General features: G+C 46.1%; 3 protein-coding genes across 3 annotated transcripts; 2 read left to right on the top strand and 1 right to left on the bottom strand.

The window, feature by feature from the left end:
* Positions 1–17,385: 17,385 nt before the first annotated feature.
* Positions 17,386–24,258, top strand: NABP2 (nucleic acid binding protein 2). Its single transcript, XM_006897632.1, has 6 exons — positions 17,386–17,512; positions 17,883–18,021; positions 18,131–18,202; positions 18,495–18,576; positions 18,670–18,733; positions 24,059–24,258. Exons 1-6 carry the CDS (start codon positions 17,434–17,436, stop codon positions 24,256–24,258), a joined length of 636 nt encoding a protein of 211 aa, XP_006897694.1. The 5' UTR covers positions 17,386–17,433.
* A 1,776-nt stretch (positions 24,259–26,034) lies between these two features.
* Positions 26,035–30,165, top strand: SLC39A5 (solute carrier family 39 (zinc transporter), member 5). Its single transcript, XM_006897631.1, has 10 exons — positions 26,035–26,318; positions 26,793–26,967; positions 27,723–27,885; positions 28,025–28,194; positions 28,388–28,528; positions 28,894–28,990; positions 29,076–29,249; positions 29,362–29,442; positions 29,581–29,771; positions 30,022–30,165. Exons 1-10 carry the CDS (start codon positions 26,035–26,037, stop codon positions 30,163–30,165), a joined length of 1,620 nt encoding a protein of 539 aa, XP_006897693.1.
* An 81-nt stretch (positions 30,166–30,246) lies between these two features.
* On the bottom strand, positions 30,247–49,183 carry ANKRD52 (ankyrin repeat domain 52). Its single transcript, XM_006897630.1, has 28 exons — positions 49,056–49,183; positions 48,673–48,756; positions 48,148–48,226; positions 47,881–47,951; positions 46,695–46,895; positions 46,151–46,238; positions 45,865–46,007; positions 45,348–45,560; positions 45,018–45,096; positions 44,468–44,582; positions 44,185–44,267; positions 43,959–44,076; positions 43,657–43,725; positions 43,347–43,487; positions 43,178–43,258; positions 40,084–40,195; positions 39,813–39,884; positions 39,342–39,543; positions 38,853–38,940; positions 38,657–38,774; positions 38,128–38,347; positions 37,843–37,930; positions 37,650–37,733; positions 37,408–37,553; positions 37,114–37,196; positions 36,832–36,914; positions 36,606–36,697; positions 30,247–35,863 (listed from the first exon to the last, which is right to left on the bottom strand). The coding sequence occupies exons 1-28, from the start codon at positions 49,080–49,082 to the stop codon at positions 35,613–35,615; spliced, it is 3,231 nt and encodes a 1,076-aa protein (XP_006897692.1). The 5' UTR covers positions 49,083–49,183; the 3' UTR covers positions 30,247–35,612.
* Between the last annotated feature and the right edge of the window lie 8,144 nt (positions 49,184–57,327).

The raw sequence follows: 57,327 nt of genomic DNA, 5'->3' as shown, positions 1-57,327 counted from the left end.
AGGTAGACAGCACAATTCTTTATCACTATGCCACCAGAGCTCCCTAAATTCATTATAGTACCTTGCAAGTACACAACGCTTTAATATTTTCAAGGTGCTTTCACACAAACTATTTCATGTAAAAATTCTAGTCCTACCTTCTAACTGAAAATAATATTCTCATTCGGATAAAAATACCTAAGAATGTTGTTTAAAAAAACAACAAGAACAAAACAAAAAAACAAACACACCAAAACAAGAAGAATGTTGTTTGAGGTGCAAATATTCCTGAAGGGATCAGCTTAAAAGACAAGGAGGAGGGAAATGAACAGGCAAAGTAAGTCTGGATCATTTCAGAGTGAACAGAAGACTGCAGTAATATTTAGGCAGGCTTGTGAATAGAAGGATGGAATCCAGCAGAGGAAGTGAAAATGAAGGATGCAGACAAACTTGTTCAAATATATCCAGGGAAGATGGCAACAGCTAGAATCTCCTTCGCATCACATGTTTATCAGTAGTTTAAAGGTCATTGTTAGGACAACAATCATACTGGAACAGAAGTAATTTTCTGAGTTTGGTAATATGCTTATTAGTTTACTATGTTCATCAACAACAAGCTGTTTAGACTGTATTTTAAACTAACCAAAATAAATAAATAAATAAACTAACCAAAGACAAATGGGCACTACCACACATACTCTTCTCTGTGATTGTAGGAATTGGTATATTTCTCCCATTACTCCTTCCTCTTCCATTCATAAAAGACATGTATAATGTATAAGGTGTCTTTCATTTTGACAAAATCCATTTCCCAGTGCTCTAGCATATGCATTTGCACTCCAAGAAAGGTTTCAGAGTCAGTGTTGTTGGCTATTCTACTTTTTCGCTTAGTGAAGAGTTCTAGATACAGAAAGCAAATAGTTGCCAACAACAGGGAAACCAATGTCACTCTGACTTAGCCATCTCATATCCCCTTGGCAAGGACAAAACAAAAATTTAATTGAAAAGAAGACCAAAAGTCTCGGTTTTACCACCAACTAACTGCGTAACTTTAAATAAGCCATATAACCCCTTCAGTGGTTCAATTTCTTCACATCAAATAGGGAGGATACTTGTCTTAGCTACCTTATGTATTGTCCTGGAAATCAAATTAGTTAATAAATGTGAGCATCCTGAATAACGATGTGTCCTCAGACAAGATCTGGCTTATTAGCACAAGAGTAGCGAGGGGTGAGAAACAAATGCTGGAAAACAGCTTATTACTTCTTTTCTATTAGTGAACCAGGCCCACTATATATAGTCGACTGGATACAAACGGTAGTAACATTATTACATCATTCACATTCTCGAACACTGGTCCACCTCCATTCCTATTTTGGGGAAAAAAAACAGCCAGCCTCTTGCTCTATCTATTGTCAAGACTCTCAAACCACTGTACAGGAAGGAAAGACAGCCCATCTGCAAAAACAGTAGCTCAGTAGCTTCCTGAACATTTCCCATTATTTGGGGATTGGGGAGCAATTTCAGGATTTAGTCTGTTAATCCTTCAGGGGGGAGAAAACCTAAACCCTTCCCCAGCCCCAAGGATTTCAGCTTCTTTGGGAGGGGGGTGGGGAGGCTCCTCCCCAGTTTCACCAATGTGATCGGGTGGAGAAGATTTTCCGGTGGGTGAAGGCTGTGCCGAGCCACCGAACTGCAAACCAAGGGCAAGGACGTAAGGAATGTGAGATTCCTTCATAGAAGAGTGGGAGGAAGAGAGGAGTGGGTAAGGAATGAAGGAGGAAGGCCAGGTCGACCAAAGACAAGGCATGGGAGAAGAGCCAACCTACGGCGCCGGGGGTGCAGTTTCCGTTGCCTCTTCCCAGGCTGCCCCCCTATATATCTCTTTCCTCCACTACGGTACCATCAGTCATTGTCTATTTAAGCCTTCATTCAAGCCCCCTCTTTCCTGTCCTTCAGCCCGTTCAACCTCCCTCTGAAGGTCTAAGGCTCCTCTACTCAAACGGATCCTCCAGAATAGCCCATCCTCCAGAGCCCCTTTTCACCTTCCAACTTTCCCTAGTGCTGCCATTTCCCCCATTTTTCATCTTTGCTCTCAGCCCTTCTTTGACTCTCCAATATCTCAAGCCTGCCCTCCGCCCAGCCGACCCCCCCGCCCCCCGACATCGCTTTCCTCCCAACCTACACCCTTTTTCAAGTGGGAGCCCACGCAGGCGCACTACGCACCGCCTTGGAAGCGGTCTCCGTACCCCAACCCGGCTGGAACTGAGGCCCGCAGCGGCCGCGGGACAACCCGGGCGCCGAGACCCAGCCTCTCCCGGGAGGGGAAGGGGAGGGGAAGAGTGGAAAGAAGACTCTATCCGCCGGTCGCCGTCAGAGACGCTTCCTCTGCCCTGCCCACTACTGCTACGCAACCTGGCGGAAGCCGTCACCAAGCTCCGCCTCTTAGTTAATTAAGATTCTGACCAGAAGCTGCAACTGACCAACGAGCAGGAACGAAGGCTAGCCAGGCCTCTGCTCTACACCGGAAGTCTTTATCGTTCCACAGGGGACTATATAGCCATTTGGGAGGACGCACTCTATGTTATTACCCTTTCCACCCCTACCTTCTCCCAGAATGTTAGGAGCCAGCCCTGGAGGGTGAAGCACTGCAGGAAGCGTCGTTTCTGGGAAACGGAACTGCACTTTGGATGTTCACACGCTTCCCTTTTTCGTGGTGCGAGAAGGTCGCAGGGAGTCGCACGCTACTGCGCAGCGTGACCAGCTGTGCACCCGGCCCCTCTCCCATTTCTAGAACTGTGATCAGCATCCTGGAGCCTCCCAACCTATGAGAATGGATACAGCAGTTAACACAGCGACTTCCGGGAAGAGAATGGGGCAGAGTGTCTTAAGGGGTTGGTTGGTGTGTTTTTGTTTTGTTTTGTTTTTTTTATTAGTGTAACAAGATTAAAAATAAAATTATTATTAACCCAATGTACTTGGGGAAAGGAGTATTATAGGACAAGTATAAAGTTATAGATTTTCAATATTCCTGTCCATTTTTCAAAGCAGAACACACAAATTTGAGTTTAATTATGAGTAAGCATAAATGTCTCATTATTCAACTTTGTGTGTAGAATAGAAGCAAAGCTTTTAAATCTTACCAAAGGGTTCATAATGAACTTGAGAATTTTTCTCCTCCCCACCCTGGGTTCCCTAACAACTTGCCAACCTTCCTCTCAGGCGAACTTCTGATTATCGACATTGGCTTTCCAAATCTCAGCGTTCTCAGAAACATCTAAGGGAGGGGCAAGGCAGGAATAATAGGGTTCTTGTTATGTGCCCTGGAGTCGCCGGCGACTCTGTGTACAACAGCTCTGAAGCCTGTCCTATCCTGAGCCATTCTCACTGACTCCTACCCCTATTGCCTCAGTTACTATATCAATCCATCTCATCCGGGGTCTTCCTCTCTTGTGCCGTCCCTCTTCCCTTCCAAGCATGATGTCCTTCTCCAAGAATCAGTCTCTCCTGGCCATGTGCCCAAAGTATGTGAGACGGAGCTTCAATATCCCAGCCTCCAAAAATCCTAGTTTCTCCAAAGAGCAACTTGCTTTCACTCTCTCCAAGACAGACTGAAAAGGTAGTGTTAACAAATTCCGGAATATTCAAACATCAGTTTAGTTATAAAACTGACACCAGTTGCCTCTAGCCTGCAAAACTAACTGCTTTGTCCTAGAATTTCACTTTTCTCTCTTTAGTCGTGAAAAGGAATTTAAACTGCCTGTTTACCAGGAAAGGAAATGCATTTTTCCTAGATTAGCATTTGTCTCCTTGAAAATGTTTTTCCAAGTCATATGTAAATTGCACCTTAAACTGCCTATTTATTTACCAGGAAGGGAAATGCATCTTTCCTGGATTAGGATTTACGTCTTTAAAGTAGTATTTTCTTAGTCATATGTAAACTAATTCACAAGCGGTTTGTTTACTAATAACTGCAACATCTAACCTAAGTATAAAAGCTAATCTTCACTCCTAGACAGGGAGGCAGTTTTTGAGAGGATTCTCTCTGCTCTCCCAGATATGGAATAAAGTGCTTTGGATATTGCAATCAGTCTGTCTTATTGGCAATTGAAAGAACCCCTTGTGTTCAGTAACATGAAGAGAAAATGCCCTCCTTTGCGACTAATTCATCTTCCAACACACCTTTTTAATGCACTCCAGTGCTTCTCCTTTTGTCATTTTTCATATTTATCCTCCTCAGTCTTTTGGTTTCTGTAGAATACAATTCTGAGGTTGGAAGGTCCTCTGAGGAAAGGTATTTGACCTCTTAGGCTTACTAGTTTAAAATATTAGTAACAAATATTTGTTGTTGTTATGTGCCATCAACCCTATGTACAGTAGCCCTGAAAATTCCTCTATCCTGTGCCAACATTATTATCTCTGATGCACCTACTCTCATTACCTCAATCACTGAATCAATCCATCTCATTGAGGGTCTTCCTCTCTTGCACTATCCCTTCACCCTTCCATGCATGATGTTCCTCTCCAGGGACTGGTCCCTCCTTGCAACATGCCCAAAGTATGTCAGAGGAAGTCTCAGAATCCTTGCCTCCAAAGGAGCAACCTGGTCACACCCTCGCTGGGATGAATCTGTTTGTTCTCCTGGCAGTCCCTGGTACATTCAATACTCTTCTCCAGCACCACAGTTCAAAGGCATCAATTCTCTATTATCCCTAGTCATTGTCCAGCTTTCTGATGCATAGCAAGTAATTGCAAAGACTATGGCCTGGATCAGGTGCACTTTAGTCGCCAGACTAACATTGTTGTCTTCAGTACTTTGGAGAGGTCCCTGACAGAAGACTTTCCCAGTGCAATTCATCTTTTGACTTCCTGGCTGCTGGTACCAAGAGTGGTGTTGTTGTTGTTGTTATGTGCGACTGAGTCTCTTGCGACTCATAGCAACCCTATGTACAATAGCCTAAACCCTGCTCTATCCCTTGCCAATCTTATTGTCTCTGACATGCCTACCCCCCTTATCCCATCTCATCAAAGGTCTTCCTCTCCTGCGCTGTCCCTCCACCCTCCCAAGCATGATGTCCCTCTCCAAGGACTGGTCCCTCCTTGCAACATGTCCAAAGTATATCAAATGAAGCTTCAGAGTCCTTGCCTCCAAGGAGCAGCATGGCTTCACCCTTTCCAGGACAAACTTGTTTGTTCTCCTAGCAATCCATGGTATATTCAGTACTTTCCTCCAGCACCACAGCTCAAAGGCATCAACTCTCCTTCTGTCATTCCTAGTCATTTTCCAGCTCTCTGATGCATAGAAAGTAATGGCGAAGACCATGGCCTGTATCAGGAGCATGTTAGTCTCCAGACTGACATCACACTGCTCCTCAGTACCTTGGAGAGATCCCTGACAGCAGACTTTTCCAATGCAATTTGTCTTTAAATTTCCTGGTTGCTGATACCAAGAGTGTTGATTGTAGAGCTAAGCAAACTGAAGCTGTCAACAATCTCTATCTCTATCACGATACTGCCAATCGGTCCAGTGGTGAGCATCTTTGTTTTCTTGATGTTGAGTTTCAATCCATATTGAAGGTTGCAGTCCTTGACCTTCTGCAGCAAGTGCTTCAAGTCCTACTCAGTTTCAGCAAGCAGGGTTGTGTCATCTGCATAACACAGATTGTTGATGAGTCTACATTCAATCCTGATGCCACCCTTGATATTCACTAAAAAATTATAATGTATATTTGTATTGCATTCACTCTAATGGGAGCTCTTATGACACAGTCCTTAGGGAGATGTCCTGATAATCCAGAACTCTGCCTCTCTGGAGCTCCAAATCCCTAGCCAGTCAGTGGGAGAAAGACAGGCAGTCACCTGTCTGATTTACAGCCTTAGAAACCCAATGGAAGGTCAATTTTAAGTAAATTTCAACTCTATGGCAATGAGTAAGTGATTAGCATGTTGTTATGTGCCATCGAGCGGAAACTGACTCAGCTGACCCTCCTGCAGGTTTTCAGGACAGTAAAGCACATGGTCTTCCTCCAATTTTTATGACACATTCTTCAGAGTCCAGCTTCTTAAATGATTTGCTCAGCATACAGGGGAGCTCTGGTGGCCTAGTGGTAAGAAACTATTCTGCCATCCAAAAGGCACACAAGTTTTTTCCATAGGAGAAAGTGGGCAATCTCATCCCATGAGATTTCCTGCCTCCGAAAACCCACTGGAGGTTCAGCTAAGGGTCAGTTCCAACCCAACAGTATATAACAACAACAACAAAGATTGAATAGGTTTGAAGAGAGGATATAATCCTCACATACATCCTTTACCTGATTTTAAACTGTGCAGTGATCCCTTACTCTGTTTAGACAACTTCTTGGTTTAGGTATAGGTTTCCTATGTCCATAATTAAGAGTTCTGGGATTTTCATTCTTCTCAATGTTAGTTATAATTTGTTATTATCCAAACAGTCAAGTGCCTTTACACCATCAATAAAACACAAATAGACATTTTTCTGGTATTCTTTGCTTTCAGCCAAGATCCATTTAACATCAGCAATAATATAGCTGGAGTCACATCCTTTTGTAAACTAAGTTTGAACTACTGATAGTTCTTTGTCACTGTACTATTCTAGCCATTTTTGGATGATATTGGGCAATATTTTGGTTATATGTGATATTAATGATTGTTGTTGCTGTTGTTGTTATATGCCATTGAGTCGCTTGTGACTCATAGCAACCCTATGTTCAAGAGCTGTGAACGCCGTTCTATCCTGTGCCAACCTAGCCATCTCAAATGCTCTCATTCCCACCACTCCAGTCACAGAATTGATCCATCCCATCACTGGTTTTCCTCTCCTTCGCCCCCCCCCCACTCTGCCAAACATGACATCCCTCTCCAAAGACCAGTCCCTCCTTGCAACATGACCAAATTATGTCAGATGAAGCTTCAGAATCCTTGACTCCAAGGAGCATTCCAGCTTCACCTTCTCCAGAACAAACCTGTTTGTTCTCATAGCAGTCCATGGTATATTCAACACTCTTCTCCAGCACCACAGCTCAAAGGCATCAATTTTCTATCATCCCTATTCACTGTCCAACTCTCTGATGCATACCACATAATTGCGAAGACTATAGCCTGGATCAGGTGCACCTAGTCTCCAGCCTGTGTCCTTGCTCTTCAGTACTCTTGAGAGGTCCCTCACAGCTGACTTTCCCAATGCAATTTGTCTCTTGATTTCCTGGCTGCTGTTACCGAGAGTGTTGACTGTGGAGCCAAGTAAACTAAAACTGTTAACTATCTCATCTCTTCACGATCCATACTGATGCTGCCAATTGGCCCAGTGGTTAGAATCTTTGTTTTCTTGATGTTGGGCTTCAATCCGTATAGGAGGCTGCAGTCCTTGACCTTCTGCAGCAAGTGTTTCAGGTCCTCCTCAGTTTCAGCCAGCAGGGTTGTGTCATCTGCATAATGCAGGTTGTTGATGCCTCTTCCACAAATGCTGATGCCACATTCCTCCTCATACAGCCCAGTGTCTCAGATGATCTGTTCTGCATACAGATTGAAGAGGTATGGAGACAGAATACATCCCTGATGGACCCCGTTCTTGATTTTGAACCACGTAGTACCTCCTTGCTCTTTTCGGACAACCGCCTCTTGGTCCAAGTATAGGTTTTGCATTAGCACAATCAAATGTTCTAGATTCCCATTCATCTCAGAGTCAGCTATAGCTTGTTGTGATCCACACAATCAAAAGTCTTTGCATAGTCAATGAAACACAGATAGACATTCTTCTGGTATTCTCTGCTTTCTGCCAAGATCCATCTAACTAACATTAGCTATAATATCCCTAGTACCACAACCTCTTCTAAATCCAGCCTGCACATCTGGCAGTTCTCTTTTGACATATTGTTCCAAACGTTTTTGGATTGTTCAATAATTTCCACATTCAAATATATATCTCTTCCAGTCAGTCAGCCAAACAGATATGTCTTGGAAGTGCAGCCAGAGTGTTTCTTGGAGGCCAGGATGGCTAAGCTGAGTCTCACACACTTTGAGCACGTTGCTGGGAGAGGTTATTCCCAGGAAAGGAACATTATGCTTGGAAAGGTGGAGGATCAACAGAAAAACTTAGGGAGCTCTGGTGGCCTAGTGCCTAGAAGCTACGTAGCAATCCAAAGGTGCACATTTCGAATCCACCAGATGCTCTGCTGGAGAAGGATGGGCAATCTCCTCCTGTGCCAGCTGGACCCGATTCAATGGTACACAATAAGGAGAGAGAGAAAAAAAAATAAAAGATTCATTTAAAAAAAGAAGAAGAAGCAACTGTGCTGCAGTCCTGAAGACATGCAGTTCAAGGCCACTGGTTGCTCCACAGGAGAGGGATGGGCAGTCTGCTCCTGTGGGACTGATTGCCTCAGAAAACCAGCCAGAGGGTCAGCTATTGGTTAGTTCCGACTCTATGGTACACAACAACAATAAAGGTTTTTATTTTAAAAAAAAAAGAAAGAAAAGAAAAGAAGAAGGGAGCTCTGGTGGCCTAGTGGCAAGAAGCTGCACTGCAATCCCGGAGGTGTATGGTTTGAATAAACCAGATGCTTTGCTGGAGGAGGGACACTCTCCTCCTGTACCAGTAAGATTCAATTTCACGGAACACACACAAAATAATAAAAATTTTTTAAATCTTTAAATTATAAAAAAAGAAATGCAGACTCAGCAAGATAGACTGACATGGCGACTATAGCAATGGGCTGAAGTATGTCAGTGATGACGCAGATATCACAGGACACAACAGGATTCAGATATGTTGTTCACAGCGTTGTTGTTAGCTATACTTGACTCCATGACATACAACAACAAAGTAACATGGGAGGAGTTTGCCCGTCTTTCACCCATGGAGCAGTAGCAGTTAATGGATTCAAACCGTGTGCCTTTGGATTGGCAACACAAACCTTTACACACTAGGCCGTTATTGGTGCCATGGAATTGATTAAGTTCACAGCAACCCTATGAATTACTGATTTGAGCCTTGCCACAGTCTATGCCATCATCACCTCTCAGATGTACTAAAATTCTTTGTTGCAGTACATCTTGTTGAGGATCTTCTTTTTCTGACCTTGTCATTATGTCAGTACATCTTGTTGTTGGGGGCCTTCTTTTTCTGACCTTTCAACTTTTCTAGTGTTATGACTTTTTCCAAGGATTGAACCCTACTGACAACATGCCCAAAATATGTGAGGCAAAGTTTCACTAGTTTAGCCTCTAAGGAGCACTCTGGTTGCACTTCATTCAAGATAGATTTGTTTGGTTTTTTGCTGTCCATGAGATACAAGTATGCTTCTTGACAATACAACTCAAACACATCGATTATTCTTCTGTCATTCTTAATCATTGTCCAGGTTTCATATGCATAGGGAGTAATAGAAGAAAGACCATGGCTTGAATAAGGTACACCTTGGTCTTTAATACCATGCTTTTTAGTACTTTAGAGAGATACTTTACAACAGATGTTGCCAAGGCAACACATCTTTTTTTTTTTGCAACACATCTTTTGATTTCTTTTTTAAAATTTTGTTTTATTAATTTTAATGAACATTTACAGACATTTTGGATTTCCATTCATTCATTGCTGCACTCTTTTTCCTGCCCAGCCCTCCCCCCATCCCAGTTCGCTCCTCTCTTTGAAAAGTAAAATAAAAATTCTTTCTTTGGTATACAATCCCCCCGCACCCCTCCAACCCCCCTGAGTACACTCCACTATGCAACCTTAATTCTGGACTCTTGTCTTTTGATTTCTTGACTGGTGGTACTGAGGGTATTGATTGTGGATTCAAGTAAAATGAAATAATTGACAACTTTTCTCCATCTATCTATCATGAAGTTGTTTATTGATCCAGTGGTAGAGAATTTTGTTTTCTTGATTTTGAGATGTAACCTATATTGAACTTTGTAGTCTTTGATCTTCTGCAGCAAATTATTCAAGGCATCTTCACTTTGCAAGAGAGGTTGTGCCATTTCCACAATACAGATTGTTGATGAGTCTTCCTTCAATCTTGAGCTGCTTGAGTGATTTGTACAACATACAAATTTTTTAGGTACAGAGAAAGGATACAATCCCATATGCACATCTTTCCTGATTTTAAACTATGTAATATTCCCTTGCTCTGTTTGAACAGAGTGTCTTGGCCTTGATATAGGTTTCTCATGAGCGCAATTAAGTGTTCTGGGATTCCCATTCTTCTTTATGCTATTTGTAATTGATTATGATCCACATAGTCAAATGTCTTTACATAGTGAGTAAAACACAATTAAGAACATCCTTATTGTACTGTCTGCTTTTAGCCAAGTTCCATCTGACATGAGCAATGATATTTCTTGTGCCACAGTCTTTTCTTCATTTTGCACAGCTTCATATTCCTTGGATCGATCCACAACTAACGCCCATAGTATGAGCAGTCAGGAAATAAGGAGACACATTGCACTGGGGAAATCTGCAGTAAGGGACCTTTTCCGGTTATTGAGAAGTGATGTCAGTTTGAAGTCTAAGATACGTTTGATTCAGGCCATGGTCTTTCCAATTACTAGCTATGCATCCAAGACCTGGACAATGAATAAAGATGACAGAAAAAAGAACTGATGCCTTTGAGCTGTTGTGTTGGAGAAGAGCACTGAACATTCCATGGATGGACAAGAAAGCAAATAGATATGTCTTGGAGAGGGTGCAGCCAGACTGCTCTTTGGAGGCAAGAATGATGAGGCTTCACCTCACGTACTTTGGACATATTGTGAGGAGGTGCTATTCCTTGGAGACAGACATGATATAGGGAAGGGTGGAGGGTCAGAGGAGGAGAGGAAGACCCTCAACCATGTGGAGGGTCAGAGAAGGAAAGGAAGACCTTGAACCAGGTGGATTGAAAAGGTGGCTGCTGCAATGGATTCTTGTGTATCACAGATGGCACAGGACAGAACTGGGTTTAGATCTTTTGCTCACAGGGTAGCTATGAGTCATACTCGACTCGATGGCACATAACAACAACAGTCTCTTCTAAATCCACCTTGAATTTCTGGCAGTTCTCTGTTGGTGGTCTGTTCCAGTTATTTTAAAAATAATCCTCGGCGGGGAGGGGGGAGAGAAAAGTGCAACAATGAAGGAATGGAATTCCAAAATCTCTGAAGATGTTTATTGAAATAAAAAAATTAAAAAAAATCCTCAGCAACATTTCACTTGTTGTTGTTGTTATTATGTGCCGTTGAGTCGCTTGCAACTCATAGCGACCCTATGTACAACAGCTCTAAACTCTGCTCTGTGCTGTGCCAATGTCATTTTCTCCGACACATACTTACATTATTTTAAGTGATATTAATAATTCTTTTGGGTAATTTCCACATTCTGTTGGATCTCTTTTTTTAGAATGGAAACAAAAAATGGATCTCTTTAAAGAAAAAAAAGAATCTCTTTCAGTAACTTCACCAGGGAGCTATCTCCAAATTTCTTGGCATAGATTAGTGAGAACATCCAGGATTCCATGTTTGTTGAAATACTTCAACTGATATTCCTATCAATTCCTGGGGCATTATTTTTTGCCAATGCCTTCAGTACAGCTTGAAAGTCTTCCTTTTTAACTATTAGTTCTTGGTTATCTACTTGATTATATGATACACTAGTGTTTGTTGTTACGTTATGTACCATTGAGTCAGAACCAACTCATAGTTGACTATCCAGCAGAACCACTCTAATGGCTCTATTGAACAGAGTAGAACTATGTGTAGGGTTTTCACAGGCAGTAAATCACACAGGAGTTGATTGCTCGTCTTTCTCCTGCGGTGCAGCTGGTGGATTTGATACCTGAAGCTTTGTGTTAATAGTGCAGTTTCTTACCGAGTAACCACCAGAGCTCCTTACACTAGTGATTAGTATATCACTATGTAACTGGCATATATACAACAGTACTGAGCCTGATCTCGTTTACTGACTGGATCACCTGAGATGTCAAGGGGAATTTGAGGTCTTCTGCTTCCTCTGGAGTCCTGGTAGTGTAATAGTTAAAACACTCTGCTTCTAGCCAAAAGGTCAGTGCTTTGAATCTACCAACCTGCTCCAAAGGAGAGAAATGAGGTGGGTGACTTTCATAAAGATTTACAGCCTTGAAAACCCTCCAGATAGTTCTAATCTGCTCAGTAGGGTCACTAGAGTTAGAAACTCACTCAACAGCAGGGAGTTTGGTTTTGATTTGTTTTACTTTTGTTTTAATATCTGACTTTGAATACGGATCCACCAACCCACTATTGTGGAGAAGATTCCGGAACATAGTGAGTCTCACTTGGGTTCCCCAAGGCTATAATTCTTTAGAGGAGACTGCCCTTTTTCTCCTGTGGAGCACATTTTGGATTTCATTTGCTGACCTTTAGGTTAGCAATGCCGTACATTAAGCAATACTTCATCAGGGCTCCTTGACCGGATAAGGAGAGTAGTAACAAATGCCTTGGAAACTGTTAAAGGGCTAATTCAAATGGTGTTCTTTGTGCCCTAGGTTCCAATTTGTACAAAGGTGTTGTGTCAGCCTGCTACTTTTGGGTGTTATTGTTATGTGCCTTGTGCTATCCCTCTACCCTCTCAAGCATAAAGGCCCTCTCCAAGGACTGATCTCTCCTTGCAACATGCTCAAAGTATGTCAGACAGACCTTCGGAATCCTTGTACCTAAGGAGCAGCTTGATTTCACCCTCTCTAGGATGAACCTGTTTGATCTTTTAGCAGTTCATGGTATATTCAATATTCTTCTTAAGCACCACCTTCGTCACTGTCTAGTTTTCTGATGCATAGAAAATAATTATGAAGACCATGGCCTAGATCAGGCGTACTTACTGTAGTCTCCAGACTGACATTTTTGTTCTTTGGTACTCTGGAACCGTCCCTAACAGCAGATTTTCCCACTGCAATTCGTCTTTTGACTTCCAGACTGCTGGTACCAAGAGTGTTGATTGTGTAGCCAAGTAAACTGAAGCTGTTAACAATCTCAATCTCTTCATCATCTATCATAATGCTGCAAATCAGCCCAGTGGTGAGAATCTTTGTCTTCTTGATGTTGAGCTTCAATCCATATTGAAAGCTGTAACATTTACAGAGATTTTGGGCTTCCACTCATTCATTGTTGCACTATTCTCTCTACCCTCCTCCCAGTTTGTTCTTGTCCAAATGCCACAGTGCTTGTCAAAGCCAGTTCTGATTAATCTTCTTTGTCAGTGTATCCTTTGCCATTCCCTATCACTCCTCCCTGAGAGAGACTTCACCCTGAGTCATAAGGAAAAGGGGACGGCGTATTCTCTTAGCTACTTCCTGCTGAAAAGGGACGCTGTGGGTTTCAGGGTGAAGATATTCTCTCACTACTCTAAAGGGCCCCTTTGGCAGTAGGAAACACATAGACTATTATGGAGATTGATTTTGGAATTCAGATGCACTCTTATTGATTGTGCTTGGCTGTACATGTACATATCCTTCAAGATGTATCATGGGGGTGTTGCAACCTAGAAGACACAAATTTGACTAACAAGTTATAAGTACATGAGTCCAAAAATTATGGAAAAGTAAAAGAAAAGATTCTTTCATTGTTTTACAAACCCTCCCCCAGGTCCCCTCCACCATGCAGCCCTCGCTCTAGTCTCCTGTGATGACAGAAATACCCAGTTACATCTCTCTTTTAGACGGTTCTCTCCCTCCTCTGCTTCAGTGCAGTATACATTATTGAACCCATCTTACTCAGTGTCTCCCTAACCCCAAGGACAGTCCCATTCTACAACAGTGGCATCATGTAATATTTGTCCTTTTGTGACTGGGATATTTCACTCAGCATAATGTTCTCCAGAGTCAACCATTTTGAATAATATTGCTTGAGTTCCTTGTTTTTTAATGCAGCATAGTATTCCGTTGTGCGAATATACCACAGCTTCTCTAGCCATTCGTTTGTTGATGGGCACTTAGGTTGTTTCCAACTCCTTGCTATTGTGAACAAAGCTGCAATGAACATGGGTGTGCATATATCTGCTTGGATGTCAGCTATGGTCTCTTCAGGGTATATTCCCAGTAGTGGAATTGCTGGGTCAAATGGTATCTCTATTTGCAACTTTTTGAGAAAGTGAAAGCTGTAATTCTTGACCGTCTGCAGCAAATGCCTCAGGTCTTCCTCAGTTGTTCGCATAGCAGTTTGTTAAACATGAAGATCCCAAATCAGGAATAAAGATGAGGATTAGAGGAGTAGAGAAGAGGAGGAACCTGGTATTTGTGTGTTTCTTGGGTACTAGCCGAGTGCTCTGGTGGTGTAGTCCATATATTTGACTTGAACTGCATGCCTTTAGTGGTTCAAATCCACCAGGCTTCAGGGGTAAAGATGGGTAGACTCCTCCCACCACAGTTTATAGCCTCAGAAACACAATGGCGTTATCATCTGCCATAGAGTTGACTACAACTCACAGTGACCCTATGAACAATGGACCTGAGCTTTGCCCTATCCAGTGCCATCTTCACCATTTCTGATATACTTGAGCATGTTGTTACAGTCACTATGCCAATTCATCTTATTGAGAGTATTCCTCACTTATGCTGACCTTTCTAACTATAATATCCTTTCCTAAAGACTAGCACCTTCTAACCACATACCCAAAGTGTGTGAGGTGAAGCTGTACCATCCTTGCTTCCAAAGAGTACCTTGGTTGCACTTTCTTCAAGAAATATTTGTTTGTTCTTTTGGCAGTCCATGGAATATTCAGTACTCTTCTCCCACACAACTCACAGGCATTGATTCTTCTTTGGTTATCCTTATTCTTTGTCCAACTTTCATATGCATAGGAATTGAAAAGGCCATGGCTTGGATCAGTCTTTCGATTGACATAATTACTAGTCAATACTTTTGGAGATACCCTTGAGAGCAGATTTTCTCAATACAACAAGTCTCTAATCACTTGATTATTATCCAGTACCAAGGGGGTTGAATGTGGATCCAAGTAAGACAAAATTGTTGACAATATTTCAACCTTTTCTTCATTTTCCTTGATGTCACCAATTAGGCCAGTGAGGTAACTTGACAGAAGGGTCATTATGAGTTAAAACTGACTCCATAGTGAATATGAGTTTAAAGACTGGGTACTAGAAATACCAAGTCATTAGTAAAGAATTACAGGGTCAGAAACACTGTGAAGGGTCACTATGGGTCACAATCGATGGCAGTGGAATTTTTTTTTTGCTTTTTTAACTGAGTGGTTGTTGTTCTTATTGTTGAAAACCTTCAAGTCAGAACTGACCCATAGATGACCTGACAGTGGGTTTTCCGAGGCAGTAATAGCTCGGGAGGAGACTGCCCATTCTCCAGTAGAGCATGGTGGATTCAAAGCATGTGCATTCAGGGATGCAGAGCGGGTTTTCACTACCAGGCCAACAGAGCTCTCTACTGAGGCATAGGCATATATTTTCACTGTTTTCAAAATTATATTGGGGACAATTTTTACTAAGAAGTTAAGGAAGCTCTGGTTGCCTAGTGGCAAGAAGCTGCACTGCAATACCAGAGGTGTGCGGTTCTAATCCACCAGATGCTCTGCTGGAAAAGGAGGGGCAGTCTCCTCCTGTACCAGTCAGATCTGATTTGACGGTACACACACACAAAATGATAAAATACGAAAAAGAAAAATTCTCTTTTTTCACATATTTTTTAAATTTTTATTTATTTATTTTATGTGTGTACCGTCAAATTGGATCTGACTGGTACAGGAGGCGATTGTTCCTCCTTCTTCAGCAGAGCATCTGGTGGATTTGAACTGCGCACCTCTGGGGTTGCAGTGCAGTTTCTTGCCACTAGGCCACCAGAGCTCGCTGAAAAAGAAAAATTCTTTTTTTTTAAAATTTTATTATTTTTTTGTGTGTGTACCGTCAAATCAGATCTGACTGGTACAGGAGGAGATTGTTCCTCCCTCTCCAGCAGAGCATCTGGTGGATTCGAACCATGCACCTATTGGATTGCAGTGCAGCTTCTTGCCACTAGGCCACCAGAGCTCGCTGAAAAAGAAAAATTCTTAAAAAAAAAGTGAAGAATTAAAATGGGATTAAAACTTTTCTCCTGCAACTCCAAAGTTCTTTGACCTTTTTCCCTTGGAGAAGAAATAAAGAGAAATAAATTACAGACTATGTGACCTTAGGTGGTTCCTCCCAGTGAATTTTTAAAATAAGGGTGAGGGAAAACTGAGTTGTCCATGGTGGTCTGTCTTTCCCCCTTGTGGAACCAATCTCCTCCTAAACCCCAGACCTAAGCCCCAATTCGTTGCTAGCCAGTGAATGAGATCAAAACGACCTCCAAAAAACAAAACAAAACAAACCCAACCCAATCTACCATTCTGTTGATCAGGATTCTAAGCAACTTGTAGAACTGCTTTTAGATTTTCAAGGCTATAATCTTTATAATCCATAATAACTTGCCTTGGGAAACCCTATGAACTTGGAGAGAGGATGAAAGGCACACAAGCGTCAAGGACTCTCCTTCATAGGGTCGCTATGAGTCGCCTGCGACTGGACGGCACTTAACAACAACAACATAATCTTTATGGACGCTTACTGCCACATCTTTCTTCCTCGGAATCGTAATGTGTTAGAATCACTGATGTATAGGTTAGCAACACAATGCTGTCCACCTTCTATCCTACCAAAGTTACTGAAATTTAGTCCATTCTTATTTAGTGACCCTCCACCGATTTCCGAGGCTGCAAATTTTTATGTAGAGAGAATGCCCATCTTTCTTCCATGGATTCGAACGGCTGATATTTTACTTAGCAGTCCCAGCACTAGTGCTAACTACCTCCTCGGCTCCTTTAATACTTGAAACCCGCCCCTTCGCGATGCGTGAGTCCCCCTTTCGATTGGCTAGCGGTGGTACGCAGAGTGTTCACTGGAGGTGTTGATTGGTCATAGAAGGCCAGCCGAGGGATACTTCCGGGAATGATTCTACTCCCGCGTTCCATCGGGCAGCATCCGGCAGCAGCTAGGTCTGTGGCTCCCCCTGCGGGCTGCTCAGTGGTGTGCACCTACGGACCCGCTGGTCGGGCGGGGGTGGGGGCTCGTAGTTGGGGGAAGGGATGGACCGAGTCCTGAGTTGTCCGGAAGAGGGTTGGGGAATGTTTGGCGGGTAAGACTCTAATCTCTGGCTCTGCAGTCCCTATCCCACACTCTGTTGGCTGCGTCCACTTTGGGTTTAAGACTGAAAGAGCATCCCGGGAAGGGGCCTTCCAGCCCCAAAGCAGCCTGTCCAGAGACCCAGTTTCAGCTCTTGAAGTTGGAGGATCTCGGAGAAGTTCGTTTCCAACCTTTAAGTTGGAGGTTGCTTGGCCCCAACCCAGCGTGCTAGGTCTTAGGAAATGTTGCATGAGAGCGAAGACGCTAGACATTGAGCCTCCATTCGCCTTTCCCCCTTTCAGTGGGGTGCCGAGGTTCTGGCAGCATGACGACGGAGACGTTTGTGAAGGATATCAAGCCAGGGCTCAAGAATCTGAACCTCATCTTTATTGTGCTGGAAACAGGTAACTGTGCTGGGGGCCCGAGAGCCCACGGTGAAGATTTCAGGGGTGCCTGGCTTAATAGGAAGGACACCGTTTCCGACATTAGCTTGCACCCGCCATGCAGGGCCGGCTGAGAAGACATACATGGCTCACGCCTGATCTCTAAATTGTGGTTGGGTTACAAGGTAGATAGAACTCTTGCGGGTCGTGCCACTCGGGTCTCAGTTCACTCAGGGCCCTCTCCATGGTGCTGGTTCCACCACCACCCACCTCATCCAAGGGATTTGGATTTTTTGCGCTGCACACATTTTCCTTCTCGGCAATATCCACATCTCACCCCTCTAATCACCACCATTCACTGGAGCGTTCTTCATTTATCTCTGCTCTCTAGGCCGAGTGACCAAGACAAAGGATGGGCATGAGGTTCGGACTTGCAAAGTGGCAGACAAAACTGGCAGCATAAATATCTCAGTCTGGGACGATGTGGGTAACCTGATCCAGCCTGGGGACATTATCCGGCTCACGAAAGGGTAAGGCAGCTTGGAATATCTGGCTATTGAAGGGTAGTAGGAGTCAAGACAGATGGGATTTGCACTCCTTGTAACTTGTGAAGGCTCTAAATTTGTTTTACCCCTATAGGTATGCTTCAGTGTTCAAAGGTTGTCTGACATTATACACTGGTCGAGGGGGTGATCTGCAGAAAATTGGAGAGTAAGTTCTATTCTTTTAATTGGAATGAAGCACCAGGCCACGTGGGTGCAGAGGAAATTAAGATTTGCATGGATCATAAAAGCAGATAACTCATTCTCATCTCTCTGCTCCTGAGATGTGCCCACTCTCTTTCTGAGAGTGTTTCTCTTACATAATAAGCTTCTCTGTAAACTTCTCTGTGTCTTAATAAACTTTAATGTCTTTAGCTATTTTTAAAAAAGTATATAGCTCCTCCTGTATCACTAGTCCCAAAGGATGAACCCAAGATGTTGACCGTTTTCTCCTCTTGCAGATTCTGTATGGTTTATTCTGAAGTTCCTAATTTCAGTGAGCCGAACCCAGAGTACAATGCCCAGCAGGCACCCAACAAGGCGGTGAGTCCCATGGCCATGATGATGAGGAAGGAGGGCAGGTCAGACCAAGGAATGGTCGTGAACAGGGACTGAGTGTATAACTTGTGCCCGCAGGTGCAGAATGACAGCAGCTCTTCTGCCCCACAACCTCCTGCCGGACCCCCTGCTGCTTCTCCAGGTAAACCTGTTCCCTTCCTTGCATTTTTAAAAACACCCAGGTTTATGCAACAATGAATGAATGGAAATTCAAAATCTCTGTAAACGTTCATTTAAAAAAAATACCCAAAACCCAAACTATTAGAAAGAAATAAAAAAAAAAAAACACCCCAAATTTCCAGGTTAGTAGAGCTCCCAGATTAAGACTTCCTCCTCCTTTTTCCTCAGCCTGTTGTGTTGGTGCTACTAGTTGCTGCTGAGTTAATTCTGACTTACGGCAATTCTGGGTGTCTATCAGAGTAGAATTGCTTCTTAAGGTTTTAAAGGCTGTGACTTTTTAGAAGTAGTTTACCAGCTTGTCTTCTGAGGTACCTCTGGGTGAGTTTTGGCTGGTAGTTGATCATTTAACCATGTGTTCCTCCAAGGACTACTTTCCTCAGTCTGGACAGATGTCCCTCCACCCCAGTCCCTTTTCTAAAACTCCATTTCAGCACATCCTCCTCCACCAAATTCATTTCCACATGGCCTCAGTTTAAAACCCCTGTAAGTCTCTATTGTAAGGAAATTTGAGGATTGGTTTTTACCATTGATAAGGCTCAGGTACCCGTTTACCAATATTGATCAAAGGCAGAAAGGAGCATAACTTCACAAACATTGCAGTCCTTAATTCTAGCTCTTTGCTTATTCTTCCCTGGCAAAACTTTGCTGTTTTTCTACCTAGCATGTTAGGATCCACCACAGGATTTCAATACGTTACTTATATAACCCAACATGAAGTCTATACTGCACAGTTTGAGAGCATGAAATAAATTCTCTTTTGGGATCATCCCTCAGCGCCTAGACATTGGCTCTTGGATCATTATTCATCCCCCTAATGTATTTCAAACCCCACGTTTTTGGTCTCTTAAGGAATGGAAACCTTATTGCAAATCACCAACTTTGATAAAAAACTATTCACCGCCTGCCACCTCCTTCATCACTAGTGCAATTAGTCTTCCCTGGAACCTGACTTTTGGTTCTGATGCATGTTCCAGATGACACTACTCACTTGATGTTTTTTGTTTGTTTGTTTTATTCCTTGGCTAAAACAGCAGAAGAGATGATTTCTTGTACCCTTCACACTTAACCACAACTAATCACAGGGAGTTATTAGTCCAGAATATCATAGGTTCCAGGGCAGCGTGTCTAAAAGGGCTGGTTTCAAAGGAGCAAGGTGGGCCTCTCAGAGGTGTTCATGGGGATGAAGTGCTAGTTCCCTATGCATTTGCTTTTCCTTCCACTTGGCTCTCATGGTTCCGAAGTCTCAAACAAGATGCCACTAAAGTTGAGAGTCACTTGATGCTTGATTTTCCTTGCCTCTGGTCAGGCTCTTGAGTGAAAGTCTACAAATCATTGGTTTACCATTAATCATTCATACATTTTGTTTTAGTCCTATACATTTTATATCATTAATTACAATTGATAAATATAATTAATTCATTACAATGTTTGATCACCCTCTTATTATTTATTGCTTTTCTCTTCACCTAACTTATCTATTATTTTTTGCCCCGCTCTTCCTATCTCTGGTAACCATCCAAGGATTATTCTCAGTGTAAACCTTTCAGTAGCTTTTCATAATAATGGTCTTATACCACAACTGTCCTTTTGTGACTGATTTATCTCAGCCTAGTGTTGCATAATACTCCACTGTGTGACTCTACCAGTTTTTTTAAATTTTATTCTATTAATTTTAATGAACAGAGATTTCCATTTATTCATTGTTGCATTTTTCTCCCTACCCACCCCTCCCCTTGTGAATATACCAGTTTCTTTAGCCATCCATTGATGGATACTTGAGATGTTTCCATCTCTTTGCTATTGTAATTATTGTTGCAGTGAACATGAGTGTCCATATATGTGTTTTGTTGCAGTTCCTATTTCTTTAAGATGACATACCTAGTAGTGGGATTGCTAGATTAAATGGTATTTCTTTTTTTTTTAATTTTTAAATTTTTTTTTATTTTGTGTGTGTGTACCGTCAAATCAGATCTGACTGGTACAGGAGGAGATTGCCCCTCCTTCCCCGGCAGAGCATCTGGTGGATTCGAACCGTGCACCTCTGGGATTGTAGTTGCAGCTTCTTGCCACTAGGCCACCAGAGCTCCCCGTTTTTGTTTTTGTTTTTTTAATTAATTTTAATGAAAGTTTATAGAGACTTAGGGTTTCCAGTCATTCATTGTTGCACGTTTCTCCCGGTATTTCTATTCTTAAATTTTTTAAAAAATTTTTTAAATTTCATTTTGGTTTGCTTATAAAATTCATATACATAGTGTTTGACACTATTCTTCATGCACGTTGTGTTTCATACAGTTTTCCCCATGCATTATGTTTAATATATTCTTAACTTTCTAAGGAGGCACCAAACAATTCCCCATGGTGGTTGTATAATTTTACATTCCCACCAGCAGTGTGTTTGAATTTCAGGCTCTCCACAACAGTGCCAGCATTTCTTGTTTGCTCTCTTACTAAGTTTTACTATTATTGCCAGGGAAGTATTTCTGTGATATGTTTTCAGCTTGCCGTGATTCAATAATTTATAAAAGTCTCCTTAATAAACTACATTTAAGCCTTTTGGTCCCTAATAATCATTTGTACCATGTTTATTCATGTTGTCATCTGCTAATAGATAACAATCTTCCCTTCCCAAAAAAGGGCTTAAAAATTTAATAATGACTTCAACACATTCATCTTTTTCTGTGAATTTGGAAAATGGCCTTTTCCAGTTTTGGCAGTTCTATGGGGCAGCAGGAGTCAGTAAGGCTATGGTTTGAGAACCATTAACCCCATCAGCCAAGACTTTTACCAAATTTAGGGCTTATAATATGGGAAAAGAATGAGTAACCTCCTCCCATGTGATTTACTGCCTCTGAAAACCCTCTGGAGGGTCAGCTGTAGGTTGGTTCCAAGCTGATGGCATACAACACTCTATAGATAACAAAGCAGGCCTCTGTCTTCATTTTACATTTATAGAGCATCCTGTCATGTGCTAAGAAATAAACATAACATCGGCCTTTAAGAGTTTGTAGTTTATGAAGGATATAGATACACAGAATGTGATTTTAATAAACGGTGTTGAGTGCATGATAGTAATATTCAGAGAATGAGGGGCATCTTATGCACTTAGCTCCAATCAAATATTTAAAATAAGGGAGCTCTGATGGCCTGGTGGCAAGAAGCTACACTGCAATCTCAAAGGCACGCAGTTTGAGGCCACCAGCCACTCCATGGAAGGAGAAACAATCTCCCGTGTGATTACTGCCTCTGAAAAACCGGCAGAAGGGTCAACTATGGGTCAGTTCCAAATCTGGTACACAACAACAAATATTTAAAATACACACAGAGTGTTTCTCATTATTACCTTTAGGAGTAAGATTGTTGTTGTTGTTGCTGTTGCTATTGCTATGTGCCAACGAGTCACCTATGACCCATTGTGACCCTATGTACAGTAGCTTTGAAGCCTGCCCTGTCCTGAGCCAGTCTCACTAATTCTGACACACCAAACCCCCACTGCCCCAGTTACTGTATCAATCCATCTCATCCAGGGTCTTCCTCTTCTGCACTGTCCCTCCACCCTTGCAAGCATGATGTCCTTCTCCAAGGACTGGTCTCTCCTGGCCATGTGCCCAAAGTATGTGAGACAGAGCTTCAAAATCCTTGCCTCCAAGGAGAAACTTGGTTCCACCCTCTCCAACACAGACCTATTTATTTTCTTGGCAGTCTATGGTATGTTCAAGACTCTTCTCCAGAACCACAATTCAAAGGCATAGATTCTTCTTCTGTCATCTTTAGTCATTGTCCAGCTCTCTAATGCATAGCAAGTAATTGACCATGGCCTGGATTAGGTGTAGCTTAGTCTCTAGACGGACATCGCTTTTCAGTACCATAGATTATGTGTACTAATTTCTTTGCTTATGTAGATCTGTGTTTTTTAAATAACTAGGTATTTTTGTGACGTATAGACACACACACACACACACACACACACAGGTGTTTACCATCGAGTTGGAACCAACCAATAGCTGACCTTCCAGTAGGTTTTCAGAGACAATAAACTGCACAGGAGTTGACTGTGCATCTTTCTCCTGCAGAACAGCTGGTGGATTCGAACTATGTATCTTTGTGTTGACAGCACAATTCCTTACCACTAAGCCATCAGAGCTCCCAATTATAGAGGAAGATTTGTCTATATATATTGTGTGTGCATGTGTGTATGCTTTATATTTTCTTTTATTTATTTATTTTTTACATTTTTTTTAATTAAATGAAAGTTTACAGAGACTTACTTAGGGTTTCCAGTCATTCATTTTTGCACTTTTCTCCCTGCCCACTCCCTCCTCCCAATTAACTTTTCTCCTTGAAAAGAAAAACAAAAACCCTTTCATCGTTATGAATCCCTCGCCCCCCAAGTCCACTCCACTATACAGCCTTCAGTCTGGAATTCTGTAATGATAAGAATACATCATCTACCCCTTTTAATCATATATCCCTTCTAAACAGTTCTCTGTCTCCTCTGTTTCAATGCAATATACATCATTCCTTCCCGCCTTCTCTGTCTTCCCTCAACCCCAATGCCAGTCCCATTTTATACCAGTGGCCTTATGCAATATTTGTCGTTTTGTGATTGAGATATTTCACTCAGCATAATGTCCTCCAGGGTCATCCATTTTGCATATTTCATGAATTCCTTGTTTTTCAGTGCTGCATAGTATACCATTGTGTGAATATACCACAGCTTCTCTATATCCATTCGTTTGTTGATGGGCACTTGGGTTGTTTCCATCTCTTTCTTTGCTATTGCGAACAAAGCCGCAATAAACATGGGTGTGCATTATATTTTCTTTATTTTTTAAAGATCCTCTTTACATTTTTGCACAGAAACTTGAAATCCTTCCCATACTTCCCAAGATTTAATAATAATTTGGGGAAAGAGACATTTTTCATAGGCCCTTGAGGCTAGATGTAAACAGCTGGTTCTAGATTTGACTCTCATTGATAAGAGAAAAAAAGTCATACCAGAGTTCATAGGGCAACTTCTAAAATGACTACTGAATCGTCTTGGGGTTCCAGTCATACTTAAAATCCAGTCTTTTTTTTAAAAAAAACTTTATATTGTGATTTGGATGACAGTTTCTACATTCATTTGCACTTGGTTCAGGTGGTGTTAATGGGCATTTGTACTTGATGATGGGGTGCCCTAAACTCACACTTGGTGATCTCTGGGGCTTAGAGGGAGGATTTAAGGATGGACCTTTCTCCTCTCAGAGCCTTCTAATTCCTGTGTTTCTTCCCCTTCTTCCAAAACTAGCTTCTGAGAACCAGAATGGGAACGGACTGAGTGCCCTGCCAGGTCCTGGTGGTGGCGCACACCCCTCTCATGCTCCTTCCCACCCACCTAGCACCCGGATCACCCGCAGTCAGCCCAACCATACAACTCCTGGCCCTCCTGGTCCTGCAAGCAATCCTGTCAGTAATGGCAAAGAAACCCGAAGGAGCAGCAAAAGATAGCAAAACACCCTATGTCCCTTCCTGCCAACAACCACAACCCAGGTCTCTGTTGGAGAACAAGACAGCTTTCTACTGGGCTGCTTGCTGGAGGGGAGGGGTAGCCACATTTAACCCACTAAACTTCACTGGTGGGGCAGCAAGCAGTGGCCTTATCCACCCAGAGCCCATACTCCCACCTTGTCCTGCTGAGGCTGCCTGTCCCTGGGATTCAAGACACGCTACCTGCCCTCTTTCCTCTTTAGACGTGACAGTTACCATCTGTTTCTTGTGTGTGATGTGGGAGCCTAGCTGAATTCTCCTTTCCTAATAAATGTTATCATTCTGTGCTGGACTCCTGTGCTTATTTTTTTTCCCCCTGTGCTTTTTCTGTGGGAAAGGGAAGAGGTTAGCACCTGGGCATTTGGAAAGGTGGGGTGTTCCTGGGAAGTGGAGGGGAGATAAGGAGGTCTAGCAAAGCAGGCCTGCCCCTTTAAGGTGGTGTCCCTCCCCTCCCCTCTCCCTGCAGGTGACCCTTGCCCGCCTGTCTACCTACACCCCCTCATGCTGAAACCTAGAAGGCTGTGTCCCCTTCCTCTGAGTGTCCTTCCCTGTCTCCTGCTGCCAGGTAATAACAACCTCCACTTGCCTAGGCCAATTGTTCCAATTAGTTTCTACTCCCTTGATCTTAAACCAGTCAGGCATTTGAGGGGTGCCCTAGCATGTCTTTCCTCTCCCCATATGGGTTTCCCCTTTCCTTGTCTTTGACTCTCAGAGCTCTGGGTTTCTTCTTCTTCTTCTTCTTTTTAAATTTTTCTGGGTTTCTTCTTGGGCTGAGAACTTGTTAAGAACTTTTCCAGACACATCTGAGATGGTCATTGATTTTCCTCTTCATCCTTTTCCCCAGGTTAGGGACACCTGGGTTCAACTTTCTCAGGAAATGTGGGGGTGGGATTGGAAGTAAAACCCAGTCCTAGATGTAAGGTAGGTGGGATTGGAGCATGTGCAAGGAAAGGCTGAAATGGTACCAGCTGGCACAGAAATGGGATAAAATATTAGAGGGAAAAATTGATCTCTACTACTTAGCCATGTGGCTTTCCCAGGGGCAGAAGGTGGCCCCTCCCTAGTCAGGGGCCCAGCTGAGACTGACCTTTGACTCCCACCCCAGATACCAGTGAACCATTAACTACTCTGGATGTGAGCCATCCCGCTCTGGCCCTACCCTTGGTCCCGCCTCAAAGCAGGTGGGCTAGGAGGGGGGACTTGCTGTCCATCTCGGCCTTCTACCTGACGTGGCTTCCATTCTACCTGGGCACTTGGTGGTTAAGCGTGGGTTCCTCACCCCCAACCCACCCAGGAATCTTCACCTCTACAGCAAGGCCTGACAGCAACTTCAGGTGACTGAAGGCTCTCACGCTGCCAGTAGGGGTGAGCCATGGAGACAGAGGGGACAGAGAGATGGGTCAACGTGGTGCAGGGGTGAGATGTGGGAATACTGGAGGCCCACTCAGGCCCTGATCAGATATGAGAGAGCTTTATGGCAGGTTGGGGCTCCAAGAACTAGCAAATAAGGGGTTCTACTAAAAGGAGGGACTGGGAGAGAAGAACTAGGATGGGGGCTGCAACTAGATTCAAGGTGAGAGCAAATATTCAGGGTGAGGGTTCTCCCCTACCTGACCTGGAGACCACGGCTTTGACTCACTGCCCTCAATCCCCTTGTTCTTCCAGGGCACAGTCCTCAGGATGGTCCAGGGGGAATAGAAGCTGGAAGCATAGCCTCTGACCCTTGTTCCCCCCAAAATGGGATCCCCAATGAGTCACCTGCTGACTGGCCTATATGTGCTGGTGGTCTTAGGGAGGGGAGGGGGCTCAGCTCCCAACCTGGACCCTGCTGAGCAGGAGCAGAACCACTACCTGGCCCAGCTGTTTGGTCTGTATGGGGAGAATGGGACTCTGACTGCAGGGGGCCTAGCTCGGCTCCTCCACAGCCTGGGGCTTGGTCGGGTCCAGGGACTTCACTTGGGACACCATGGGCCTTCAGCCAGCCGGGCTGTCCCCCCATCTGGAGACAATGCCACATACAGGTACTAACGCCCTCTCGTACTCCAAAATACCACATACTCTAGCTCCTCTGGGTGCTTACATTAGTGTCCATTTGCCCACTTTGGCTTCTGAATATGTGACTCTTGAAATTACAGATTCTTCAAGAATCTACCTATTCATATTCCTTCAAGTCCCCTTTGCCTCCCAATCACCTTCTAATTCTCTGCTATATATCCCTACACCCTTAAGAGTCTTAGCCCTCAGTGTCAATGTTCAAGGTCTCCAAGATAACTTGGCTCCCAATTTTGCAGCATTTTTGGCTGTCCTCCTAGTTTCTCACTCCTATAACCTCTGCTTATTAGTCTCCTTATAAACTGACAATTTCCAGATCTTCTCAAGAGTGATGCTTCATGGTTTCTGGGCCCCAGAAACCCCAGGTCCGTCCTCTTTTCCCTGAACTGTTTCTCAAAGGTGATGAAGAGTGAATATTTTACTTGGTATCCTATCCATTCCAGGTTGCAGGACTCCAAGCTGAGTGTGGATGTCTGGGCAGGACTGCCTCTGGGTCCATCAGGATGGAATGACCTGGAGGAACCAAATGACGCCCATGGGCCAGGCCCCTCAGGCTTAGACCTCTTTCACAGGCTTCTGTTGCTGGACCATTCGCTGGCTGATCATCTGAATGAGGATGTGAGTTTGATGATCTCTAGAGACTGGGAAAGAGTTATGAGGATTAAATGGCCTGAAGTGTTTAGTCAGTAATATTACTAAAATAAAACAAACAAAACCCACTATGCAATCTTTGGGCACAGTATTCCAAGACTTAAGTATTTTTTCATTGAGCTCGGAGCAGGTGAGTCCACACCCAGAGCTCTGAGCCCCAGTTCCAAGGCCATGATTGGCAATGGAGAGAATCTGGAGAAGCAGCCCTAGATCTGGGGATGGTTACATGGAAAAGAGACTTGTAGGAAGATGGTTGTCTTCATGTAGAAAGGCAGTGATCTTGTTCCAAAGCTGCCCGCATTGCCCACAGCAAAGCCAGTGAGCTTCCCATTAAAGGGAACATCCAGCCAGAGCTGGTTAACTGTGTGGCTGGATTGCTGAGGGAGGGGAAGTGACTTTTCAGATTCTTTTGTCTCCTAAGATGCTGGAATGGAGGGCTTTTGGAGTCCAAACAGCTCCATCACTAAACTCACAAAACCGAAGCTTGGGAAGGAGGGAGATGACAGCAGTGTTCATCAGTGTCCACTGTGCATGTGGATTGGATACTCACTAATGTAAAACATGCAGATTGTACCCTAGGCCCTGAGGGACCTGCTTGTGTGATTAAAGGACACTCTGGGTGAGACGTGTGAAGTCTCTATGTATGAAAGCACAACTGGAAAGACTGGAGTCACATTTCCCGGTGATCATCTTATACCTGACCCCCAACTCAACTTCCCTAGTGTTTGAATGGCTCCCAGCTGCTGGTTAATTTTGGCCTGAGTCCTGCTGCTCCTCTGACCCCACGCCAGTTTGCTCTGCTATGTCCTGCCCTGTTGTATCAGATTGACAGCAGAGTCTGCATCCAGGCCCCAGCTCCAGCACCCTCAGGAGATCTACTATCTGGTCAGTGGGGTAAAGTGGGTATCAAGCTGGGTGTGAAGTTCCGTGGGGTCCTGCTTCCCCTTGCAGTGTGTCTCTGCCCTGCCTCCCCTCTGGGTCCCTCCCACCCAGCCCTGAGTGACTCCAGCTCCCATTCTCCCAGCCCTGCTCCATAGTGCCCTGGCAGTGCTGCTGCTCAGCCTCCCAGCTCCTTTCTCCCTGCTGCTGCTGAGGCTCCTGGGACCTCGTCTCTTGCGACCCCTGCTGGGCTTCCTGGGGGCCCTGGCCGTGGGCACTCTTTGCGGGGATGCACTGCTACACTTGTTGCCACACGTATGTGAAGTCCCTGTCACCCTGCCCTCAGAGACAGTCCACCTTCATGTATCCAAGATGTTCCCAGTCACGAGACGTCCATCCCTCCTTCCTGCTTGTTTCTCCACGCCATCTTTGCCTTGTAGAGTCCAGTTGTTAACTCCCGGGGAAGGGTAGGGGCTCCTGGGGTCTGTCCTGACTGCCTTTCTGTCAGGCACAAGGAGGGCAACATATGGGGCCTAGTGGACAACCAGAGGAAGACCTGGGTCCAAGGCTGTCAGTGCTTGGAGGCCTCTTCCTGCTCTTCATGCTGGAGAACATGCTAGGGCTTTTGCGACACCGAGGACTGAAGCCAGTAAGTGACACCCTTTCTGCCTCCTGCTGAGCCCAGAGTCACAGCCAAGAGCTGCCCAAACACACAAGGAGGTGAAAAGCAGTGTGATCCTGGTTCTTTGTTATTTGCTTGATTGTGGAGGCTTTGCCAGCTAAAAGGGAATGGGCGTAGACATTAAGGCATTGGGCCAAATGGCTCCCTCTTCCAAGTTCAAATCAACAAGAAAAAGAGGGAGGGGTCAGCCTAGGAAGAAGGCAGAGAGGCCAAAGAACATCCCCAGGTGCAGAGGTGGAACCAGATGCTCATTTTCCCAACTGGTGCCTGGCCACCCCTTAGTCCCCGGCTCTGCTGCCTCCTCCACCAGGAGGGATGCCCTCCTATTTCAGAGATGCTGCAGATGGAAAAGACGAGATCCTGAGAGACCAAATCTGGATTCAGAGGATGGCAATGGGATGGTCCTTCAGCCTCTGCAGGCAGCTCCAGGTGACTAGAGAAAATGTGGAATAGGGTCCCAGCTAATAATCTTCCCTTATAGCAACCAACATTTTCCTTGTCCATCTTCCTGCAGAGCCAGGGGCTCAAGGCCAGAGGGAGCAGGGCAACCAGCCGTCACTAACTCCAGCCCCTTCTGGGCACCTAGGCCACAGCCACAGGCCCCAAGGTGGCGGTGGTGGCACCAACATCACATGGATGGTCCTCCTGGGAGATGGTCTGCACAACCTCACTGATGGGTTGGCCATAGGTGTGAGGGGACAGAATGGAGACCAGCATGCCAGAGGGGAGGCCAGGGCTCCGGTTACTACCTCAGTAACTTATCCTCTTGTGCTGACCACCTCTAATCCTAACCACGGCAGGTGCTGCCTTCTCAGCTGGGTTTTCCAGTGGCCTCAGTACTACCATAGCAGTCTTCTGCCATGAGCTGCCCCATGAATTGGGTAGGACTGGCAGGAACGAGGCGGGTGGAATCTAGAAAGAAGGGATCTCCAAGGGGTGGTACCTGAAGGCTCGCCAGTGACACAGGAGAAGAGCAGCCCTGGCTTACTCTTTTCTACTATATGCTGTCTTCTCAACAGGGGACTTTGCAATGTTGCTCCAGGCAGGACTGCCCTTTCGTCGGCTGCTACTTCTGAGCTTGGTGTCTGGAGTCCTGGGACTTGGGGGTGCTGCCTTAGGGGTGGGGCTCAGCTTGAGCCCTGTCCCTCTCACGCCTTGGGTATTTGGAGTCACAGCTGGGGTCTTCCTCTATGTGGCCCTTGTGGACATGGTGAGAGGTGTGGGGTAGAGCACAGAAACCTAGGGAAATGGGGAGGTGGGTGCGGAGAGAGGAGGATCAGTCCTCTACCGCCATCTACCTAGCACCAGAATGAGAAGTGGGGTGAGGGGACCTCAAGAATGCAAGAGTCTGAGAATCAAAGCTCTGGAAGAGTTTGGGTGGGGGTTGCTGGTACTTTGAAACCCTCCCATTACAAACCCAGAGGCAAGACCACGATCCTGACATTCTGCTTTCCCTTCAGCTACCGGCCCTGCTTCGTCCTCCTGATCCCCTCCCTATGCTGGATGTGCTTCTCCAGGGCCTGGGGCTGCTGCTGGGGGGCAGCCTCATGCTCACCATAGCACTGCTGGAGGAGCAGCTGTTGCCGCTGGTCTCTGAGGGCTGATGGGGGACAGTGGAAAAGGGTCTAGATTGCCCTTCTTTCCCCTCCCTCAACCGTAGGAATGGAGGCGGGACACAGGGCCAGTAGGAGCAATAGGATTTTAATAAACAGAACCCATCCCAAAGCCATGACTACGACAGTTGTACTTGCACCAAATCAGCATAGAAAACCAGGGTGTGGTGGGAGGAGGGCTCGAAGCAGGTTGGAGGAGGACATGTGTGGGGGGACAGGGGGTAGAGAGGGCAGGGGCATCAATCAGCAGGGAGAGCATTGTGCTTTAGCCCAGGGAGGAGGGGGAGAGGGGCGGGGCAAATGCACAGGTCCCCACTTTTTTCCTGCTGCCCTCAGCACCCAGCGGATACAGGCACCTGGGCAGATCTGCCCTTTATTGCTGCCCACCAGCATTAAACACCCCGACCCCAACACTAGCACCACAGGTGGATTTGGGGCAGGGAGAAGAACAGGAATGGGAAAATTGCTTAGAGAAAGATTCAACTAGAATCCAGTGAATTGTGCTCAGTTCTTTTTACTTCCTACAACCGAGTACATGGGTCACAGGGTGGAGGATGCGACAGGACATGGAACATGCCCTCTGTGCCCCCCAACACACCTGCACACAGGATGGTGGTGTCTGCAGCATCACAGGTCATGCAGGGCATGGGGAAGGGGAGGTTCACACACACATAGACGCCCACATTGGGTACCAGACAGAGACCAACCACCTCTGAATATACACAGCTGTACATGGGGAACTCCTCAGGTCCCCACCCCTACCCACTCCCCTGTCTTGCCATCCCCCAGGTAGGGGGAACTGTATTGCTTTGAGAGAGCCACCCTGGGGGTTGCTCTGCCAGGCACCCTCCCTTCCCACCCACCCACATTTTGGCACATCTGCAAGACGCACGGCAGCAAGAGTAGATACCCTCCCTCCAGGCTTCTGTGGCTTAGGGCTGGGGAAGGGAGGAGGGAACTTCATTTTCCTTCTTTCCCCCAGCCCTTTCCAAACCCCTGTCAAACCTACTCCAGCCAAAACCCATCCCACCCACCCCAAACATACACACGTACAAAGCTGAGCTATCCAGGAATACAGGGGAACAAGGAGATTGTCTGGGATGGGAGCAGAGGCAGTAAGGAGGAAAGGGCTGGAAGCAGAGACCCCCACCCTGGTGTGGGGTAAGACTGGCACAACAGCTACTTTAGTGCAATTGGAGAGGGTGCCCAGAGTGAGGGATGGAGATGGGAGGGGAAGGCTCTCCTCAACTTCCCTGGGGGCAAAGTCAGGCTTCCAGACTGCCCAGGGAAAAGGGCCCCCAGCAGAGTGAGGGCCAAAGGGTGGATCCTCTTGTCACCCTCTGCCTCCCAAATGCAGTGACAGTGTCCCCCTCACACCTAAGTGGGCAACAGCAGCCTCGGAGTCAGTACCTTCAAGTAATTCAAAGAGCAGACCCTCCCCACCCCAGCTTCCTCCCATCTCTGGGATTTGGTCGCTTCTCTAAGGGGTTGGGTCAGAAGGAGGGAGTCCTCAAAGCAGACCCTTCCCTCTCTACCTCCCTGTCCCAGACTACTGGGCTTGGTCCTCAAAAATTCCTTACCTCCACCCTTGCCCAACCTGGGTCAAGGCAACAGAGGGTGGGAGCCACCCCAATTAAAGGGGAAAGGGCTGCTTTGCTCCTTTTCTCTCCTTCTGAAAAAGCAGGGTTCAAACTAGGTGGAATGGGGCCCCCAAAATGGTTTCCCCCAGGAGCAGGGTTTCTGGGCCAGGGTCTGTAAGGCTATTTTCCTTTGCAGTGGGAAGGGGAAACTGGGGGTGGGAATGAACACTGGGTGTGGGGAGAAGGGGGAAACGGCTGAGGAGGAAGGAGCCACCCTGCTGAAGCATATAGTCCTTGGGGTCATCTGAACAAAGAAACACTCATGTGCATGTCATAGAGTGTACCTACCCCTAACCCCTCAGCCGGGCCCCAGCCCCACCTCTCAGGGCCTCTTCCAAGACCCCAGAGGAGGTTTATGGGGGTACGGGTTCGTTCACTCTGGCCCCACCCACCCCACCCCTAGCCTCTTCTCCCTTTCTAGGTCCAGGGAGTAAGAAGGTGCTCGGGTGGGCAGACAGCGGTGGAAACAGTATTGAGTTTTCCTTTGGTTACATATTGAAGGCAAAGGTGAGCTGGACTTACAGTCAAAACGGATAGGGGTGAGGAAGGAAGAGGGCCATGGCTGGGGTCAGAGAGGGAGGTAGGCCCTCCTCAGCCCCTCCACCCCAAGGAAAACATGTCTAAGTGGGGTGGCAGTCCCTCTGTCTCATCTCTCCCACCCCCCACAGCACCAAACAAAGGGAGAAGCCCCCTCCCCCCGGGGCTGCTCCCCACCCCAACCTGGGCTGTACATTCAGTGGTTTTCAGCAGTCCTATGGCTCAGGGGGCCACGGGTGGGGGAGGTGGCCCATCAGTCTCAGCTGGACAGTGGCAGTGACCTGGGTCTGTTGGTCCATCCTTGGACCCACAGTTTGTGCCATTTGTTTGTCTGAAGGATAGTACACAATCCTACCAAAGCCACCGTCCAATCAGAAACATCCCCCCAAAAATCAGAAACTAAAAACTGGCTCTTTTCATCTCGCCCTCTGATTCACATGTCTGTTTCCCTGTCTCCTATGTAGCCCTCACTCTGTCTCCTTTGCTGGGACCTGGGACAGTGCCCAGGGTCCTCACTTAAAATAGGCCTTTTCACAAAAGTGCTTATTACTTGAAGCAAGTGCTTTAGAGCTGTGGTGGGGAGAGGGGGAGAGGGAGGAGGTGAAGGTAGGAGATGTTTCCTCCCCACCCTACCCCCTTCAGATTGGGGGGCATTCTGCCTGTTTTAACTTCTCCACACCCGTTTAAGTCAAAGAGGTTACTTTAAAAAAAATCTTAACATTAAAATAAATATGCAGTGGCCATGAGAATGGTCAAAATGCTTCAAAAAACACTAAGGGCTGGGGTGCCCGGGGTGGGGTGTGGGATTTCCTTTGGCATAAGGAGAAGAGGCTGCTTGTCCTTCAGGCCTCCTCACAGCCACATGAGGAGGGACAGAGGACTCCCCACAATATTTCCCAGCACAGCTGACAAGTGTGCTAAAGGGGGGCCGGGACAGGCAGCCACCAGCAATCTCATCTAGCAAAACAACGGGGCTCCTGACATATACTCAAGAGTCTTCCTGTCATCACCAAACATTGATAAAGGAGAACACGACTGATACTCCTAGAGTCTCCTCTGGAGAAGCCATCTCCCTGCTCCCGCTGCCCCCCACCACCTAATTCCCAGCACCAAAATAAGAAGGAGGGGGCATTATGGGACCATTCTGGGAGAGAGAATTGAAGTTAGGGGACAAGCTTTGCAGAACCAGCAGGGTTGGGGTGGGGGCTGCAGCCCTTAAGAGAGGTCACATTGATTGTCATTTAGGGAAAGACAGGGTGTGAAGGGAGGCAAGGAAGAGGGGCGTCACAAGGCCCTTTGGCTTTGAAAACAAAAATAAAAACTAAAAGCTGCACAATCCTTCTCACCAACAATGGTCATCTGGAAGCTTTGAAATGGTTTAGGAACTGAAGGTTGAGGGAAGCAAGATAGAGAGATAAGGAGTAAAAAGGGACCACAGGGCGGGGGAATAAGGAGATGGACAAACACCCCAGACTTCAGGGAACTGGGATGAGGTATGATTACGGGTATCTATCAGTTGAGAACAGAAGGATCCCTGGGATGCCACCTCTCTCTTCAGCCCACCCTTGGCAAGGGTGGGAAGACTTTCAGGGAACAAACAGAAAAAGTGGGTAATGGCATAAATAAAGCAAGCTGGGGTGGGAAGAGGCCAAGGAATCCCCTGGGGAGAGATCCCTGTACTGTGTAAACGAAGCCTGTCCAGTTCTCAGGGGACAATACTGATGGCAGCCAAACTGGGCAAGGATGCAACAGGGGTAGAGGGGACATGACCTCTATTCAAGTTCTGTGTCTTGGCCCCAGGCTGAGGTATTGAGTGTGAGGAAGGGAACACCGGGCTGCAGGAGTGGGTCCAACTGTCCAGGAGGCTTAGCTACGAGATGGATGGACAGGGAATTTGAAGGGACCAGGGCCAAATTCAATGCTACATTTAGAGAGAAAACTGCCCCTCTTCACTCCAGCTCAGTTTGGCTTTGGGGGTGCAACTTTTAGGAATCTTTTTAGTGCAACCCTTGCTCAATCCCATCTCTCCCCAGTGCTGGGGAGGCACAGTAACTACTCATCACTCCCTTGACCATCCTCACACTGGAGGGGAAGTCTGGGTATCGTATAGATACGATCCCTGCTCTGCCCTGCCCCTCCCACCATCTTTGGCTTCAGATCAGGAGTGATGGGGGCAGTAGGTATTCTGGACATAATAAAAGGATGGAAGCTGATGGGGGCACAGAGAAACTATGGGACTGGGGAGCGCACAGGAGGAAGAAAATAGTCCCTCCCTCCACACACATGCAAATACATGCCTAATAAGGGGAGGACATACTAGGGCTGTGGTTTTGAAATGGGCAGGAAATAAATTTGATTTTTCCCCTAAAGGACAAAATGCTTACTTAAAAATTCATGACAAGCCTCAAACTTAAAAGAGAAAGCCAGGGAGGGAATGGCCACAGGTGCTGCCCTCCCAAAAGTAGTTAAAAGAAAGAAGCAAGGTTAAAGTGCGTGGTTGGGGGGGGGCAGGCCAGGGGTAGGGGTAGGGGTAGGAGTGGGAGGAGAAAGGGGCAGGCTGTGGGGGCAGAAACAGCCCTTGATTTGCATATGAGGAGCCAGGGGAGAGTGCAGGATTGGGGCCCAGGTACAGTAGTTGCTGCTTCAAGTGTTTTGCATTTGAACTTAAGGGGTGATGGGTAGAGAAGTGGGGAAAAAGCTCCAGGCCCCAGTGCTAAATACCCTCCCCCCTCATCCTCTAGCTGCCCCTGAAGGGGGAGGGGGCACCCCCAGAGTGCTCACACAGTACCAGAAATTAAGGCTTCTCACTGCTGCGGGGATGGAGGGGCCAGCCGAGCAGGGAGGCAGTGATGGGCATGGGAGAAGGAGGGAGGTGGGGAATGTGCCTGGCAGTAGGGACAAGTGGAAGGGCAACACAAAGGGGAGAACCAGAAGGAAGAGTGAGGGAGCTGGCAGCAGAAAGGGGCAACGGAGATGGGGGTCAGAGAGGGGAGCCAGGCATTTAGCAATCATTTTGGGACACTTGGCAGAAGGGGTTGCCTTGGGGGTACTAAGGGCCTGGGGTGCTCCCTGTCAATCCCAGACCCCTGCCAGGCCAGAATGGTGTGGCAAAGGGGTGAGCAGCTGCTCCCCAGTGCTTCCCCCCCTCCACCCCCCACCCAGTCGTGTTCTCCTTTAAAGTGCCCTAAATGTATAGACTTTTTCTAAATAAATAGAATAAGATATCAAGCCACCGGCAGGGGGAGGGACACTGGAGGGGGGCTACTCCGAGTAGCAACCATCCAAACCGATGGCGCCGTGCCGCTCCTGGCTGTAGGGGCAGGAGGCCCCGTGGGGCAGGGCACCACAGCCACCCACCGTCTTGGCAGCTGCAATGCCGCAGTTCTTGAGCAGGCTGAAGCTGAAAGGACTGACGGCGTCCTTGGGTGGGAAAGGCTTCATGGTGGAAAGGATCAAGGCCAGGCAGTCTGCCACATCTTTGTTGGGAGCACAGGCCAGTGCTGGGGTGTGACCTAGAAGGTTTGGAAAATGAGGGAAATGCGCTGTATCCTGGCTTCCTATATCCATCCTTCCCAGGGTCCCAGACTCCCTTGTCTGGGGAAGGGGGTTAAGCAGGCAAGCTGGCAGCACAGTCAGAATTCAAAGGCTATGAGTGTGCAAGGATGCTTCTAGGCAGATTCTCAAAGTGTAGGGGACAGGGTGGAGCATGTGGCACAAGAGGCTGTATGTGTGGGATATATTCCTGAGTATCCTGGTAATATTACCCAGTTTTGTCAGACTCCCTTCAGAGAACCTGATGTAGTGGTATTGGATTCCTTCTCTAAAGAGTTCCTTTGGGAAATCTCTGTATCTATCTATCTATTGATCGATCTATCTATCTATCTATCTATCTATCTATCTATCTATCCTATCTAAACTACATCTCATATACTTTGGGCACATAGCCAGGAGGGACCGGTTCTTGGAGAAGAACATCATGCTTGAAAGGGTGGAGGGACAGTGCAGGAGAGGAAGACCTCAGATGAGATGGACTGATACAGTATCTGGAGCAATGGGGTTAGTTGTGTTGGAGTCATTGAGACTGGCTCAGGGCAGGGCAGGCTTCAGAGCTATTGCATACAGGGTTGCTGTGAGTCACAGGCAACTCAATAGAACTTAACAACAACAACATATTAAAGTTAAGAAGTCATCTCCTGAAGAATGTCTGTGACCCTCAAACCTAGGAGAAGCAGCGAGGCTCCAGACCCTACTCACCTTCTTCATCAACAGCCAGCACTGTGGCCCCACGACTCAGCAGGGCCTGTACCACAGAGGCTAGACCATTACGGGCAGCAATGTGGAGTGGCCTTGGAAGGAAGGAAAATTAAGTCAGTGGGCTTCACCAGGAACACTAAGAGTTCCATAGTTGCTGGAATTTGAGCCACTCTCTCTTCACCCACCTGCCTCCCCCAGCAAGGAGCCCCCTGCCCCGGGTACTCACATCTGCAGCGCACTGTTGGTAGCATTGATAAGGCCAAGGTCTTGAGTTTCTGCCAGGATCATAAGTGCACACTTCTCATGGCCCTAAAGGAAAGGAGCAAAAAGTGGAGACTTGCATAACAGAGGAGTAGGAGCTGGGAGGATGGCAAGGGAACAAGAGATATCCTACCAATTAGACTGGATACTCCCTACTTTTGCTCCAGTCTTCTTTCCCAACAATCCAGACCTAACCCCTATCCTGAAGCCATTGTACCCGACAGCCCACTACCACTCTAGGTCATACCTTACTACAAGCCAAGTGGAGGGCAGTGTTCTTATTCTCATCAAGCACAGTAAGGTCTGCCTTCCCTCGATACAGCAGAAATTCTACAGGAAAAGGGACAGAGAAGAGCTGATGCTTCGCTCCACCTTCTGTCTCCCTAAAACTTGGCATCTGATCCATAGAAGGTGAAAGGTCCAAAGACATTCCTCTTGCTTCCTGTGCTTCAGTCACATCAAGCCCCCCAACACACAGGGCTGGCCCATCTTGCAAAAACCCAACAAGAGCTCCTCCCTTCCACACATAGCCCCTACACACCCACAGCAGCGGTCTGCCCGTTCTCGGCTGCCGTCATGAGCGCGGTACGGCCAGTGTGGTCAGTGGCGTTCACCTCAGCTTGATGCTGCAGCAGCATCCGGAGCCCAGAGATGTTGTCCGCGAAGGCAGCGGCGTGAAGGGGGGTCCTGTCGGGTGGGGGTCAGGGTAGAATTAGATCGAGAAGGCGCTTCAGCCTGGACTAAAAGAGGAAGACAGACGCTTCCCAGGCTTCCACCACTCACCGTCCTTTGGCATCTCGGCTGTTCACAATTTTGGCACCCAGAGCTCCCAGCAGCATCTCTGTGGTGCTGTCCTGGTTATTAATTCTGGGGGGAAGAGGGAGGAGTCACCAGGAAGGACAAGGAATACAGACTACCCGGCATAAGCTCAAGCCACTGACTCTTGAGAGGGGACAGGAGTACAAAAGGGGCTTACACTGCACAGTGCAAAGGAGTGAAGGGGTTTCCTTCCAGGTATGAAAATGGGCTGTGTTCAAGTAACAACTCCAGACAATCTTCATGTCCTGGGTTGAAGAAGAAAACTTGGTGAAGAGAAAAAGACAGTTCCTTCTATCTATCTTATGTCATCTCGACACCTTAATCCACTCGCAGATTTAGTTCAACTCAATTCTCTCCAACTCACTTGTTCTTGGTTCTTGTCAACCCTTTCCCATAGCTAACCTACATATTCTTGTGCCTGTCGAAGGCTCCAGACCCTCACCAGTGTAGGAAGCCCAATGCATGGGCGAATAGCCACTGTAATCCACCCCAGCGTCCAGAGGATCTGTAGACAGGGCAGCCTGCAGCAGAGTCCGCAGTACTGCAGTGTGGCCACAGGCTGAAGCCAGGTGAATGGGTGTGCGGCCTTTGAAGTCTCGGCACAACACAAACGCATCATGGTCCAGCAGGGCAGCCAGGCAGTCCTCACAGCCAGTCACTGCCTATGGGTGACATTGGGTAGGGAATGAGTAGAGAAAGAAGCTACTCTTAGCCACTGGCCAGTTGCTAACAGATGACTCAGGAATTAGAGCCATTCCCTAACTCCAGTCTGTCTTTAGAATAAGGACTCTTAAGTGTTAGGGATCAGCATCTCATACTTTGCCTCTCTTATGCCAACAGACAGTCCACTATCCATTGGTCCCCTACCAGATAATCTGTCATGCAGCTGCTGGTGGGTCCTGTGCTTCCACACTGAAGACTTTCTTTGGAGAGATCCCAAACAAGGAAGGCTATGTGGGGAGCTTACTCACCCCCCGGTGGAGGGCAGTGCGGCCCCGGAGGTCAGCAGCATCAGCTGTGGATCCTTTCTCTAGCAGCAGATGTACACAGTCTACGTGGCCATTCATGATGGCCAGCATCAGTGGGGTTCTATGGAGGTGGAAAAAAAGGTGAATGACGTCTTAGCAGGGATGGAAAAAGCTGCACCCTACCCTAGGCCACACTCACTGTCCATAGGCATCCATGACATCTGTGATGTCTGCTCGTTCCCCACTGTCGATCAGCAAGTGCAGGGAGTCAGTGTGGCCAGAGGCAGCTAGGAGAAAAGGGATCATGTGTCAGGAAGGGCCAGGGCAGGGGCAGGCAGTCAAGCCCACCCAACTCTTGCTGTCAGTTCCTGAGCTGACTCCAACTCAAGGCAATCCCACGTGTGGAGAGCAGAAATGCCCACGGCCTACTCAAGGTGGGAACCTATTGGAAGCAGATCACCAGGCTTACCTTCCAAGCACTTAAATGCTTATATCACTCATCCACCTAAAGGACTCTAGAGATTATGGGGAAACTGAGGGCAAGGAGAGAGGTCTTTGGCGATAAGCTGGTCATGAGACAGGAATGGAAATCCCCATCATTTTGACTCTGTCCCACTTCCAACCCCAAGCCCATTCAGCAGGGATTTGGGTACCTGTCTCCAAGGCCTGGTGTGGAAGGGGTACTAACCAGCAGCATGCAGGGGTGTCCACTTGCGCTTGCGCTCTTTGATGAGGGCAGAGGCGCCATGGGCTGTAAGCACCTCCACACACTCAGTAGAGCCTCGCTCAGTGGCCAAGAATAACGCGGTTCGGCCCTTGTGGTCCCTTACATCCAGATTCACCAGCGTCTCAGCCAGTGTCTTCAGGGCTTCACAGTGACCGTTGTAGGCCTGGATGTGTGCAGGCAACCAATGGACACAGCTCAGGACATGATCCCAACCCATCCCTGCTCTTAGAGCCCCCAAAGGGCTCCAGGCAGAGGTCCTTCACCTGCTCATCAGGCCCCTTGACCCTCCTCTATCCAGACCACTGCCTGCTTGTCCCATCCCCACAAGTTGGGGGGGGAAAAAGCAGGATGGATTCAAAAGTGCTAGGCCTTTGTGTGGTCCTGAGGGCATGTAAGGACAAGGAAGGCAAGAGGAAAACACTTAGAACTCACAGCTAAGTGCAAAGGGCTGACTGGAATGGTGCTCTCCACATCCTCCAGGCAGTTAAAGGACATTTCTAAAAGCTGCAACAGACAGGATTATGCTAGTATGAAAGAACTCCCGGGATTTACCTCTGCCCTCTAACCATAGCAAGCCCCTAAACCTTTGAGCTAGAGACATTTGTGTCGCAGTCTCAAATACCCTTTCGTTTCAGAATCCAAAATCCCAAAGACAGTGTACACACCCTCTTTCCTCCCAACCCAGGCAGAGGAGAACACCTACCAGTTCGAGGTTCTGTCTGTTGCCATAGGCGGCTGCATAGTGCACAGCTGTGTAGCCCTGCCTGTCCCGCAGGGAGGGGTCTGCACCGTTATCCAGTAAGAACTCTAGACAGCTGGGAGGGAAGCCAGAAGTAGACTGTAAAGCAGGAGCCTCTCCCAGACCTATCCAGCCAACCCCATTCCCTGGTTTTAGGGGAGTCCTATAAACCCTGCTTATTGATACTTCAGGCCCAGATCTAGTACCTACTCAAGGTCTGATCTGAGCTGCCCTCCTTTACCCTTTAAACACTCTCCTAGAGAATCTTGTTGTTTATTGTTATGTGCCATCAAGTTAGAAGTGACTCATAGCTGACCCTCCAGTGGATTTTTAGAAGCTGTAAATCATATGGAAGGAAACTGCTCATCTTTCTCCCCTGGAGCAGCTGGTGGATACAAATTGTGTGCCTTCAGGTTAGCTGTACAACTACTTATCACTAGGCTCCCAGAGCTCCCTAAATACCTAAATAATAATACCATTATTAGCTGTCAAATTTCTGCTGGTTAACTTCTGTGTCAAGGCATGCTTGCTGTGGACTAGAATGCCACTGCCTCTGAGGCTATGTGAGGAGGTCCTACTTATCTCAAACTGTATCCCAACACCTCCACCTTCAGACTTGAAGGCCGATAACAGTATGTGTAAAGCACTGTCTAAGTGTATGAACGATTTAATCCTCATAATGACCTTACAAGTAGATGTTATTTTCACCCCTATTCATGACCATGGACTGCTAAGAAAATGAACAGGTTCTACCTAGAGAGAGTTAAACCAGGCTGCTCCTTGGAGGCAAAGATTCTGAAGCTTCATCTGACATATTTTGGACATGTTGCAAGGAAGGACCAATCCCTGGAGAGGGATATCATTCTTGGGAGGGGAAGACCCTCGATGAGGTAGACTGATACAGTGATTGGGGTAATCGGGGTAGGTGTGTCAGAGACAGTGAGATCGGCACAGAATAGAGAAGGGTTTAGGGCTGTTGTACATAGGGTCACTATGAGTCGCAGGTGACTCGACAGCACCTAACAATAACAACTCATGACTAAAGCTCAAGTAGTAGCCTACTGGTAACAAATTGCACTGCCAACCCACAGATAAGCAGTTCCAATCCACCAGCTGCTGCTTGGGAGAATGATAGGCAATATCCTCTTGAGCTAAGATTTATAGCCTCTCAAAAGCCCTGGAGGATCAGCTATGAGTCAGTTCCAACTTAAAAAGCAATGAACGCCACTATCACTACATTCATGATGGAGGAAACTCAGGCACAGAGAAAGGTTAAGTGATTTGCAAAGTTCATATAACTAAGTTTCTTAGATTTTAGATATCTGGGAAAGGAAAAAAAGAAAACAAAAAAACCTTTTTCTTTTAGAACAGTTTTTGATTTACCAAAACAACCTCTGAAGATAGTAGAGTTTCCGTATACCCTTTAGCTAGCTTTTGTTATTATAAACACATTTGTTGTTATTATGTGCCGTCGAGTCACTTGCAACTCATAGCAACCCTATGTACAACAGCCCTAAACCCTGCTCTATCCTCTGCCAACCACACTGCCTCCGACACACCCATCCTGATTACCCCAGTCACTGAGTCAATCCACCTCATAGAGGGTCTTCCCCTCCTGCGCTGTCCCTCCACCCTCCCAAGCATGATGTCCCCCTCCAAGGACTGGTCCCTCTTCACAACATGTCCAAAGTATGTCAGATGAAGCCCCAGAATCCTTGCCTCCAAGGAGTCGCTCTGTTTAACCCTCTCCACGATGAATCTGTTTGTTTCCCTAGCAGTCCATGGTACATTCAATACTCTTCTCCAGCACCACAGCTCAAAGGAATCAATTCTCCTTCTATCCTCCCTAGTCATTGTCCAACTCTCTGACGCATGACAAGTAATTACAAAGACCATGGTCTGTATCATATTAGACTAGTAAAAATCTTGCCTACCATATTATAATTCCCCAAGGATAGATATCTTTTATTTTTAGCACCTAGCTAGTTGGCTCCACAATCAACACTCTTGGCACCAGCAGCGAGGAAATTAAAAGACGTATTGCGATGGGAAAGTCTGCTGTTAGGGACCTCTCTAAAGTACTGAAAAGCAACGGTGTGTCTCTGGAGACTAAGGTGTGTCTGGTACAGGCCATGGTCTTTGCAATCACTTGTTATGCATCAGAGAGCTGGACAATGACCAGGGTGGATAGAAGGAGAATTGATGCTTTTGAGCTTTGGTGTTGGAGAATAGTGCTGAGGGTACCATGGACTGCTAAGAAAACAAACAGATTCATCCTAGAGAGGGTTAAACCAGGCTGCTCCTTGGAGGCAAGGATTCTGAGACTTCATCTGACATACTTTGGTCATGTTTTAAGGAGAGACCGGTCCTTGGAGAAGGACATCATGCTTGGGAGGGTGAAGGGCAGGCGCAAGAGGGGAAGGCCCTCTGGGAGGTGGATTGATTTGGTGACTGGGGCAATCGGGATGAGTGTTGTCGGAAAAAATGAGACTGGCACAGGACGGAGCAGAGTTTAGAGCTGTTGTACATAGGGTCGCTATGAGTTGCAAGAGACTCGACGGCATATAACAACAACATAACAACAAGCTAGTTAGTAAATTTATGCTTATGGGGTAACAACCGACTTTGTATGTATATATTTAGCTTTCTGATTTTCTCAAGCTCATCTCTTTACTGAAGGAAAGAACTATGTCACAAATTTTTGTCTTTGCCCACAGTGGTGGTGGCTGTTGTATGTCATCAAGTCAGAAGTGACCCACAGCTGACCCTCCAGCAGGTTTTCAGAGGCAGTAATTCACATGAGAGGAGAGTGCTCATCCTTCTCCTGTGGTGTGGCTGCTGGATTTGAACCCTGTGCCTTAGGCATTCCAGTGGAGATTCTTACCATTACACCACCCAAGTTCCCTGTCCAGTGTTTACATAAGGTTAATACTAGAGTGTGTAAGGGGCTACCTTTACAGATAGTAGTAAGATGTGATAGTGAAGACTCAAAATGGGGTGGGAAAGCAATATAATCAGAGTTGGCATTTTGGAAAAAAGGACGTTCCCAACTACTTACAAGAAGGCCTCCTTCCTGCGAGACTCCTTCAGTGGCTCATCCTCTTCAGCATCATGGCTAGAAGCTGAATGGGATTCTGCCCTGGGGAACAGAGAAGTGAAGAAGTTGGGGAAGGCTTGGAAGGGTAAGCAGGGCTGTGAATGGACAACTTCCTGAGATGGGAATGTACCTCCTGTAAGTGTCAGAGGCGGCAGCATAGTGGAGGGGAGAGCAGCCTTTACAGTCAGCCTCGTTGACGCCAGCCCCAGCAGTCACCAGTGTTACCGCACACTGGTAGCTGCCATTGGCAGCTGCATAGTGCAGTGGGGTCCTGAGGAAGTGAAGAAGGGTGAGTATAAGAATTAGTGACAAATCCAAATGCCATCAGATATGCACACAAAAGCTGGTTTGTAGTATCTTCATTTAGCCTCTAGCCCTCCATTCTCTTAATTCTCTCTCTAATCAGACATTCCTATGTATATGTCCTCATATTAGCATACCTTCCAAATTTGTCTCTCCTTCTCAAGTCAGCTCCACTGCTCAACAGCAAATTAAGACATTCAACATTCCTAAAAAGAAGGAAAATGAGGGTTGACAGTAAGAGCCTCAAAGAAAAGCCACAGGTCCAGAGAGGGGTTAAGGAAGAAAGGAACTAACAGTGTCTTCTGCTTTAACTGCTGCATTGTGAGAGGGGGCGGGGAGAGGGGGGAGGAAGAAGAGAACTGGCCAGCGAAGAGCAAGAGGCTCAGCCACTTGTCCAGCTCTCTTTTTCAAAGCTTGAGAGTAAAGCAGGAGAATTCACCCTCCAGAAGCAGCAGCATGAAGACAGGTGCGGCCAAGGTTGTCAGGTGTATTGATGTCAAACCCAGCTGAGAGCACGTGCTCATTGCTGAGTGAAGATACGATACTGTACAGCTGACCTGAAAGGTAAGAATATCAGATCATATCAGAGAGCACTGACTGAGTTGAGGGGGAAGGGCTCGGCTTTCCCACACACCTGTCCAACTGTCCCATCCACCAGCACGTACCTGAGGAAAGAAGCTTACGACAACAGTCAGAGAATCCAAAGAGAACAGCTAAGTGCAGGGGGAACATGTCGTGGATACCGCGCCTGGAGAGAGGTTGATGACTCAGTTCTTGGGTCTAGGAGGTGTCAGTTACAGGCCTCTTTTCTGTACACCCCCACCACCGCAAAGAGTATGGAATGGCACAGTCCACTAATTTCTTAGACAAATCTGTTTCATGTATCATATGAGAGGTCTGCATAGATTTGAGGGGACCCACAAGGTAAAGCCTGGGGCCCTCACTTACCGGGCGGTATCTGCGCCATTGGTCATGAGGGTGCTGATGAGCAGTTCGTGTCCATAGCGAGCAGCCACGTGCAGTGGCGTGTTCCCAAATTTGTCGGCACAATCAATCTCACTGCCTGGTGGAAACATGGACACAAACTTAGGCAAGCCTTAGGCTGCTCACATTAGTTAGCTACCATTTGTTGCTCTTGATTGCCTTCGAGTCAAGCATGACTCATGGTGACCCTATGGACAAAAGGCCCGAAGCCCCTCTACAGCTATCAACATTTATCAAAGTTCAGTTTCCAGAGGCATATTGTTTAGGAAGTGGATGCCACTCCTGCTTCCATGTCAGGTACCTGGCTAAGCACTCTGCAAGTATCATCTTATCTGTAAGCCTTGGGGGGTCTGGGCATGGCAGAGGAGGCCCTTTTCCATAGGTACCTTGCTCAAGGATACAGCTGGTGTCTGTCCTTATAGGAAGACAGAATGGGAAGTAGCATAAGGAAAGAAGGGAGGTTCTAGGGGTGAATTCCCTGGGGAAGAATGAGAATAGTTTTCAGAGTTCATACCATTCTGGATAAGAATCTGGGAGCGGGTGAAACGGCCATGGATGGCAGCCATGTGCAGAGGGCTTTTCCCTTCTTTACTCTGTGGAAACATGGCATTCTTCAGTGTAAAGCACAAAAGACATCCTTTCTTCCCTTCCAAATGACTTATCTCTGGGGATAGAGTGATCAAAATAGGCATCTTTGCAACTCTACAGTTTTTTTGTGTCTCTAGAAAGGTTCATTTACCCCAAAAAGGGCCATTTCCTGAGTTATCCAGAGAACACGATATAGTAAGATCCCCTTGAGCTAGATTTCTCTCCCTGCTAGTCTGAGCCTTGTCCCTTCAGGCACCTGGTAGTTGACATCAGCCCCATTATTGACCAATAGCTCCAAGCAGAGTGCGCCATTGGTGGAGACAGCAGCAACATGCAGTGGTGTGAAGCCCTTATCATTCGGCTGGTTGACATTGGCTCCTGCATTCACCAGCTCGATAGCCACAGCATCCTGGCCCAGGTAGCAGGCGATGTGCAAAGCTGTGTTTCCAAAAGCATTGGGCTCGTCAATCTGGATTTCCAAGGGAGAGAGTAAGAGGGCAGAGGGTATCAATTTAAACAAAGTAGAAACTGACACATAGAGCCTAGAGGATACCAACACTCCAAAGACTATTTCAGTCCTAACGGGCTCTGGACAAGTAAGGTGAGAATCAAGAGACTGAAAACACTATTACTTAAGGTAAGAGTGAGACCCTCTCATGACACTTCCCCCAACTTCCCAAAACCTATCAATAATATCAGAATTTCCATTTATCTAAACGGACTGTCTTCTAATGCCCTGACCTTAGACCCCAGCTCATGCCCAGTACTCTGACCTCAGCTCCCATCCGGAGCAAGTACTTCACCACTTCAATCTGGCCACTGGCAGCAGCTGTATGGAGCAGCCCATAACCCTTGCGGTCCTTGCAGCCAAGGTCTGCTCCTCGCGCCACCAGCAATTTTAAGACCTCCAAATGCCCTGGGGAAAGCCAGATTGCTCTTAAGAAGGTAGAAGGTGAACGTTGTTAGCATCCTGAAGTCTCTCCAAAGGCCACAAACCCATTTCCCTGCTGAGGAGTTCTATATATAAATTTCCTGGTTTTCCAATGAATCCTTTCTCACCTAGAAAAGCTGCCCAGTGCAAAGGCTGCCGCTCCTTTTTATCACAGACATTCAGGCTGGCTCCCTTGTTGAGGAGCAGATTTACCGTCTGCAGCAAGATATGGAAGACACCTGTTTAGAGCCATGTACATACCTTCAAATTACCTACGAGCAGAAGCCCTGTTTTCTGATAAGGCAGTATGGAGAAGCAGAGGGGACAGAGGTAGCAGGAACTATGAAGGAGATAACAGGTTGATAGATTTTAAAATGATTTGATTTCTTAAAATTCTTTTGAGTCTTTGAAAACTGTGTTGAAAGACATGGACTCTCCTCAGAATGAGGCAGGGACACAAACAGTTTGCATGCAAACTTCCAAGGGTACGTCAATCTTCTGATGTCCAAGTCAAGAATTTCAAACCTGTCTAAACCATTCATTTGGGGCTTGAGCCTAAGAGTTTTTTATTATTTCTGGACTTCTACCCCATGGGGCTGATGGCCCAGAGGCAGGGAGTGATGAGCAGAAAGGGAAGGCTTTAGGTTGGGCTGGGACTGAAGCAGGTCTCACCTCAAGATGCCCACTATGCACTGCATGGTGCAAGGCACTACGCCCGCTCCTGTCAGCCACATTGAGACTGCTCAGCAGAGGTGCCAATGCCTCAGCACACTTGGTGGCCCGGTTGGCAGCAGCCACATGCAGTGGTGTCTGCCACAGCTTGTCTCGGGCATTCACATCTGCTGAATGTGCCAGCAGCAGCCCCAGCACCTTCTGTTGAGAAGCAGGGGCCATGAGAGAAGATCGGGAGCAGGAGGCAAAACAACAGGGAACAGGAGGAGGAATGGGTCAGCAGGACACACATGCACCGCTCCACTGCCCCCAGCATTGATTCTCATCTCAATTTTTCAACATAGCCAGCCTCTCGATACCTACTTCCCACTCTCTGGATTTTCCTTGAGTTCCTGGCCATGCTGGGAAAAACATAAACCCCTTATTCCTCCTTAAGCTACTTTGTATCACCCTAACCAAGATCCTGAAAACCTCTGCTCATATGTGTATCTATCCCTAAGTAGACTCACATGTGCAAAGGACTGTAATCTAGTACTTCTAGGAAACAGAAACTCTTCTGCTACATTAATTTTCTCCTGAACATCCTTTTTGAGGCACTAAATTAATCTTCATCACCTTTTTGTGGGTTCTTCTCCAAACCCCAGGTCATGTCCATCCTAAGCACCATCCCATCAGTCTTTTGGCCTCAGACCCTCCCCCTGGTATCTAGAGCCAGGAAACTGGCTGTCCAATCAAGACAGGCTTCTCTTTTCCCTCTCTAGAGCTGATGGGATGAAATCTATTTAGCTCCTGGGTTGTCAGTTTTTTTGCTGCTTGAGGAGCTAGGATGCAACAGATCACTATGCCATACTCCCCCATCACCAGGAAAGAAATCTCAGTGCCCAGAGGGGGATTAGACTCCTGGGTGGCCCCCCAGGGAGGATGAGTCACTCAGGCCTGGCAGCAGGGCCCCCTGCAGTCTGCCAGCCTGGTGTTAAGCTCTCCCTGACGTCACATCAGCTGGCAGCACTCCGCACCCCCTCTCAGCCAGTTCTAGGGGTAAGAAGGAGGGGCCAATGTGTCTGGTCATCATACTACTTGGGGGCAGAACAACTTGTATGGCAGAAGACTGAGACAACTGAAACCTTAACCTTCACTTTTAATCAACTCCTTTTTGAACAGATGAAAAGAGGGAGAAAGCTCATACCTCATTTCGGGAGGCAGCAGCTCGATGAAGAGGGGTCAGCCACAGTGTGTCCTTAGCGTTGACATTAGCACCTGTGGGAATATAATTTCCTTTTTTTGATGAGAAGTGGAGAAAGAAGCCAGTAATCAAGCCAGAGAAATCTAGATGGCCTTGGAGCCTTCCCTGGACCAATTACTAATGCACAACCCTTGGATATGCTGGATGGAAGAATAATGACTCCTCCCTTCTCCTCCCAGAGTGCCACACCTTCCAGCTCCCCACTTTCACCTGACATCAGTAGCAACTGGAGGATAGGGACATCGCCTACATAGGCAGCAGCATGCAGTGGGGTTCGCCTCTCTTGGTCCTGGAAGAGCAGAAAAGACGAGCAGATGAGGACAGAACTCTCCTGGCTGGAGGACCCGTGCTCAAGTCTTAAAGCTCCGGGCTCTTCCCAGGAGCTCTGCAGCTTCCTAAATCCCCGTATTGAGTCCAAAGACATGCTTTTATTTAAGGAGGGTGGAGTCAGGGCAACGGGCCGGAAAGGGGATCCTTCTTCCAGAAGGGGAGGGGGCGCTGCAGACCCCGGTGTGGATAAGAAAACATCTTTTCTGTGCATCCCCAGCCTCTCTGGTGAGCACTCCGAGCTGGACGAGCTCTCCATTCCCAAATGGAAACAGACACCCACCCCAGGGTGAAAAGAGCTGCGGCCTCAATGAAGCCGAGGAGGAGGCACAGAGTCGCCTCACTGGGGAGGGATCCAGAACCCCGGAGCCCGATTCTGGGCTCACCATTCTCCGGCTCTCGACTCACCAGTACATTGATGTTCTCCTTCTGCGAGAGCAGGGAGCGCACTTCCTCCACATCTCGGCTAAAGATGGCCTGGACCAGGGGCGGCTGCGGGAAGAACCGGCGGTCAGAGCGGGACCCGAGGGGGGGCAACGCGGCTGCAGGGCGAGATGGTGCTGGAAGGTGTCCACCTTGGGGCTCCTGCCTGCGGCGGGTCTGCGCGGTGCTTACGCCAGTCGCCAGGCCCCCAAGGACACCGGCTCGGATGAGGGGAGCGCGGCGTGGGGCGGGGCGGGAGCCGCGGGAGCCCCGGGCTCGGGCCCAGCCTAGGCCGCACATCCCCGGGCTCGCGTGGCGGCCGCGTCGGGCACTGGAAGGAGGAACCAGGAAAGGACAAGATAGCTGACCTGGTCCGTGATGCTGAGGATCCCCATGGCCCGGCCCGGGCTCCGTCCGCATCGAGCTCCCGGCGGCGGCGGCAGCAGCTCCACCGGGGACACGGGGCGGCCCAGGCGGCGGCTGCGGCGGCGGCTGCGGGGAGAGCGCGGCCCCGCCTACCGGGGGGCGGGCGAGCGGGAGCCCGCAGCGCTCTCTGGCGGCCATCCGGGGCTCAGCCGCGGGGTGTTCGTCGCACGGGGGCCCGGGACCGCAGCGTCCCGAGCCCCGCCCGACGGCCAGAAGCTCCTTTGACGTCCCGCGCCGCGCGCAGTGACTCCTCGGATCCCGGACCAGCCGTGCCGGGCTCTCCATTTCACTGTGGCGACCTCGGCAGTCCCCTACAAGGCCCAAGCGGCGTCTGGCCTTTGATCCATCGGTGCTTCGCGACCTGAGGGCCAAACTGCGGGCCAGATCCCTCCCGCTGAGCCATAAGTCTGTCCCTTCTTGACTTACTCCTTCCATCAGTGATTCCACAACCCAGAATATCCCACAGACTAGGGAGAAACTGGAAGTAAGAATCTGGGAATTGTATATGGGTCATAGCGCCAGACAGAAGGAAGGCATGTTATCACCACTGGAAGTGACATGCTTTTACCAACTGTCCAACGACTCATAGCTGACCCTCCATTTGGCTTTTGAGCCTGTAAATTGCAGGGGAACAGAGTGCCCATGTTTCTCCCTCTGAGCTGCTGGTGGATTCGAACCTCCTGAGATGTGACCTTTGGTTTTAGTAGACCAACTCCCGATGGACTTAATCCACCAGAGCTCCCTAAAGGTGACTTGAGTTGCAGAAAACAAATAGCTAATATACTCTAACTGCAGAGAGAAAGCAGTTCCTCCTTCAGGAAAAAAAAAACCCAGAGAGTCTAAGCTGACAGAGACCTCCAAGGCCAAAATACCTCTCTTCTCCAGGACCTAATTTACCCCTTTGCAGATAAAGCTGGGTAGGATGGCTACATGTCAAAAGGCTCGCTTTTTCCCCCAGAAAAGGGTGAGGGAGTCTTCTTGTTGTTATGTGATGTCAAGGGTGTCTTAACTCCCCTCTGAAAGAATATGCCAGAGAACAGAGACTTAGGGAGAAATTGGATGGAATCCAACCTAGACCAGAAAGAGAAAAAGAAGGAAAATAAGAGATTGAAAGTCTAGTGCAATTTTTTTAAATATGCTTCATGGTCTTATTTAAAACACAGTCATTCAGTTATATGTTCTCAGGTGGAAACATATTTAAGAAGTGTTTTTTTCCTAAACTAAAAAACCAGAAACAACCGGGGAAAAAAAGAAGTGTTTTTCTCTTAAAAAGAACAATTAATGAATAATAAGAGAAATTTATGGTGGGTAGGTAGTAAGGAGGGGCACTGCCAATCCAAAGGTTTAAATCCTCCAGCTGCTCCCCAGGAGAAAGACGGACAAGCTCCTCCTGTGTGATTTACTGCCTCTCAAAACCCAACGAAGGGTCAGCTCTGGGTTGGCCTGACTACTATATATATATAGTATATACATATACAGTATAGGGGAGTTAAGACACCCTTGACATCACATAACAACAAGAAGACTCCCTCACCCTTTTCTGGGGGGAAAAGCGAGCCTTTTGACAATATATATATAGTTGTTGTTGTTGTTATGTGCCGTCGAGTTGCTTGCGACTCATAGTGACCCTATGTACAACAGCCCTAAACTCCGCTCTGTCCTGTGTCAATCGCACTGTCTCTGACACTCCCATCCCAATTATCCCAGTCACTGAATCAATCCACCTCATAGAGGGCCTTCCTCTCCTGCGCTGTCCCTCTACCCTCCCAAGCATGATGTCCCTCTCTAAGGACCGGTCTCTCCTCACAACATGTCCAAAGTATGTTAGACAGAGCCTCAGAATCCTTGCCTCCAAGGAGCCACCCGGTTTAACCCTTTCCAGGAGAAATCTCCTTGTTTTCCTAGCAGTCCATGGTATTCTCAATACTCTTCTCCAGAACCACAGCTAAAAGGCATCAATTCTCCTTCTATCCTCCTTGGTCATTGTCCAACTCTCTGATGCATAACAAGTGATTGCGAAGACCATGGCCTGTATCAGATGCACCTTAGTCTCCAGAGAGACACCATTGCTCTTCAGTACTTTGGAGAGGTCCCTAACAGCAGACTTTCCCATGGCAATGCGCCTTTTAATTTCCTGGCTGCTGGTGCCAAGACTGTTGACTACAGAGCCAAGCAAACTAAAGCTGTGTACAATCTCAATCTCTTCACCATCCATCCTGATGCTGCCAATTGGTCCAGTGGTGAGAATCATATATATATGTTCTTCTTTTAAGAAGAAATAAATAACCATATTTGTATGGAGCTTTAGTGGCCTAATGGTAAGGTATTGCACCACTTACCCAAAGGTATGCAGTATGAGTCCACCAATTTCTATACAGGAAAAAGATGGGCAGTATTCACTTACAGAACTTACAGTTTCTGAAAACTTGCTAGAGGGTCAGCTTTGACTCAGTGTTACACAACAACAACAGTAACAAGCATATTGTTCCCATTAAGAAAAAAAAGGTGATCCAACAGAAATGTGAAAATTACTGAACAATATCATTAATATCACATGCAAACAAAATCTTGCTGAAGATTATTTAAAAAATAGCTGGAACACTATTGACAGCAATTGACACTGGATACAGAAGAAGCTATAGAACGAAGGGTAGATCTTGGCTGAGAGCAGAGAAAACTAAAGAGATGTTTACTTATGCTTGTACAAAGACATTTGACTGGGTCAATCATAACTAATTATGGATAACAAGAAGAATGAGAATCCTAGAACACTTAAGCTCATTTGGAACCTTTACGTAGACCAAGAAACAGTTGTCCAAACAGAACAAGGGGATATTGAACGGTTTAAAACCGGTAAAGGGGTGTGTCAAGTTTGTCTCTTTTCTCCATACCATACCTATTCAATCTGTATTCCGAGTAAATAGTTCAAGAATCTGTACTATATGAAGAAGATTGTGATATTAGAATTGGAGAAAGATTCATCAACAACCTTGTTTCAGAAACTGATGAAGACTTGAAGCACTTAATGAAGATCATAGACTACAATCGTCTATCAGATTGTGTTGTTGTTAAGTGCCATCAAGTTGTAGACGACTCATAGAGACTGATGAATAAAAGATCTGAACACTTGTATAACTTTCTTCATTTCTCCACTTTCATAGAATTTCTGGAAGCAGGCTATTTCAGAAGTCGATGACACTCCTGCTTCTAAGCTTGCTTTAACTGGGAAGCACCACCAAACACTATCTACTATGGGTAACCCTTATCGCATTAGACACATCAGTGTCACAGTGTTAAGCATCACAGCAACCATGAGTTACCCCTGTACAGCAAATGGACAAACTAGTGCTATACCATTTAGAAGAATGTTTGACCAAAACCAGGCCTGAGAGCTGCAGGCCCAAAGGCCCAAATGTGTTTTTAAATAGAAGGCTGAATCAAATCAACTCACACCCATTAGCAAGTCAGCATTCCACCCTAATTCTCACCAGAACTAACAAACAAACTTCTGTAAAATTTGGCTACTGCAGATGACTTCTAAACTGGATTCCAGCCCCTCTCCCCATATGGATTACATCTCATATTAAAAAAAATCCTCACTACTGGATCAATAGGCAACATATTTTTTTAAATTTTATATTGGTTTGCTTACGAAGTTTGTATACAATGTGTTTCATATTATCCTTCATTCACATTGTGTTTCATACAATCATTATGATTAATTATATTTTATAAAACTAATCAACATGGGGGGAGAGGGTGGACAGGGAGAAAAGTGCAACAGTGAATGACTGGAAACCCTAAGTCTCTGTAAACTTTCATTAAAATTAATAAAATTTAAAAAATCAACATTGAACTATGCCCACCATGGTCCTGTCTTTCCAGATCCCTGCTGGATCTTTGCTATTTCTTTTATCCATGCCTCCATCCACCTATCTAATTGTGTGACCTTATGATTTCCCCCTGCCTATCCTCACCCCACTTTGTTCCTACCTCACTTAGATCTTCATATATGTTTTACTAATTATCTTTCGATTTCTATAATAATGGTGTTTTGGTTTTGGTTGTGTAACATTAAATTGGATCCTACTGGCACAGGAGGAGATTGCAGTCTCCTGCACCAGCAAAGCATCTGGTGGATTCAAGCTGCACACCTTGGGGATTGCAGCGCAGCTTCTTGCCATTAGGCCACCAGGGCTCCCTAACAATAATAGTCTTATACAGAATTTGTCTTTATAGGACTGAGTTAGTTTGTTCAGCATAATGCTCTCTAGTTCCTCTCAAGTTATGTAGTAATTTTTGAAATTGTTACTCCTGAGTTCTGTATAATATTGCATTGTGTGAATGTACCACAATTTGTCAATGCATTTGATTGTGGTTAGACATTTGGGCTGTTTCCATGTTCTTGTGATAGTGAATGATGCTACTATAAACATTAGTATACACATCTCCATTTGTATATCAGTCCTAATTTTCTCAGGGTCTATTCCAAGGAGTACAATAGCTGGGTCATATGGAATTTCTATGCCCAGATTTTTGAGGAAATGTCTAATTGTTTTCCAGAGTGGTTGTACCATTTTATAATCCCACCAGCAGTGTATGAAGTTCCTATTTTTCTGCATCCTCTCCAGCATTTATTGTTTGCTGTCCTGTTAAACTTTGCCACTGCTACTGCAGTGACATGGTATCTCATTGTGATTTTTATTTACATCTCTCTTATTGCCAGTGATTTTGAGTATTTCTTCATGTGTCTGTTAACCATCCGAATGTTTTCTTCTGTGAAAGATCTTTCCATGTCTTTTACCCATTTTGTAATTGGGTCATCAGTCATTTTCTTATGGAGGCCCTGTTTGTTGTTGTTGTTATGTGCCATCAAGTTGCTTGCGACTCATAGTGACCCTATGTACAAGAGCCCCAAATGCCACTCTATCCTGTGCCAACCTTGCCGTCTCAAATACATTTATTCTCACCACTCCAGTCGCAGAATTGATCCATCTCATCGAGGTCTTCCTCTTCTTCACCGTCCCTCCACTCTTCCAAACATGATGTCCCTCTCCAAGGACCAGTCCCTCCTTGCAACATGCCCAAAGTATGTCAGATGAAGCTTCAGAATCCTTGACTCCAAGGAGCATTCTGGCTTCACCCTCTCCTGGACAAACCTGTTTGTTCTCCTACCAGTCCATGGTATATTCAACTCTTCTCCAGCACCACAGTTCAAAGGCATCAATTCTCTTTCTGTCATCCTTATTCACTGTCCAACTCTCTGATGCATAGCACGTAATTGCAAAGACTATAGCCTGGATCAGGCGCACCTTAGTCTCCAGCCTGATGTCATTGTTCTTCAGTACTCTAGAGAGGTCCCTCAGCGCTGCTTTTCCCAATGCAATTTGTCTCCTGATTTCCTGACTGCTGTTACCAAGAGTGTTGACTGTGGAACCAAGTAAACTAAAGCTGTTAACTATCTCAATCTCTTCACCACCCATACTGATGCTGCCAATTGGCCCAGCAGTGAGAATCTTTGTTTTCTTGATGTTGAGCTTCAATCCATATTGAAGGCTGCAGTCCTTGACCTTCTGCAGCAAAGCGCTTCAGGTCCTTCTCAGTTTCAGCAAGTAGGGTTCTGCTGAAAATTATCCAAAAACGTTTGGAATGATATGTCAACAGAGAACTGCCAGATGTGCAGGCTGAATTTAGAAGAGGTCATGGTACTAGGGATATTATAGCTTAATGTTAGATGGATCTTGGCAGAAAGCAGAGAATACCAGAAGAATGTCTATCTGTACTTTATTGACAATGCAAAGGCTTTTTACTGTGTGGATTACAACAAGCTGTGGCTGACTCTGAGAAGAATGGGTATCCCAGAACATTTGATTGTGATAATGCAAAACCTATACTAGGACCAAGAGGCAGTCATCAGAATAGAGCAAAGAATCACTACATGGTTCAAAATCAAGAAGGCGGTCCGTCAGGGATGTATTTTGTCTCCATACCTTTTCAATCTGTATGCAGAACCTATCATCCAAGACGCTGGGCTGTATGAGGAGGAATGTGGCATCAGGCTTTGTGGAAGAATCATTAAAAACCTGCATTATGTGGAGGCCCTGTAGGATTCTGTAAACTTTTGTTATAAGACCCTTGTCTGCGATGGTATTGTCAAATTTTTTTCCTGGTCAGTAGATTTTCTTTTCACCATGTTGGAAAAAGTTTTTGATGCACACAGCAATTTAATCTTTAGAAGGCCCCATTAATCAGTTTATCCTCTCCTGTTGGTGTATTTCTGGCTATCTAAGCCTTCTATGCTTGGCTGTATTTTGTCTCTTATGATATTTTTTTTTAAATTATTTTTTTATTATTAATTTTAATAGACATTTACAGAGGTTTTGGATTTTCATTCATTCATTGGATCTTTTTTTTTTTAAGAAAACGTCATCTTTATTTTAAAAACTTTGCTACTACCCAAGGACTTGTAATCAATTGCTAGATTATATATAGATGGTAAAAATCATTAGATAATCTTTTAACTCAATTATGAAAGATAATCCTTCCCAAAAGGCAACCATGGTTCCTCATCACTCCTTAATCTAAGCCCTGCGGAGTTGGCATTATCAACAAGTAAGACATGCAGACAATGAGCTTCTTTAAAGTATCTCTTACGATCTTTATGGTTTTGGACTTTATCTCTAGGTCTCTGATCCATCTTGAGTTAATTTGTTCTGTGATGAGAGATGTGCATCTTGCTTCAGCTTTCTTTAGGTAGTAGTCCAGTTTTGTCAACACTATTTGTTGAAGAGGTTGTCATTTCTCCATTTGATAGATTTTGTTTCCTCATCAAATATCAATTGACCATAGAAAGATGGATTAATTTTTGGGTTCTTGATTCTGTTCCATTGGTTTATGTGCCTGTCATTGTATCCGTGCCATGCTGTTTTGCGTATGATAGCTGTGGAGTAGGTTTTGAGTTCAGGGAGTGCTATTCCTCCCACTTCATTTTTGTTTTTCAGAAGTGTTTTGCCTATTCGAGGTCTCTTTCTTCTCCAAATAAACTTGCCAATTAATAGGAAACATCTGATATATAAATACTTGACATTGTCAACAATTTAATTTTTCTGGATGCACAATTAATACTTAAGATAGCAGCAGTCAAGAAATTAAAAAATATGTTTCATTGAGAAAATCTGCTGTCAAAGATTTCTCCAAAGTATTAAAGAACAAGGATGTCAGTTTAAAGACTATAGAGTGCTTTATCCAAGCCATGATCTTTTCAGTCACTTTCTATGCATCTGAAAGTTGAACAATAAATAAGGATGACCAAAGAATAACAAATTGTACTGTTGGAGAAGCGTTTTGAATATGCCATGGACTGTCAAAAGAACAAACATGTCTGTCATAGATTAAGTACAACTAGACTGCTCCGTAGAGGCAAGGATGGTGAAACTTGGCCTCACATACTTTGTATATGTTATCAGGAGGAGCTAGTCTTTGGAAAAAGACATCATACTGGGAAAGGTGGGGGTCAGAGTAGAGGAATACATAGTGACTGTAACAGTAGGCTCAAGTAGATACAAGATCATGAGGACAAAGTTTAGATCTATTGTTCAAAAAGTTGCTGTAAGTGGTAGTCAACTTAATGGCACATAACAACAATACAGGTATAATTTTAAAACTTACCTCTCTCAGGAAAACTTGCCTGGTTAACAGACCCTTTCCTTTTTGGGGTTAATCATGTTGTCCTATAATTTCCATTCTGTTTTATCACCATTTTTTTAAATGGGAACAAATGTGGATCTTTTCTGGTCAATTGGCCAAATAGCTGTCTTCCAAATTTCTTGGAAATGTTTATTTTTGCTAGGTTTTCATAATATGTATTTGTTTACACTACTGCAACCATGTTTAAATTGCATACATTTGCCTCTTAATTTACTTCTTTATAATATACTAATAGCCATCATTTAGGAATTTTAAACTCATTAGTAGGAGTCACTTATTCTTTCTTTCTAATACAAGACTCTACATTATTGGGCTTGTTTGAATGAAGAAACTATTTTGAAACTGTTATGTCTTGGAGAAGGTGCAGCCAGAGAGCTCTTTGGAGGCAAGAATAATGAGACTTTGCCTCACGTACTTTGGGAATTTTGCTAGAAGAGGCTATTCCTTGGAGAGGGACATGATGCTGGGAAGGGTGGAGGATTGGCAAAGGAGAGGAAGACCCTCAAA

This window comes from Elephantulus edwardii, unplaced genomic scaffold, assembly GCF_000299155.1.
Source record: "Elephantulus edwardii isolate Elephantulus edwardi_28Jun2011 unplaced genomic scaffold, EleEdw1.0 scaffold00212, whole genome shotgun sequence".
NCBI classification, from domain to species: Eukaryota; Metazoa; Chordata; class Mammalia; order Macroscelidea; family Macroscelididae; genus Elephantulus; species Elephantulus edwardii.
This window is presented reverse-complemented; position numbering and strand designations above follow the sequence as displayed.

Coding starts and splice junctions, on each gene's coding strand:
- NABP2 (XM_006897632.1), top strand. CDS start 17,434: ATGACGACGGAGACGTTTGTGAAGGATATCAAGCCAGGGCTCAAGAAT. Junction 18,022..18,130: donor ATTATCCGGCTCACGAAAGG/GTAAGGCAGCTT, acceptor TTACCCCTATAG/GTATGCTTCAGTGTTCAAAG. Junction 18,203..18,494: donor GATCTGCAGAAAATTGGAGA/GTAAGTTCTATT, acceptor CTCCTCTTGCAG/ATTCTGTATGGTTTATTCTG.
- SLC39A5 (XM_006897631.1), top strand. CDS start 26,035: ATGGGATCCCCAATGAGTCACCTGCTGACTGGCCTATATGTGCTGGTG. Junction 29,250..29,361: donor CACTGATGGGTTGGCCATAG/GTGTGAGGGGAC, acceptor TAACCACGGCAG/GTGCTGCCTTCTCAGCTGGG. Junction 29,772..30,021: donor ATGTGGCCCTTGTGGACATG/GTGAGAGGTGTG, acceptor CTTTCCCTTCAG/CTACCGGCCCTGCTTCGTCC.
- ANKRD52 (XM_006897630.1), bottom strand. CDS start 49,082: ATGGGGATCCTCAGCATCACGGACCAG. Junction 48,227..48,672: donor AGGAGAACATCAATGTACTG/GTGAGTCGAGAG, acceptor CTGCTCTTCCAG/GACCAAGAGAGGCGAACCCC. Junction 44,583..45,017: donor CCAGATTCTTATCCAGAATG/GTATGAACTCTG, acceptor TGTTTCCACCAG/GCAGTGAGATTGATTGTGCC.